This window comes from Mesoplodon bidens, assembly GCF_964165515.1.
Source record: "Mesoplodon bidens genome assembly, chromosome: 16".
In the NCBI taxonomy this organism is placed as follows: Eukaryota; Metazoa; Chordata; class Mammalia; order Artiodactyla; family Ziphiidae; genus Mesoplodon; species Mesoplodon bidens.
This window is the reverse complement of record NC_138173.1, coordinates 22,775,465-22,847,553: the sequence shown is the minus strand read 5'-3', so window position 1 is coordinate 22,847,553 and position 72,089 is coordinate 22,775,465. Positions and strand designations below refer to the sequence as shown.

The following is a 72,089-nucleotide window of genomic DNA, read 5'->3' as shown; positions in this document are numbered from 1 at the left end:
CATAAAAAAGTAGAGAAATTATTGCTACATTTTAATCTTTAACTATTATAGATTGACAAGACTGAATGTTTCAGGCCTTTCACCTTAATTTACCTCTTTCTCACTCCTTGGAAGAACCAAGCATTAGAAAGAGCACCTAATGGGCGACAGTTCTCACATTTGCCCCTAAGACCATCTGTGACCTTTCTTATAGGTTTATTCCTCAGGATCCTGATCTTCAAAAAGTTGCAGTTAACCTAAATAATTGGCTGAATCTAAAACTCAATAAATATGTTTGTTCTTATTTTTTGATTTTATTTCTCTAGATGAGAGTAATATTAGTTACATCAATGGCACTACTAAAGCATTCATTGAGCTTCCATAATAAGAGTAATAATAACAATAAAATTTTATGACTTTTTCTCAAAGGAAATTGGAACACTTTACCAACATTATAGTCTCATTAATCTTATGTCTTTGAAAAATGGTGCAGGGTTGTATGGATAGAAGGGTATGAGCCAGGGAGTCAGACAGACCTGTTTTCCATTTACCTGCAGATTGCTTGAGTAATGAGTAAATGAGATAATGGACATCTAGTATGTGCCTGCATGGTAAGCACTCAACACATAATTCTCTCTCCCTCCTTCTCTGTCTCTCCAGACCCACCAGCCATTTCTCCCCAATCCTCTCTCCCTCCCCCTGCTCCAGCAACCTCTTTTCCATCCCTTCTTTCCTTTTACTGTAGTGCAATCTGAGACAAGTTTGTTGGGGGTTTTGTTTTATGTTGTGTTGTTGATCCAAAAGCATTCTGATCACCTCTGAGAGAAGTCGTAAAAGTTTATTATCACTATTCCACTGTCCTGCCTGGGCAATAGAGTCCAACTCTTACCTTCAGTCAAGTTTCCAGAGGGTAGGATAAGTAACTGCTCTCTGAGCATCATTCTTCTTAGGTTCAGAAGACTCTTAAGTTTGAAGCATCATAGTGTCTACATTTTGACACCTGGGTGAAACAGAAAATATCCAACTGGAGATGGACCAAAAACTAATGAGGAATGAGACCTATAATTCCAAGAACTCAAGTTATAATCTGCATGCAAGATTCTCTGTCTGTATGTCTCTATGTTGTCCAAGACCCTTCACCACAATCTTGTTTAAATATTGTCTCCTTGCCCTTGTGCACTATGGGAAAGCCTGCATGTCCTCTCTTGGGTCAGGATGGTAAGCAGTAAGGAGTGCACAACTTGAAGCCAGCATGGTGGTGGTGGTGGAACCATTGTGGAAGAAACAGAAATAACCACAAGAGTCTCTCCACCTTCCACAGAAATCTTGGAATGAAAGTTGTATCTTTAAGATTCAACTGAGGGTTTGCCTACCCTGACACCTTGAGTGGAGATTTTTATCTCTCCATTTCCAAGCTAGCAGAAGTGGGAGTTTTGTAACTGCAAAGTGTGGAGTTTTCTCTTATAAAAGATGGTGTAACACATGGCATTTTTAAAAACATTTAGATGGAATAACTTATTCAAGAAAGAGTCAGTCGTGCAGCTATCCTCAAGTTTTGCCCAGAGCAAGATGTATTAAATAACAGTATATTTATTCAGATGATATATTTGGACAGCCTGATACTCCAGGAAGAATTTAGAATTGTGAGATACTAAACTTAATGATATCCTGGAGAAAAATAAATCATGGCTTTAGGAGCTGACAGCAAATTTCTCTGAATCTTGGCAGAACTGTGAGGTCCAGTCACTGGCTTGAGCACCATATTCATTTTCTATAAGAATTTAGCAAACTCCTTGATTCTATAAATACACACACACAAAAAAAATAAAGTTATATGAAACATAGTTCCTGAATAAGAACAAGTGGGAGTGTAGTGAATAACCCTTTAGAAAAGCAGTGGATTTAGATGAATTTAGCAATGAGGACTGATTTCCAAGGTAGTATTTTAAGAGGCAAATCTGTATAGCTTGGCTCAAATAATTACAAAGGAAGACAATAACAATGTTGTCATGTTACAAGGTTGTAGGTTTTAAAGGTGGGGGAAAAAAGGAAAGTGTGATTGCATTTTTAAAGGATATAGCTGAGCAGAACAATGTGAAATTAGGCAAAAGAAAAGTTGGACTGCTCTCAGCTATATTTTCTCAACAGGAAGACATATTATCAGAGAGTAGAGTCTCCCCAGGGCTGCTACAGATGCTTCACTATTCATGTCATTTCACATGAAATGCATAAAGCTGCTATAGGAGGTGGACAGGGTGACCTGACGGGTCTCCTGTCTCTAATTCCTGTGATTAAAAGGTTCTGTGCTATTACCAAGCAAGAAGCACTGCTTTTTAGTGATTTTATTTGTAAAATGACCCTGCAGGTGTTTTCTCTTAGCTTCCACCTTTGCAGAACTCTTTTTTTATTCCCACCTATGTAGTGAGACTCAAGATTATAGTATTCAACATCACAGGAGTGGAGAGGGTATGGAAGGAGGGCTAAACAGGAGTAAATGGTTGCTTACTTAAGAGGGAGGGAAACTGGAGGAGAGGTGAAAAGATCATCACACATTAGCGAATTTCTTTGCATCTAAATGGAATTTTGACTTAGACACCACATTCCTGTAAGAAAAGCTGTATTGAGTGCAAAAAAACCCAAAACTGCACATTAATCTTCCTTTTGACAAGACTAAGGAAAAACAAAAAAAGAAATGAATTTAACACTGATTTATTGAAGTTCTCAGATTGTAATTTAATTCTCAAGGAAGCCACAGGGTAGTGACAACCTTTGGATGACACTGAATGTCTCTGACCTGTTAAAAGTCTTTTAATGACAATTCTAGAATGTAAACTGTATGTGCAATTTACATGATCTATATAAAGCTTTATCTTTTAGTCCAGATGGACTTGGAAGCACAAGATAAAAAAAAACCTTCAGATAGCAACCCTTGCTGGGTTTTAATTTTAAGTACAAGGTTTAGCCTGAATCTTTTTTTTTCAATTTTTATTGGAGTATAGTTGATTTACAATGTTGTGTTAGTTTCAGGTATACAGTAAAGTGAATCAGTTATACATATACATATATCCACTCTTCTTTAGATTATTTTCCCATATAGGCCATTACAGAGTATTGAGTAAAGTTTCCTATGTTACCCAGTAAGTCCTTATTAGTTATCTATTTTATATATAGTAGTGGGTATATGTCAATCCCAATCTTATCTCCCTTTTTGTGGTCAATTGTGAATGGGACACATTGTGAATCCTGTGTGTATTATAAGAGACTGGGTCACTGGTGGCTGCAATAGACTTCAGCAGAATTCAAAGCTGATTTTTGGTTGTCAGAATAAAAGAATTTTAAACTGTGTTTAATGTTTTAGGCTACAGTAGAATAGTAAATGAACTTCTTACTAGTTACCTAGCAAGACACACTACCACTGAAGCATGATGAGTTAGTAAGGAAATTCATTGTTTTCTTGTAAAAAAAAACAACATACAATTATTAGTATCAATATTAATCAGTAGTAAATGCTTAGAAAATGCAGCTGACCTACCTATTTACAATAGCTACAAACTATTAACATAACTGTAGCATTTTGCCTACAAAGTAAGCATGAATTCCCATCTTCCTTGCTAAAAGAACTCTGATGGTGTTCAAATTCTTATATCTCAAAGAAGGGGACACCATTCCCAGCTCAGAAATAAATTCTTGAAGACTATCAATTATTGATTTTTACCATTCTCTTTGCTTATGATTGGTTTTGGGGTAGCCTTTGAACCAATGAATAGTACATGGGAAATGTGACGGGTGTCTCTCAGAAAAGATGAGTGCTTGCTCTTAAAACATTAAACCAGCAACTTTTCTAGTAATTTTTTCCATGTTTAGGTGTGACACCTCAGTGACAAGACAGGAACAAGCCAAAGGGCAAAAAAGAGACCTTAAGCATGATGGAGCTGAAAGAGGGAAAGAATCTGTATCCTTGATGCCTGCTGAAGTCACCAAATTGACCAATCTTAACACAACTACTCTGGAATTTGTGCTACATAAGAACGCTAAGTTTCCTTACTGTTTAAAACTCTTAACAAATAAGAGAGACAATCAACTCAGGGATGTTATTAACAATACACCTAACCAATCAAGAATTAACATCCAGAAAGAAAAGAGAAAGAAAGTGAGAGAGAGAACAAGAGCTCTTGTAAATTAATAATAAAACTATAAATAATCAAATGGAAAAATCAGGAAAGGATGTGAACAGGGAATTTACAGAAAAAGAACAACAGAATATTCATGAACATATCAAAGAATGCCCAACTCATCAGTAGAAAGCAGAGAAATGCAGAGTAAAACACAATGAGTATAATTTCCAACTCATTAGACTGGCAAAAGGAAAAAAATGTCTGACAAAATTAAAATCACATTGATGATGGTATGGAAAATTATGAACACTCATGGAGGCTAATGGAAGAATGAATTGATAAACATACAGCAATTCAACTATATCTGCAGATGTCTGTATCCTTTGATCCAGTAGATTACCTTCTAGATACAATTCAAGGAGAAACTCTAGCACATGTGCACAAGAATACATGTACAAGAATATCTAAAAGCATTTTTATGATAGATAAAGGAAACTACTTTAATATCTATTCAATGGCATAGAATACCATAGTTTAAATGAATGAAATAGATATATAGCCTAGATAAATCTTATGCAATCCAATATGGAAAGAAAAAAGTGGCCATACTTTCTATCTATTATGATATCCATTATATAGAATTTTAAAACATGGAAGATGTATATTATTTTTGATGCATAATCACATAGTAGTAATAAAAGCAGACACACGAGGATAATAAAACACTAAATTAAGAATAACAATTTCCTCTGGATCATAAAAGGAAGCTTCAATTTTATTAAATCTTCCACTTTTGAACTCTTTTGAAATTCAACTTTTTGAAAGTTAACATTTTAAAAACTGACCACTTGATTTTAAGAACCCCACATGTACCAAAAATTTTTAAACAAAGAAAAAAAATCCTCCTTTCCAGCATTTCCCATGATTCTTTATTTAATGACAAATCCATTTATCCAGGTGCTCAGGTGAAAATCCTTGAGACACTCCTGACCCTTCTTTATCTCTTACACCTTACAACCAATCCATAAGCCAATTTTGATGGTTCAAATATCAAAATATGTACAGTGTATATAGAACTGAATCACTACTTACCAATTTCACCACCACGCAGGTTAAGTTTACCACTATATCTTTCCTGGACCACTGCGATAGTTTTCTTACTCATCTTCCTGCCTCCAAACTAACCCCTTGGAGTCTGTTCTCTAAACAGCAGCCAGACCTCTTTCCTTTAAAAGATTAGTTCAATCATGTCAGGAGTCTGCTCAAAGCACTCCACGAGCTTCCTATGATGGGCAGAATGAAACCCAGCTGCTCTGGCTTCCTTAATGCTCCTTCAGTGCTATAAGCACATTTCCACCTCTGCAGGCATGGGGCTGACCCTTCCCTCTTCCAGGAACACCTTTCCTTCCACATGGGTTGTGCTCTCACCTCACTTAAGATTCTGCTTCAATGCCACCAGATCAGAATGGATTTCCCTGACCACCCTTATCCAAAGTAGCACCCCCATCACTCTCTTCCCCTTCTCTGCATAAATTTCTCCACAGCATTTCTTAACCCCTGACATCCTATGTATTTTGTATACAAAATGTGTATTTTGTACTGATGTGTTTGTTTATTGCATGTTCTCCCCATTAGAATGTAAAGTCCTGGGTGCAAGGATATTGCTTCATTGTTATATTGTACCTCTTGTAACTAGTACAGCACCTGTCATACAGTAGAAGCTAAAAAAAAAATACTGAATGGCTGAATTTACTGAATTGGTATTTTTAAATCTAAAATAAACATGACAACATATTAGATTTGATAAATCTAACTGTTGTCATCATAGAATTTTGCTATATTTTACAATTGTAAAACCTGAAGGCCCCTTATTCTAGAAAACACCAATTATAAGAAATAAGTTTGGGGGCTTCCCTGGTGGCGCAGTGGTTGAGAATCCGCCTGCCAATGCAGGGGACGTGGGTTCGTGCCCCGGTCCGGGAAGATCCCACATACTGCGGAGCGGCTGGGCCCGTGAGCCATGGCCGCTGAGCCTGTGCGTCCAGAGCCTGTGCTCCGCAACGGGAGAGGCCACAACAGTGTGAGGCCCGTGTAAAGCAAAAAAAAAAAAAAAAAAAAAAGAAAGAAAGAAGTTTGGGACACGGGAAGGGCCAGATAATAAGAGAAATGCAGGAGGAGACCAGATAAAGACAGATATTTCCCTTACTTTCATCTGACAGGATAGATCATCAGTTCTTTTTTAGGAAGTGATTAGAAATTAATACTAGAAAATTATCACATATTATCTAATATCACTGTAAATAGTGTGCCTATGTATGCATGTGCATACCAAAATTAATTGTATAAAGTAAATAAAACTTTATTCCAAAATTATGGATTTAATCATACTCAATTCCTTTCCAGTTTTTATGATGTCCTAAGTTAAAGATGTAGATTGCATTGGTATCTACTGACAATTCTTTAAAGATAAACACTTTTTTAGAAAAACACTCTTTACAAGCTTCACTTATTCCTCTATATGCCATGTTTTATACACTCATAAGGCCTCAGTTTGACAACATGCATTTTTCTTCTTTCCTTCTTCTTATTCAACACAATTTATTAAGCCCTTGCTATTTAGTAAGTGCTCTAGGAATAGAGCAGAAAAGAATAATGATAGCAATAATAATGTTATTTTGTTATTATATTATGTAATAGTGGTAATATATATTTATTATAACAAGCGATAACACTTCTACAGTACTCATTATATAAAGACAATGTTCTGAGTTTTACATACCTTCATTCACTTAATTGTCATAACATCCTAATAAGGAAATAGAATAGATATGAGTAAAAAGGTACAGAAGGTTAAGCACCTTGCCCAAGGTTACTCAGGGTCAGTTTCATGAGCATGCATTCTGTGTAGTTGCATTGAAGGACTCCCATATTTAGAAGGGCCCACGCTTGATTTAATGCTCTACTCTCACTATCTCAAAATTCTCAATAAATTTTTAAGTTGTTCTGCATTTTAATTTTGTATTGGGCTCTGTGAATTATGTAACTAATCCTGCTTGGATTTGAAACTGGGTTGTTGGTTTCTGGTGAACTTGTCATTATTCACTCCACTCCACTACTTCTCTCTTGAGACAGACAGGAGGCTGTTCTCATTCATTTATTCAACAAATATCAACGGCCTATCTGCTAGGTACCAGGAACTATTCGAAATATTGAGGATACAGTGACTAAAAAGTTAGGCAACATCCCCATAATCACGAAGCTTATTTTAGTGGAACTACAGATAATAAATAAATGAATAACCAAAAAGCATGGAATTGTGATAAATTCTATAAGGAGAATTAAACTAGAGCCATAAGACTAGAAGTAGCTGGTGGCTGCTGCAGATTGGCCCAGGAATGATGGCTTTTAAAAAAACAAAATCAAAATAACAAGAAGACACCCCCCACCATGAGAAACTCTAAAGGAAGAGTTTTTGACTTAGTTCTACATTTGCTCTTTATTGTTCACCTTCAGAAAAAGGCTTGACCAGAAAACAACAACAACAAAAAAATGGGAGCAAACATTTCCTTGTCTAGAAAATAGATTACTGTTATAAACATGCTTTCCCTAATTTCAAATGCTTTTCTTTATTTTAGTTTTGATTCCTGGCTAACTCACTTTTCAAAATGGAAGTGATGTCCAAAGACTCATTGAGAAATCTTAGTATCTCTTATATTGAAATGCCAAAGGAATTTGTCAGTGATTTATGTGTCTGTAAATTAAACTCGGTACGCTTAGCAAAATCTGGCCATGATGCTAATTAATTGCAATGAGAACAAGATACAATTAATTAAAATATTGACTCAGCAGATCTGGGCTGCCCTGTGCTCTACATGGGGAGTACCACCTGGAGCTGTGCAGTGTTACATCACTGATCAGAAATTGACTTACAGAGTGTGATTTCCAAAATCAGTAGAAATATAAAATATCACAGTTTAGACCTTTATTTTACAGTCTAGGAATCTAAAGCCCAGCAAGTACATTTAGATGGTCAAAGGTAGTTCAGGCAGGCTTCCTAATTCATTCCCAGTGATTTTTTTTTTAATTCAAACAGGAATAACCAATTAAAGTCAAAACATAATGACACATTCCTACTGAAAATAAGGACCCTGGAGCAAGTCAGGATCATCTGCAGGATGATTATCTCTTCTGAAACATTGATTACATCCCATCTGTTTTATCCTTCTCTATATCACATCCAGACACTAATCCCACCTCTACAGACAACCCCACATGCACATTTTATTCAGGAGGAAGAAGATCCTTATTGAATACAAACGTTCAAAATTTTAGAATTAAAACAAGACCCCATTCATGAGATCATTTTATTCTTTACAACCCCTGCCTGTCCTAAGTGTTCCAGTATAGGCTTCAGTAAATTGTTCCTCACAAAAATAAAGATACAATTATTAACATACCTTGCTCAATTAATAACAATTCCTTTCACATGTTTAAGAAACCTGTTCTCATAATAGTGATCAATTGTTTGTAATTAGATTCTACTTTCCTTCATTTATCAAATTCCACATCACTGAAAATGACAAATAGCCCCTAGAAATTTGAAAAAACAAGGAGTACAGTCAGAAATATGAAAACCCTTAAGGACTTTAGGGGAAATTGTGTGCTGGGATTTCTAAGTACAGCTCACCTCAAAGCATGTTCTCATCTATTTGGAAACTCATTGGCTCTCCCTAACATCTTTTTAAGGTCTAAAGGTCATTGCTATGGGTTGTATTTTGTCCCAATAAAATTTGTCTCTTGAAGTTCTAACCACCGGTACCTCAGAAGGTGATCTTATTTGGAAATAGGGTCTTTACAGAAGTAATAAGGTTAACATGAGGTCATTAGGATAAGTCCTAATTCAATATGACTGGTGATTTTATTAAAAGGAGAAACTTGGACACATATATGCACAGAGAGAAGATGTGAAGTTATAGGGAGAGCACCATGTGAACATGAAGATAGCCATCTACAAACCAAGGAGGGAGTCCTAGAACAGATCCGTTCTTCACAGCTTTCAGAGGAACCAACCCTACCAACACCTTGATTTTAGACTTTTTGCCTTTGGAACAGTGAGAAAATTCACTTCTATCATTTAAGGCACCCGGTTTATAGTACTTTGTTATGGAAGCCCTAGCAAACTAACAAAGTCATTTTAAGAGATAGTCTCTCTTTCTGCAGGTTGCATAAATTCATCCCAAAGAAAGGAGCAGTTTGAAGAGTCAGGTCACTTAGATTACTATATGACTTCAGGAAAGCCACTTCAATTTTGGGGGCACAAATTTCTTCACCTTCAGAGGAGCCATGATGCCTCAACTACTTACAATGTGGTGTGAAGTTTTGAGGATGAATGAAGACATTGTATTCAAAAGTTCTCTAAAGAATGTGAAGCAATCTGACAAGAATACGTTTTTCTTCTATTAAAAAACAATAGACAAAGTTGCATCTATTTTACTTCTAGCAGTTTAATACAAGCATATTAATCAGATAATGGGAAAATTTAGAATAGAGTCATTTTAAGCATTATTACTTTCATGATTGTACATTTAAAAAGTGGAAGGAAATGTAGGAAGTCTTCAATTCACAGTGGCAAAAAAACCTAAGTCTGTAATACCACTTGCTTTAACGTTTAGTCATTTTCTTCTGATCTGTTAGGATTACTGTCCCCCTTATTTCTTAAATCTTTTCCATTTTACCTAGTAAGAGTTGAATAATCCAGTGATTAATAAGAATCAACATTTAAAGAAACTGGAAGCACCCTGTTACATTATCTTATATCAAAATACATTATAACACTTTCAAGATAGAAATATCCCTCCACATTACCTCTAGCTTGGAGCTTTATATTGTAAATTTGAATAACTATGAACGCCATAGATTGGATTCAGTTTCATAAAACTGATGAGTGTACAGACGGTTGCTCTCTTTTGGGTCATGTTCTTGATCTAATTTAACTGTTGTTACTGACCAGTGACATGCTTTTACTGGTGTAATACTAGATCAGAAGGCACCTCATCTCCATGCTGGATAAAGATTCAATTACTGAGTCTGTTACACTTGACTTTGTGGAACTTGCCTGAGAGATTTTTGTGGGAAATTGCTTTGTGGCAACTCCCTAAAAATCCACAGTGAAACTTGAGCTTGGAAAGGGGCTTTCTGCTACGTCTTTGCAAAGCCTCAGATAAATAAAGTGCAGTTTCACTGTTCAATAAGTTAAAATTAACAGGATCCCAAGTATTGTTCAAATATGGCCTTTTTTGAGGAGGTTTTTTATTATAACTACGTTCACTGTGCTTTTTAAGTTAAAGAGATAAGTTCAATTTCATTTTTAAATTAATTTAAAAACAAACTACAAACTTAACATACATCCTTAGAATGATCAAACTATTTCCAGTTCTTTCTAAATAATAAATCCATTTAGTATTAAGTTCACTAGTAGCATTGAAAAAATAATCTATATCCAGCATCATAAAAATAGCTCTTCTTGTATTTTCTCCTTATTATTTCTCTGTTAGATAATTGAACCAAATATCTAATAGCATTGTTGACAAACTTGTCAGAACAGTTGATTTTTTATAACTTTCCTCATACTCATAGACCCTCCCCACAGCTGCTGTGCAATGTGCTGAAAAGTTAACCCTTCATGTTTCCTTATATAAACAGGTAATTTGACTTCCCTCATACATATTCTTAAGTTTACCAATATATTCCTCTAAACTGGGAATTTAGAGGAATATATTGGTAAATTATAAATTGGGCATTTCTTTCTTTTTTTTTTTTTTTTTTTTGCGGTACGCGGGCCTCTCACTGTTGTGGCCTCTCCCGTTGAGGAGCACAGGCTCAGCGGCCATGGCTCACGGGCCTAGCCGCTCCGCGGCATGTGGGATCTTCCCGGACCGGGGCACGAACCCGTGTCCCCTGAATCGGCAGGCAGACTCTCAACCACTGCACCACCAGGGAAACCCCAAGAATTTTTAGTTTTTGAAGTTCACTAGGTGATTCCAATGTGCAGACAAACCGGAAATATGGCAATAGTGTCTACCCAATCTGCTTGATCATAAGAATCATCTGGGGGCTTCCCTGGTGGCGCAGTGGTTAAGAGTCCGCCTGCCGATGCAGGGGACATGGGTTCGTGCCCCGGTCCTGGAGGATTCCACATGCTGCGGAGCGGCTGGGCCCGTGAGCCATGGCCGCTGAGCCTGTGCGTCTGGAGTCTGTGTTCCGCAACGTGAGAGGTCTGCGTACCGCAAAAAAAAAAAAAAAAGAATCATCTGGAATATTAATTTAAAAAGTAAAAGAGCCTTCATTCCAGATTTTAGAATCTGAATCTCCAAGACAGAGACACAGGACTTTTTATTTTAATGTGTCGTAGGTATATCTCATTATCAGGCAGGTATGGAAACAAGCTGTTGGTATGTTAGATGTACTCCTATATTAGAGTCTCCTAATAATTTATATTATTAATCTCTTTTTTCAATGCAAGGCAGTGCCTCTTTTAACTTTGTTTCTTAACGTAGAGCTTACATATATTGGGTGTGCAATAAATGTTCTGAGTTGAACTGAATTAAGAATCATCAAAGTTGAGTAATTATTATAAGCCCATCTCTGAACTGAAACATTTCCAATTTGTATTAAAAATTGATGGTGGACAATTAGGATCCAAAGTACAAACAGTTGTATATAATCTGACATCTGAAAAGTGTTAGCATTAGTCTCAGCTTTGCCACTATCCAGCTTCAGGAACTTGGAAAGTCACATCACTTCTCTGGGCCTCAGTTTCCTTCTATGTATAATGCTATATATATGCATATGGATGATAAGTTCTCAAAGTTCATTCCTATTGAATACCAAACTGAGTCCAAATTTTATTCAGGATGCATGAGGAGAAACTGCAGCTACGATTTCCCTATTTTAAGCTGCCTCTCTTAATTATTCTTCCTGGAAGAATAATTCTTCCATCACTTTTCTATAACTAAACATTCTTTCACATTTTAGTTTGCTTTTTAGTATCTACAAATGAAATGTGCTTAGAGCCTCGATGCCACTCTCCTTCCCCCAGGGACGACAGCCTCCATCGTTCCACTCTGCCATCGACACATATGCCTACACTTATTTTTATTCTGAGGCTTCTCTCACACTGTCTGGTTTGTGATTTATGTGTCTGCTTTCTGTTTCCTGCCAGAGTGTTCACTCCTCACCAGTCAGCCACTTTTCATCAGTAGAGACACACAGTCATTACCCTCATTGGTAATCCTCTCACTGTACCAAATGAAAAATGTATTTATTTTTGTGCCTGTATTTAACCCCATCTCTTTTCACTTTTCTGTGAATCTGGCTTTAAGATTAAGATGACCAGATTAAGAGAACAGTTATGGAATGTGTATTCTCTGGTCTTCCTATTCACAGATTATAACAGAATCACCTTCAGAAAGGAGAATAATTAGCTATTAACTGCCAATGTATTCTTCACGAATTATATGGAATAAAAATAGTTTGATATTGAAATACACTTGATCTCAATAAACTTAAACGACTGTAATACCACTCATAAGTATAAGAAGTATAAGTATAATATTTATAGTTAACTGATAGAACTAAAATTGTTAGTGTTTCTATTTAAAAAAATTATGTGCTTAAAGATGATTAATTTTTAACATTTAGGACAAAATGGATATTAAAGGAAATAATAATAACCAAAATATAAATAATATCTGATATCAAAATATATTTTAAAGAAAAATAATATAGGACTACAATCATAGTGCATGTCTCTTGAATAAGAGCATGCTTATTTTCAGTACTGCCTTTTAGGAGATGTGATTGAAAAAGCCATCAAAAAAGGAGTTAAATTTTTATTACTAAATCTAATCTCACATTGGGACCAAGACCTGTTTCATTTTGTCAATTGATGATCTAAATGTTAGGTACAGGTCAAATGTCCCTGATCATTCTGTAGGTCATTCAACTACCCACAGTCACAATGAGTCATACAGCTTACAGAACAGATGGAGGTATTTTATGGTACAGATGAAAAAGTAGAAGATGAAGAAAAGCAAAGAATAACTGTCATTTCAAATTTTAAATGCATTTTGAGGACTGGTCATACAGGAATGGCTGTTGAAGATACACAGATAACTGGCTCATGAGACAGATGGTTTCACTAAACTTTAGGACTATAATCCAACTGAGTCCTCTTCCCATATCCATTGAGTGCTGGTCCTCAGGATAATCACTTTGAACAGATCCACAATATTCTTCATAACTGCCATTGTTCAAAACAGTTTTGAAATACCTCTTTTGGCAGAGATATGTATCTTCCATATGACAGAATGACTTGCTTGTGATGGGCCCTAATTTTTTCACTGTCTTTGGTATATAGATTGTTAGCATATACGCATGCATAGCAAAATGGTTATGAACATGGAATCTGAATTAAAAACACCTGGGTTTAAATCCAGACCCTACCAATTCCTACCTGTAAGACTTTGAACAAGTTACTTAACCCATCTATACATAGATTTCCTTTTCTCTAACTCTACACATAATTTATTGAGAGATTGTGAGGATTAAACGATTATACATATACATGCGAATATGTGTATATACCATAGACATGCATATATGACAGGCTAGATAAGTATTTGCTACTACTACTACTATTATTATTATTATTATTATTATTATTAAATAATTAAATAACATCCTTCTCTTGATATTTTATTTTTCGGTAAGAAGTTTTCTCTGAAGTTATTTTACTTTCCACTTTGTAAATAATACCTTCAACCATGTCAAGAATATTTTAAAAATACTGCAAGATTTACTAGAAATACATTTAATATAACCATTTCAATAAAACTTTTGACATGGTAATCTCAGTATGGTGAATAGTATTGTTATGTGTTAATTATTCCATTGGTTTTAGAATAATTTTGTAATGGCTTTAATTTTTATATAAATTTAGAATAAAATATTTATATGATATTTAATCTTCCTACATAAGTCCATAGCCTGTCTCTCTATTTTCAAGCCTTCTTTTAAATAATACTCACTAACATTTTTATAGTTTAATTCATATTGTTATTTATAAGCATTTTACATTTTTGTTGTGATTTAATATGAATGGAATTATAGTTTTCCCTCATATTTTCCAGCAGGTAATCGCTGATGTCTTAGGTTGGCTCCCCCAAAAGCAGATGCTGAAACAAGGGTTTATAGGCAAGTAATTTATTAAGAAAGTGTTCCCATGGAAAACTAGCCAGGGAGTCGGAGGAAGGAGATAGGGAAGGGGTAAAAGTCCAGCAAGGATACAACCTCAGATTAAGTCCTGAATAAAGTACCTTCAAGTTGATCCCACAGAGAACTGTGATGTGTAAGCGAAGACCCATGGCAAGGAAGCTATGGCTTTCATATGCCCAGACATGTCAATGTATGGTAATTGGACACACGCAGGAAATATACATTCCCAGACACTTCTTCATGTTCACTCAGGCAACGTAAGGCACAAGTAGCCTTAAGGCAATTATACAAATGCTATATAATGTTCACCAAATCTGGCTGTTGGAAACAAAATCACACTAAGGCCATGGCACCTAAAAACAGTAAAAAGAGGATCCAAGAAGATATTGGCAAAGTACCAAAATTGTCCACTTTGGTCCCAGCCTTGCCTTTCTCAGGTCTACTCCCATCACACAATTAAGTGCCCTCCATCCTGTAACAGATTCTTCAAAACGATGGCTGGTCATAATTTCTGAGGAAAAAACTTAGAAAAAACCTCCATATTGGGAAGAGTAGCTGCAATTGTAGTTATACCTGATGACGTTTAAATAATGCAATTATTTCCAAAGACCCATCGCCTTCTGCACAAGCTTGAAGGAAGAGATAAATGGGAATGTGAACAGCATCACCATCCTGCATCTTTCAAGCCTTTCACCTTGGCACTCACTTCTGCAATTCCCTGCAGGGATGCAGTGCTGCTTTCAGTTAAATATCCTGGCAGGGAGAGAAAGTTCAGAGGCTTCCACTTACCCTTTCTACCATAATAACCCTCACTTCCTGGATCAGAAGACCACTGCAGAGATTCTGCCAGATGCCAAGTGTGTCAGACAGAGGTCAATTACGCATTTAGGAATGGGAGAAATAATCACCGGGTGAGTCTGTGGACTTTACTGGACACTTGGTGATTCAAACCTGGAACATCATTTATTACCTGATTATTTATAAAGCCCACATTGGTATTCTGAGTCCCCAAGGATTAGTGTCAATCTCCAAGAGTTTAAATATTTCACTTTCTCTAAGGCACAATTACTGTAGTAATTGGTCTCAGATCTCTTTTGACAAGGTAAGATGAAAGATAAGTGGTAGATTTCTACTGGTAGTGTCTCAGGGGACCCAAAACTCTCCTTCAATCAAGACGCACTTGGTCTGTGAACTGACTTCAGTTTGGAATTAAGGGAGATCATGTGATTTTCCACTGTAGTGAGTCAAATCATAAATTTGTCATACTACTTGGAATTTTTCTTGTTCTACATCAAGTAATGTTTTGTTGGTCTGCATTTTCTTTGTTTTTAGGGACATGAAATTAATTATCCCCTGCAAAGGTTTCTGTGGATTAAAACTTCAGTGCATATGTATATTACACTAATATGCCCACTTAGTCTCTGGCAGTTAAATGTTGCATTATTCTCATGAGGAACACAACTCAGTGATGCGATCTTCCAACATTATACCTGGTCTATCAAAGACATTCCCATATTTTAAGGATATGGATGTTCCACTAACCTATGTACTTTCTCAATGACTTAGTGAAGGGAGTGCCTTTTGGGCCCTTTCAGAAAAAGCAATGTGAGAAGTACTGGTTGCACATGATAAATCCATTCCAACTTGCCTATTTCCCTAAGCCCTTGGATTTTTTCTCTATATTATACCAAGGAAGTGCTCATATTTCAACCTCACTGAGTAACCTCTGAGTCAAATTTTTACTCAACCAACTAGGGTAAAATGTTAGAGCCCCTTCCACCTGCCACAACCAACACATTACATTCAAACTCACTTGTCGGTGCACCGTAATTTGACTTTATCCATTCATAAACATTTTGCAATTCATTTTGGAGTACAAAATATTTCCTCCTAGGTCACTTTGAGCATAACCTCTTGGACCATAATGAGAATTGACCCTAGTTACAAGATGGTTGAGGTAAATCTTGAGAAAAAAAAAGAGGTGTTCCATATAAGATAACTGTACCAGGAAAAGTTATTAAAGAATCTTTAATAAGAGAAGGCTAATTTCCTCAAACACAGAAGGGCGGGCTGCTTCCACAAGCAAAGAAACTTCAGAGTGTTCAGAAGTTCAACATTTTTAACATTAACCAAATCTTCCCAAATGTTCTATTCCAAGTTTTAGGGTCTATTCCTTCCAGGCCGATGCCCTGACTTTCATATGGGAGACTTGATGAGGCTGTGAATTTACCTTCTGTAATCCATACAATTAAATTTTCTTTCTGATTTTTCAGAGAGATTATCATAGAACTTTAGGAAGGAAGATATAATGTTTAAATTCACTATAGAAATTCTTTGGCTCTCCAAATGTGACTTGGCTGAAAGTCACATGACTTGAGATTTTAAAGATCTGAGAGACATCGTTTTTTTTTTTTTTTTTTTTTTTCTGAAAGCGCCTCATTGCAACGAGGAGCAGCCATCTCACTCCAAGCGTTTTTGGTTTGGTTATCACCAGAGCCATAACAGGTAGAAGCAGCAGCCACTTCAGTTCTCCAAACATGTGCTTCCCTGGATACTTTATCACAATCAACTATAAATAATAAGTTTATTAGTCATGCTGTCACTAGATGCCCTGAATTATTTGGATCCCATTTCCTTTTGGCAAGGATCTCAACACTATATTCAAAGTTAGTTCAAAGAGAAAACTGAACCAAGCCCTAAAGCAGGGGTCCCTAACCCCTGGGCCTTGGGCCACTACCGTTCCTGTTAGGAACCAGTCTGCACAGCAGGAGGTGAGCAGCGGGCAAGTAAGTAAAGCTTCATCTGTATTTACAGCCGCTCCCCATCGCTTGCATTACCGCCTGAGCTCTTCCTCCTGTCAGATCAGCGGCGGCATTAGATTCTCATAGGAGCGTGAACCCTACTGTGAACTGCGCATGCGAGGGATCTAAGTTGCATACTCCGTATGAGAATCTAATGCCTGATGAACTGAGTTGGAGCTGAGGTGGTGATGATAGCACCGGGGAGCGGCTGCAAATACAGATTATCATTAGCAGAGAGGTTTGACTGCGCAGAGACCATAATAAATCAATTGCTTGCAGACTCATATCAAGACCCTATCAGTGAGTGGCAAGTGACAATTACGTTCCATCTGATGGCAGGCGTTATAGTGGCAAGTGAGTTGATGTACTTCAATTGTACAGCTGCATCTGGTGGCAGGCTTTAAGTCAGAATCCGACACTTATTTTAGTCCATGCATGGCCCACCCATTATTTTATCTACCATTTCCATCCACGCCTCTTTCCCACACACTTGTCTCAGTCACAGTTTTGGTAAGCCCACAAGCTAACCTTAGCCAAAATGAGTACAAAAGTAATCATCGCTGGAGAGCTTCTTTGAAAAGGGGGAAAGACCCAGTGATGAGACAGCAGAAGACTCTAAGACTGCCAACAAAAAGAAAGCTGCCTTGAAAAGAAAATACCAGGAGTCCTACTTAAATTATGGGTTCATTGCAACAGGGGATTCACATTCCCCAAGCCTGCTTTGTATAATATGTGGAGATCTGCTGTCCAGTGAAGCCATGAAACCTTCAAAACTGCTTCACCACATGGAGACCAAACACCCTACGTTAAAAGACAAGCTTTTGGAATTTTTCAAAAGAAAAAAATGTGAACACGAAGAACAGAAGCAATTATTGAAGGCCACCACTTCATCAAATGTGTCTACGCTGAGAGCATCATTCTTAGTGGCTACCCACATTGCTAAAGCTAAGAAGCCCTTTCCTATTGGTGAAGAGTTGACCCTGCCTGCTGCTAAGGACATTTGTCATGAACTTTTAGGAAAGCCTGCAGTTCAAAAGGGGGCACATGTTTCTCTTTCAGCTAGCACCATAACTAGATGAATTGATGAAACAGCAGAGGATATTGAGGCACAATTGTTAGAGAGGATTAATGAGTCACCGTGGTACGCAATCCAGGTTGACGAGTCTACCAATGTGGACAAAAAGGCAATAATGCTTGTTTCTGTGTGATATATTTTCCAGGAGGATGTGCATAAGGATATGTTATGTGCACTTTTGTTGCCAACCAACACCACAGCTGCAGAACTATTCAAGTCTTTGAATGATTACATATCAGGAAATCTGAATTGGTCATTTTGCATCGGCATATGCATGGATGGAGTGGCTGCCATGACTGGACAGCTTTCTGGTTTCACTACTCAGGTCAAAGAGGTCGCTTCTGAACGTGAGTCTACGCACTGTGTCATCCATAGAGAAATGCTGGCTAGCCGAAAAATGTCACCTGAACTTAACAATGTTTTGCAGGATGTGTTCAAAATTATCAACCAACCACGTTAAAGTACATGCTCTTAACTCACATCTGTTCACGCAGCTCTGTGAAGAGATGGACACAGAGCACACACATCTTCTCTGATACACAGAAGTGAGATGGTTTTCTAAAGGTAGATCACTGGCCAGAGTGTTTGAGTTATGAGAGCGGTGCCAGAGATTTCTTTTAGAAAAACAGTCACCACTGGCAGCACATGGGTGCATGATCACCTATCTCAGCTTTCAAAAGAGATTGAGCATTATTTCCCGTCCACAAAAGACCCCTGAACTGGGAAGGAATGGATCCACGACCCATTTGCGAATAAGCCAGGTGAATCGACTTTGTCCATGCTAGAAGAGGATCAACTGCTTGAGATCGCAAAGAACGGTGGCCTTAAAAGTACGTCTGAGACAACTTCAGATCTCCATACCTTCTGGATTAAAGTCAAGGTGGAATATCCTGAGATTGCCACAAAAGTACTGAAAAGCCTATTTCCATTTCCAACATCCTATCTTTGTGAAGCAGGGTTTTCTGCAGTGACAGCAACCAAAAGGAGATCACAGAGGAGACTCGACATCAGCAACACACTGCGGGTGTCACTGCCTCCCATCACCCCTAGATGGAACCATCTAGTTGCAGGAAAACAAGCTCAGGGCTCCCACTGATTCTGCATTATGGTGAGTTGTATAATTATTTAATTATATATTACAATGTAATAATAATAGAAATAAAGCGCATAATAAATGCAATGTTCTTGAATCAACCCCAAACCATCCTCCCTGCCCCCAGTCTGTGGAAGAATCATCTTCCACGAAACCCGTCCCTGGTTCCAAAAAGGTTGGGGACCACTGTCATACAGTATTTGTCTTTCTTTGTCTGACTTATTTGACTTCGCATAATAATACTCTCCAAGTCCATCCATGTTGTTGCAAATGGCAAAATTTCATTCTTTTTTATGCTGAGTAGTATTCCATTGTGTGTGTGTGTGTGTGTGTGTGTGTGTGTACCACATCTTTTTTATCCATTCATCAGTTGATGGACAGTTAGTTTGCTTCCATATCTTGGCAATTGTAAATAATGTTCCTATGAACACTGGGATGCACGTATTTTTTCAAATTAGTGTTTTTGGTTTTTTGGATAAATACCCAGAAATCGAATTACTGGGTCATATGGTAGTTCTATTTTTAGTTTTTGGAGAAACCTCCTTACTATTTTCCCCAGTGGCTGCACAAATATACATTCCCACCAGCAGTGTAAAAGGGTTCCCTTTTCTCCACATCCTCACCAACATTTGTTATTTTGTTCTTTTTGATGATGGCCATTCTGACAGGGGTGAGGTGCTAGCTCATTGTAGTTTGGATTTGCATTTCCCTGATGATTGGCAATGTTGAGCATCTTTTCATGTGCCTGTTGGCCACTGCATTTCCTCTTTGGAAAAATGTCTATTTGGTTCTTCCTTTTTTTTTTTTTTTTAAACATCTTTATTGGAGTATAATTGCTTTACAATGTTGTGTTAGTTTCTGCTTTATAACAAAGTGAATCAGTTATACATATACATATATTCCCATATCTCCTCCCTCTTGCATCTCCTTCCCTCCTCCCCTCTCTTTGTGACCACTCACTTCTAGATGGTCACAAAGCAGCAAGATGATCTCCCTGTGCTATGTGGCTGCTTCCCACTAGCTGTCTATTTTACATTTGGTAGTGTATATATGTCCATGACACTCTCTCACTTTGTCCCAGCTTACCCTTCCCCCTCCCCGTGCCCTCAAGTCCATTCTCTAGTAGGTCTGCGTCTCTATTCCTGTCCTGTCCCTAGGTTCTTCATGACCTTTTTTTTTTTTAAACCTGGGTTGGGTTTTTTTTTGATGTTGAGTTCTATCTGCTGTTTAAATATGCGACTATTAACCCCTTATCGGTCATATCATTTGCAACTATTTTCTTCCATTCAGTGGGTTGTCTTTTCATTTGTAAAGATCCCTTTACCTTTGGTGATCTCTGAAGAAACTCTGATGCATTTAGGTATTGATATCATCTTCCTTTTACCTGCTTAAGGTTCATTTATGCTTCTTGAATGCAAAGATTCATGTCTTTAATCAATTATAGAAAACCTTAAGCTTTATCTCTTTAAATAGATCCTTTCCTTCATTGGTTCAATTCTCTTCTAAAATTCCTATTGGTTTGAGTAAATGTTTCATGACAAATATGCTTGATTAGCTTTTTCATTAAAAGTTTTTTTTGTTTCCTTCTAAAATATGTTTGTTCTTTTTATTATTTGTGCTTCTTTCTCACATTTTCTATGTTGCAGTTTTTCTCATTCACCATGGCTAATTTCCTTGTGTTTTAATTTTAATTGTGAATTTATATTCGGTGGACTTTCTCTGTGGAATTTTCACCTGGCCTGGGATAAGGCATCCTTCTTCAGAGGACAAACATTTTTTCTTATAACATATGTGCAACATCTTATTTCATGCTGTTTATTTTGTCCATTTTTCTGTTTTATTTTACTTGTCTTTTGCTATGTATGTTATGTTTTGTTTGCTTTTGAATCAACTTAAATTCAGTTCTCAGCTTGTGGTTCCCTAAAACACAGGAGTTGTGTAAATTTGAACTCCAAACCAGTGTGGTCACGCATTCTCAGTGGAGACATTTTTGCTCCTTTTTTGCCCACTGAAAGTAATCACCAAAACAAATAATCTTGTCTTCTGCATTTGTTCACAAGAAACATTTCTTTTTCTTGTTTTTAGTTTGTTTGTTTTGTTTTATTTTTTCCATCTAATCTTTTACTAATAATACTTTAACTCTTTCTTTGCATTTTTATTTATTTATTTATTTAAAATTTTATTTTATATTGGAGTATAGTTGATTAACAATGTAGTGTTAGTTTCAGTTGTACATCAAAGTGATTCTGTTATACATATACATGTACCTATTCTTTTTCAAATTCTTTTCCCATTTAGGTTATTACAGAATATTGAGCAGAGTTCCTCCTGCTATACATTAGGTCCTTGTTGGATATCTGCTTTAAATATAGCAGTGTGTACATGTCAATCCCAAACTCTTTTCTCAGTTTAGGTTCAAGGCCTTGTCTCCTGAGAGAGCTTCTTTGTTTTCTGGAACTCTTCTGCAGGAAAGTTATGGATTGCAATTTTATTTCCTAATCAATTTTCTAACTCTTGATTTTTTACCTCTAGGGATTTTCTTCCATTAGAGTGAATACATTAAAAATGATTTGTTACATTTTATCCATATAGAAATGTACATTGTAGTGAAGCTTTTCAGGGTATGTATTTTGCATTCTTGACAAAAATACAAGTCCTGAAATTTTCTTTTTAACTTCTTCTTTAATAAAGAGCTCCTTAAAGGATAATTTTTAATTTCTACATAGTAGTGAATATTGTTGTTTAATTTTGAGATTTATTGAAGGATTATTCTTAAACAGTGGTCCCCAACCCCCAGGCCGTGGACTGGTACTGGTCTGCGGCCTGTTAGGAACAGGGCCACAGAGCAGGAGGTGAGCAGAGGGCGAGCAATCAAAGCTTCATATGCCACTCCCCATCGCTCCCCATCGCTCGCATTACCACCTGGACCATCCCCCTCCCCCTGCCCCTGGTCCGTGGAAAAATTGTCTTCCACGAAACTGATCCCTGGTGCCAAAAATGTTGGGGACAACTGACCTAAAATATTACCCAACTGGGGAATTTATTGGGATTTCTTGTGTGGTTTAGTGTATCATCAGTTTGATAAATGTTGTAAGGAAAATGGAAAGGATGAAATATCTTTAAAGGAAGAAATGTCAGTTATCAGTCTAATAATTAAATCTACTAATTAGACTGTTCTATGTCTTTATTTTATGTCTTATCACTTGTCAAAAATTGAAAGTGGTCATAACATGTCCCAAAGCCATTGCACTGTCTTATTTTCTTCCCATTTCCTCTAGCAGTTTCTGCTTTGTATGTTAATACCATGATATTTGCTGCTTAGATTTTGATTCTATCATATCTTCAATGTGAATAGTAGCTTTTATTTTTCTTCCATTTACTGTTTTTGTTTTGGAATTATGTCTCAGCGGCTATTCATAGTCTCACTCATAATAAATAATAGATTTTGGTTGCTGAATATACCTTTGCCCATCCTTTTATTGTTTACTTTTTCTACTATTTTGTTTTGGGTTCTCTTTTCTGCATATTTATATATTTTGGAGTGGCCAAATTTTAATCTTTGTGTTTTAATAGTGAGTTTAACCTTTTTTTCATTTATGGTTGTATATGAAATATTGTCATATGCGCATCACTGTGTTTCATGCTCTGTTTATTTTGTGCTTTCTTGCTGTTTCCTTTTCACTTGTCTTTATACAGATATTTTCTTTGCTTAGTTTCTGTAGTGAAACCACCTTATTTTTATGTTTCTACTAATTACTTAAAAATTAACGCTTAAAAAGTGTACTATAATATATATATATTTAAATTTTTTTACATTATTGTAGAAGTGCCATCCACTAACTTCCTCCTATGAAAGATAAGAAACCTAGCAGGCTTTACTTCCCCTCCTCCTGCCATCAACCCCACCCCACTGCCTAGTTTTAGTAAAAGATTATCTGGATTCTGAGGTTCAATTTGGTATTAATGCATGATATGTATCTTCCCTTATTTTTTTTATATTTACATGAATTTTTACAGCTGTTGATTAAAAAAAAACAAAACAATGCTTGAATCTTTTCAAAGCTTATGGGCTGACAGTTTATACCACAACTTCCTCATTTATGTGATCTCTATTTTAATTAATCTCTTGTTTGACTGGTGAATTTCTTTTTTTTTTTCAGAAGTGAATGTTGGCAGCCTATTTTCTGAGAGTTTGCATATGAGAAAAGAACTTTCTGTTGCCAAAGCACATGACCAATAATCTGGCTGAGTACAGGATTTTTCAGTGGCAACATTGTCCTTCAAAAAATTATTCCTCCTTTTTTTTTTTCCCAGGCATTTAGCAATGGAGGGTTAATTCTTATGTCCTGATGGGTTTTTATTTTGATCTTTTAAAAATATATATTAGGTCACAGATCCAGTTGTCCTTAGAGAAAAAGAGAGATAATCATTTCCCTGCATAATTCAAGCAGGGCCTTTGCCTCTCTACCGTTCTTCCCTGCTGTCTTTGCCTGCAAAAGAAACAAGCCCTGACAGGATACGGCTTACCATTTGCCTAGCTGCTCACATAAGAGAGGCTTGGCCACACTGGGGTCTATCTATGTCAGGAGCCAACCTCCATGCTGTCAACTCTCTGCTTGGTTTGAGCTGTCCATTCCAGGAGCAAATTCTGCAGCTCTCTAATCCTACTGGTGGAACCCAAAACCATATGTTTGAAAAAGAGAAAAGTAATTCAAGTGTAACGCTACAAGTCTGCTTTGCCTCCATCATTCACCTCCCGATTTGGATAATAAAAATTATTTTACTTCCTATCCCCATCTTTCCATATTCATGTATTTCTGTCCAACAATTGCTCTTCATAAGAAGAGATGTATGGACCAACTTTTTAATTCTTGATATCACCAACACAAAACAAAAACTCCTTGGCATAAAAGGAGATCATATATATCCATGGAATACATGCTGAATGGCCCTGCTTTGACTTTTACTGAACTGTACTTGATTTCCTATGCCATCTGCCTTTGTAAAGGATATTCAAGGAAATCGTCTTTTGAAACTTGTAAGTGTACTCACTGTAAGATATTGGTGAAATAGTGTTCAGTACATTGCAAAGTAAGGCTGTCATCTGTAAGTTCAGCCTTAACCGAGGTTTTTAAACATACCCTTTCCTTAAGCAGGGACATTTCTAATCTTGCTCTCATGGTATATCTTCATCTCTAAAATTAAGCTTTTGTCTTGTAGCTCAGTTTCAGTAACTTTATTCTGCCCTAGTAAGGCTGTGTCTTTTCTACCAGGTCTTTGTGCTGCCTTGTCCTTATCAGTCTGCCTAGGTATTAGGGCACTGCCCTGAAACTCCACTCCCTGTGATAGGATGAAGTCTATCTGGTGCTAGATGGACTGCCCTGACATAAACTCTTCCAACACGTAGTTCTCAACCTACTATTCTCCATTCAACTCTTGGCCATTGATCACACATTTCCTCAGAGCCTTCTCATTTCCTTCCAGTTGCCAACTTTAGAGGTTTTCCAAAAAACTCTGCCACACCTCAGTGGGCCTATGTGGTCCTAAGAACCTGCATTCCTAAATTCAATCTGTCCTACCATCCACCAAACCCCCAGTTTTAGCATAATACTTCTTTTTCACCAGAACTAAGTCAGTTCTCAAGGCTTTATCTGGAATTGCCTATAGATGCCAAAGTCTTCTGTGAAGGCAATAAATATTTGCACTGTGACTTACTGAACATGCCATCATGTATGCGTGGAGGTTTGTAGGACACATTCCCAGTCATCTGATACTGAAATTCAGTTCTTTCAGAGTAAGATGGAGTCTCCTCCACACCACATAATTTTACCCCTTTTTTGCACGTAAATAATTCATATGGCATGTTTTTCATTTTTTCTCTAATCCTCCTCACAAAGGAAACCATGAATAGTTATTCCTCCACCACTGAGTAGCACAAAGAAGAGAGAAAAACACAAGTATCTCCTTTTGTTTTGTATGCATCTAAGTAAACCTTAAAAGTATTTCTACAAGGCTTTCCAATAAGTAGAAATTCATTATCAATATATTGGCAATTTTTATTGTTTAAGTCAAGAAATGGCTACAAAAGTCAGAGGAAGAAGTTTTATAATATGTGCATTCAATTTTTTTTTTCCTGGAAAAGGTTTTGATACTAAAATATTAAAACTAATAATAATAAGAAAAAAAATCTAGAGGAAGAAATTTTTCAGAAATTCTGTCTCAATAATCTCTTTGGAAAGTATGGATTGAAAAGTTCTAATTTGAATCTGATAAATCAAACAACTAAACCTTTTAACAGACAAATGTTTCATTTCTGTGGTACTCATTTTATCTCCTTGAATCTTTTTGTGGGTTGTCTGAGCTTTTCTGATGACTTTGCAGATAGTTATTTCTATTTATCAGTGAGAATTTATTACACGCCTATTATAGCCTAACTTTTCCCAAGCATTTCACATGTACTGTCTCACTACCTCTCATATCAGACCTCCAAGACAAGATCATCATCACCATTTCATAGATAAGAAAACTGAGACCACACAGCTCCAGAATGTATTTCATGTCCAATGAACTTCTGATACAAGCATTCTGGGTGGACAGGGAAAAAGAGACCTAATCATTAATATGAAAATGTTGACCTAGCGCATAGTGATGCTATGAAAAAACACATATGTGTTTTATTTAAACAAATTCCACTGCCAGGCACTGTTCTATTTCAAAATAAATATCCATAATGGACAAATATCAACTCATTTAATCCTCAGAACAGCATGATAAGTACTGTTATTATCTCCATTTTACAGATGAGAAAACTGAGGCACAGAAAAATTATTACATGTTTAAGATAACTCAGTAAGTGGTGACACAAAATTTCAGATCCTAGAAGTCAGGCTTCAATGTCCATGCTCATCACCATCATGCTAAAAAGTAAAATTAAGACAGCATAGACTCTATTGTATAGAGCAATAACCAGTAATGCTATACTTCTTCATAATGCTTTCCACAGATTTGAGATTCTTTTACTCTTGCATATAGTTTACCTCATTGCAAATAACAATGCTTTATGCCCTTTGCTCAGGTTTTTAGAAAGTACAGTAAAGGATAAAAATCAATGACTGGCAAGGGAAGTTAAAATGTTCATGGCCTTTCTCCCTTGGGAAGAATATTTTCTAAGAAAGTATTATTTGGGGGATTAGAACATCTGAGTAAACATATTCATAGAATTATTAAATTTGAAATGCAAAATGTAAAAAAGAGAACAGTATCCAGAAGTATTTTTCTGCAGAAAAATTTTATCAACCTAGCTTCAAACCTTAAGTTCATACATCTTTAGCATTAATGAAGTTGTTTACTTTTAAATAAGTAAAATAAATACCATCTCATGTGATGTGCTATTAAAGGTGGCACCAGAAAACACATTTGAAAACTTATTCTTTTCATTTTTCTACCTTTTTGTAGCTCCCTGCTTGTCCTTGGGAATTTGTTTCTTTAAACACTTGATCTGTCGGCGTCTGCCCCCTGCGGTGAGCCGAGGAGACAGCAGCCTTAAGTTTATTTCAGTTCAGGTTACAGAATGTGTGTAATTGAGGACCCCAGTACTTCAGCACAAAATCAGCCCTGTGGCTTTTTAAGCTGTGGCAGAGCCAGTGGACGACAAGGGGAGGCGAACACAGCACTCAGGATGCCCCATGCTTCTGAGGGAGCTAGAATATTGCAGGGCCTGACTGTAGCATATTTCCTGGGCACCTGTGACTACAGCTGTGGAAACACTGGCCCAGGGAATATTATTGTGGGTGAAAGAGCCTATTACTTTCTCGGGAGTCTGGGAGCCCTTATGTATTTAATACTTTATTCACAAATAGTGTTTTAATTACCTAGTTCAAAGGCAGAGTTATGCTAACATCAAATAGAATATCTTTTGTGTCCCAAATGCTAATATTGAGGCAGTGGCTTTGTTAACACTTGTTGATACATTGAATATATTTGTAAGCAGCCTGGAGAGAATAAGAGGTTAAAGGAGATGAGGAAGGAAGAATATATCAATGCTGACTCTGAATGAATATATTTCACCGCTATTCAGTGTTTGTAACTTATTTTTTTTTATTGAGACAACATTCTATTTACGGTGGTGAAATATCTTTGACTTCAACTCAGAAATGGGAATAAAATACCTGATTCTAATTAAGCATGATGGGACGAAGCAGGCCAGCCTGCAGCCTTGTGGAGCAATGGAAGGCAATATACCAACCAACGCAGCTAAGAGTACTGGATGCAACCCCAAGTCTCTCACTCATCTGCTCCATGGCCTCAGGTAATTTGCTTAACCTCTGTGCACAACAATTGCTGTGGCCATGAAGTAGGGCTGATGGAGTTAATATGTGAGAAGACTCTGAGAAGCTTTAAAGTCAGGTACAGAGGCAGTGGAGAAATGCCACGGTGATCACAGGAAGCGCCCCACCCAAGAATCGTCTTACTACAAGGTACCTGGCAAGCAGCAGGGAAATGTGACTCAGAGGCTTGCTTACAAGATGCTTGACATTTGAAAGAGAGGTTTTTCTGGGAGATCCAAGACCCTTCATTCCTGGAGAGAACCAGTGTGGTAGGCCTGCTCTGCCTGAAGGAAACATTTGCATAATTTCCTCTCCCAATCCACACCCGCAAAATATTTGTGGAAAAAAAATATTTAGAACACTTGATTCTCCTAGGGAAAAAAATCCATAGCCTATTATTTAATAACTGTTAATTAAAATGATGTGGTATCTCTAGTAGAACAAGGTTTTAGGCTCTTAATGTACCAAAGACCCAACAAGTGAGCCCACATGCCATAACACACAGCTGTTTGAATTGTTTGTTTTCAACCATAAAAGATATAAAATTTACTACTTATTTATTTTAAGTAGATTTGGGGTCTCCCTCTGGTGGTTAAATAAAATATTATTTTTATATTAGTAAAGCTAAACAAATAAAAAGAAAAAAAAAGGGAGCATCTACATAAAATACCTTCCTGTAGAATATGAAAGTTCTTTGATTTTTAAGATATGACACCCATTAAGGTATGGTGATGATCATGAGGAGGAGGAATTTATTCAACTCTGACTTGGGTTGATTGCCACAATCACAGATAAAAACAACCTGGCAGGGCTTCCCTGGTGGCACAGTGGTTGAGAGTCCGCCTGCCGATGCAGGGGACACGGGTTCGTGCCCCGGTCCGGGAGGATCCCACATGCCGCGAAGCGGCTGGGCCCATGAGCCATGGCCGCTGAGCCTGCGTGTCCAGAGCCTGAGCTCCACAGCAGGAGAGACCACAACAGTGAGAGGCCCACGTACCGCAAAACAAACAAACAAACAAACAAAAAAAACACGCAAAAACCAGGAGAAAAGGCAAAGCAAATAATACATTTTTAAAAATGCATAAAATTCAGAAATGAACAAAATTCTAGAAAGCAATATGGAAATTGAAAAAAAAAACATTAAAATATTCTGGAGTTCACAAACAGTACCAAAAATTTCAAAGTGCTTAAATATCAACAAATGCAGCATCAACAACAATAAAGATACTAATAACATTTTCATTGTTATAGCCAAAAGGTTGTCTCTACAACTTTATCATTTTGTCCCATTTTTTTCTGTCCCCAATTTTGTTTTGTCCCAGAGTAAAACTAATGATTGCTTTACTAATGAAGTCATCATTTGAAAGTCTGTTTGATACATAGATTTATTTCTCTCTCATTCTTTACTAGTCCTTATAAAAGAACAGGATTTTGTTTTCAGCTTTTCCTTAGCTCCTCTCTCCTTTCCTCTGATCAAGGATGGAATATTATGACTGCTGTCAGTGTCCTTTAGAAAGTGGAGTGAGCTCCCTAACTGCTTGCAAGATCTTGGGGCAGTAGAGTTAAAAATTCCCTTCTGCTGAAGTTAGAGGGAGCATCAATTTCCTACCATTGTCAAGGTTCTTTATCAAATACATTTTCTTGGCTGGTGGCATAAATAGCACTTAACATGGTGGCATGTAGGTGTTCTGGAAGTAGAGATGGAAATGAGACAGTGGGTCTTATTTCTGGAAATTTTTCCAAGAATATAAAGAACACCTACTCTTCCCAATTATCGCAGTCTTCACCAAATTTTTCACGCTTATTTTTTCAAATAGCCTGCTAAGGGACACCATAAAAAAACAAGTTACATTAATCTCCTCCTTTGTACCTGATTGAAATGAATTATTATTGTACTTTAAGAACTAAAAGCAATTTTTTCAGAGAGAAGTGGTCTCAAATATAGAAGAATAAACTCATTTTTTCAGGTTTATAAGATCAGCTTTAGGGCTTCCCTGGTGGCGCAGTGGTTGAGAATCTGCCTGCCAGTGCAGAGGACACAAGTTCAAGCCCTGGTCTGGGATGATCTCACATGCCGTGAAGCAACTAGGCCCGTGAGCCACAACTACTGAGCCTGCGCATCTGGAGCCTGTGCTCCGCAACAAGAGAGGCCGCGATAGTGAGAGGCCCGTGCACCGCAACGAAGAGTGGTCCCCGCTTGCCGCAACTAGAGAAAGCCCTCGCACAGAAACGAAGACCCAACACAGCAAAAATAAATAAATTAATTAATAAACTCCTACCCAACATCTTCTTTAAAAAAAAAAAAAAAAAAAGATCAGCTTTAAATTTTTGAGCATTCTCAGAAATCATCAAACACTCCCATGGGAGGAAAACATATTTGCCCCTTATTTCTGTGTTCGTATATATTTACGTAAGTATATCTGTACATCCATCTTTATGTAGCCCAGGTCACTTCTAGGGCAAACACAGCAAACAGGGAAGAAGGAATATCTGTCTGATCAGGTCACATTACCCCGGATCCCTCCTGCCCTGGAGAAATCTACTGAGCTATAAATGAGTAATATGAGAAGAATCTTAAGAGCTATTCATGAATTTAAGAGCTAAACTGAGGCAGAGAACCACTCCTGAGATGGAAAACTGGCAAACATTTAAGGAGGCAGCCACAGGCAGCAAAGACCACCCTCCAAATGGATATTTTCATCCCTTCTCTCAGCCTCTAACTGTAGTGTTACATTCCCAAGTATGATGCCCCAGGACACTTGTAGAGCAATGTTCTGAGGGAGAAAAAATACATTCAAAATCAATTGAGTTGGGGAATATTTCATATTATATGATTGGAATGAATAATAATAAGAAGAAGATGAAGAAGAGGAAGGAAAGGGGGGGAAGAAGTGTTCAGGAAGTAAAATACATATAATATATAATATTTTTTTTTTTACTGAATCTAAAAAAGAGAGAGAATGAAAGGGAGAAAAAGAGGCTTGGGGCTAGGAGGATTCCTTTACATTCCACTTTCCTACAAATGTATGTGGGTGAAATGGGTAGACACAGGAAGTACCATGGCCACAGTATGAAAGCATGGCGTTCCCCACTGTCAACACCAGCCTATAAACATTGCATGGAACTAGTATCCTACAGAACATACTTTGGGGAAAACTTCACAACAGAATCATAAAAATGTCATAGATAAGTGAAAAACTAATAAGAGGATTATGTATATATTATATACATATATAATATATTATGTATATATTATATACATATATATATATATATATATACTTATATATATATATATATATATATATATATATATATATATATATATATATATATATATATATATATATATATATAAAGATTTCCCCAAAGTTTTACTATCCAGGTTCTTGTACCCAATTTATAATTCTTATATGTCTTTCAAATTGCCTATTCATAGAGGTCACTAGATCTTAACCCTGGCTGCATATCATAATCACCCGGGGAGATTTTAAAAAACCACTAGGTAATTAAAAAAAGAAATTACCTAGTGACTCTGGTAATAATGTTCCAGGATGACTAATATATTTAGAAGTACCCAGATAGTCAAGTTGCAAACCCAACATAAACAGTCAAAAGACACCTCATTTCCTTTTGGTTACAGTTTCCTGATTTTCTTCCCATCCTCCTTCCTCTTCTTGCCCAATGTTGTTTCTGAGGAAACATCACCATTTCCCTCCTTTACTAAGAGCTGGTTCAAAGGGGCAAGAGTAGTGGTGACAAAAGAAGTAAAAACAAGGAGAGGCAGGAGGGACCCACCTACTCTTCTGGACTAACCTCCTTCCCACATTGCCATGGTTCCAAGCCCTCAGGTGAGTCCTCCCATAATTCTTATATGCAACTTCAGTTTCTTGGTCAGTCCTTAGAGTAAGCAGAATAAGGTACCCCAGTGATGCATTTCTTAACCCTGAAATCCCCTGGGAAGAGCCTAATGTACACAGGTACATTAGAAAACCAACAGCCTCAGTCCTTCAATTTGACCAGGTCTTATCTTCAAGACACGTTTCTACAGGGGCTCCACCATGACTTCTGGACGTAGGGATTGTGGGTTCCAAACAGTGATGCCTGGAGGCATTTGTAGCCTTGGTCTTTGATCTCCCCAAGTATAGGACCCAATTGTCTCCTGAAATGCCGATTCCCTAGTCTGGCCTGTTCTTCTACCTAATTTTCTTGCTTTCCCTCTAGGACTTGAAGACTTTTCTGGATTCCTGGTCATGTCACTGAGTCTTGCGACCTCTGTAATTCTTTTAGGGCCCTTCCTTTGTGTGCTCAAACCAAGGCTTGGATCTCTAGGAAAGGCACATACCATGAGGTCTCCACATTTCCATAGGGCTGTAGAGCTTGGTATACATACCTCCAGAGTTAGAACTGAGATAGATTCATCATCATCTCACTGCCTTCCACTGAGCCAACCCTAAGAGCAAGGTGAGTGTCCCTGAACCCAGCTCTGGCTCACTTTGCGGCTCTCAAGAAAACCTCAACAGGCCTAACACCTTTTAGGATATACCTGCATCCAGGTGTATGACTTTAACCTCTCTACCCCAAAAACATTGAGAGCAAGTGTAAGAAAAACATTCTGTAAATGGCAAAACCCCATACACATTATGTATTAACACCAATTAGCTTTGCATTTCTGTTAATACAGTAGTAATGTCAGAGACATTTTGTTAAATAGGATCTGTGAGTCTCCTTGAGATGCTGAATGCCATGATGGGGGTTGTTTCTATGAACAACATGCATTGAATTCAAAAGCATCCATTGGCATATTTGTCTCCCCAAAATCAGTAGCCCTTGGTAGACATAGGTAAAATGTGTTTTGTTGGCAGTTTCCAAAAGGAATCCTGAATAATAAGACACATATTTTTACTGTATCTAAAAGAACACGTGCCAGTCAAGATAATAAAGGGTAATTCAGTGTGGAGAACTGGCACATAAAAGTCTATCTGGCTTTGTATTTCTGGCACTGTCTGCAGGACGGTGTGCCCTAATGAAATCTGACCAAAAGTGGTTGTGCTGTGTCACAATTTTATATACTGCAGCACCAATATACAGGCACAATGCACTTATTCTTGATGCTAGATGCCCTTAGGTTAGTAGACGGGCAGAATCAGTCTGCCCTTAATCATAAAACCTGCTGCATTGCAACCAAGTAGAAAAGTCACTGTGCTCTTTCCCTTTAAGTGCAGAGGATGGCTTCTCCTCACTAGATATGTGTGCTCAGCATCTATTTTCCAATAAGTTTTGATTTTATCTGCTCTGACCATTAGTTCCAGTTAGTTTATAACTCTTCCCCTATATAAAATTCTTTAACCCAAAAAGAAAAATCTAGGATGGCAAAGTGCTGTCATGGTTTCTGTTAACATCACCTTATGCACATAAAAATTCTCCTTAAAATATTCATACTTCACTCACAGCAAAATTGTGGTAGCCAAGCTGGTGCCTTCATCCCATGCTGTTCACAGAAATATTTGAATAAACTTTGGACTTTCTCTCGAATCATGTTTCTTTCAAGAGCTCTTAAACTCAGTCAGTACCAAGTGATTAATTCTCTACTATCCAGCCTCATGTGATTAAATCCGTCTCAGCAACATTTCAAGTCACCACATCATGCACTTTGGAAACTGTTCTTAATTTACCAAAATGATGAATGTCCACTATGTCAAGGCACAGGGTCTTCTGTTTCAGTTCGCAATCTTTATGTGCTATCCCCACATATTACATAACAAGGGCAGAGACAATCCATCCCCAGGGCAATTCCCAAAAGATTGGCTAGAACACTTTCCCTTTTTCTCCCACTTGATAAATCTTGTCAGAAATCAAATGAATGACAATTATGTTATTTTATGTATAACCTGGAGGACAGTCTATTTTGTCTTTAAAAAGAAAACTGTAGGCTTCCCTGGTGACGCAGTGGTTGAGAGTACACCTGCCGATGCAGGGGACGCAGGTTCGTTCCCCAGTCCGGGAAGATCCCATATGCCGCAGAGTGGCTGGGCCCGTGAGCCATGGCCGCTGAGCCTGCGTGTCCGGAGCCTGTGCTCCGCAAGCAACGAGAGAGGCCACAACAATGAGAGGCCCGCGTACCGCAAAAAAAGAAAAAAGAAAACTGTATAATATCACACACTTGGATATATTAAGAACTTGCAACACATTTCACAATGAAGCTCAACATGTCCGTGTATTACAACAGCATATTTGAAAAGTGCTGGTCCGTAGATTTCATTGTCGGCCAATTGGGTTTTTATACCACTTTACATGCATTGCTTCATTCAGTTTTCACAATATTACTGTAAAGTGGGAGATGAACATATTAGTTCCTTCATATTAAAAGTTCCTTTTATATACATACTAGAGAGCATGAGTCAAGTATGCAGCTCTGTGGTGCGTAGCAGGGGCATTTAAGCATTTGCTGCATGAACAGAGGGAGGGAGGGAGCAGAGAAGGAGGGGGAATGAAGGGTGTTTTATGATGAAGTTGGCAAGGCTCACATATGAAAGACTGTTCCTTTATTCTTAACTTCTTCACCTGTAATTAGGAAAAGATGCTGTTATATATCCAGTGTTTTACATAATCTGTCCTTCAAATTTATTTTTCCTCTGTGATGATTTATAGAAAAAAAAGGTACTGAATTCAAATAAGTTCTGGGAAACACTGCATATTATGCCTGTCTTATACACTCACAATGTCCTTTTGCATGTTAACAGTGCTAAAAGTCCTTCAGTAAAACATTTTTTAATTGTTTAATTTTGTTTCACTTGTGTTATTAACATTTATTCGATCATGAAAAACTTTTATCCTGTAACTCCTATCAACATGATGTAGAACTGGGTTGCAAAGAACATACTTGGAGAACTACTGCATAAGGAGTTAATTGTCTCATGGTTCAAATAACCAAGTGCCTTATAGATGTTTTACTCACTCATTTTATTTGAAAGGAAAAAATGGACAATTCCTCAGGAGAACCTCTTATAAAGGCCTCCTCTTAGAAACTGACAGATATAACCAAAAAGAAATAAAAATGAGAAAGAAAATGTTTATCAGTTCTGAAACCAGTAAATACTGCCAATGATATAGTTTCACAAATCTTTGGCAGGAATTACTACCAAGTACAGTAAATTTTAATCAGTGTGAAGAAAAGCATCAAAGGTTGATGAGCAACTTCTCTTCCTGAAAATGTGCAGTTTTCAGAGAAGACTAAAGCAAGTTTTGCCAGTTCACACTAATAGAGAGTAAATGGAGAACAGGACTGGAAACAGAGGAGACCTTGCAAGAAACAGATTTCTGCCCTAGAATGTCCCTGCCCCAAGACTAAGCAAATGCAGAAAAATGAATAGCCACTCCTTAGCATATTGTATGGTTTATTTAATGATAACACTCTTTTTAAAAGTAACATATTTCTCCAACATGGCAATAGGGAAGGGATTCTCATCATCTAGAGACTCTAGAAGCAAGAGTGAGTAATTATTACAGATGCAAATGTGGTTATGCAAGAAACAGGGAAAAAAAAAAAAAAAAAAAAAAAAACATGGCCTCACCAAACTAAAAGCCCTTAGGCCCTGTAACTTTTCTCCATCCTGACTTCTTACATTTTCTTGGGCTCCTGGAACAAAATACTACAGACTGAGTGGTTTAAACAACAGACATTTATTTTCTCAGAGTCTGGAAGCTGGAAATCTAAGATCAGGGTGCTGGCATAGGGGGTATCACAAATGTTCTCTTCCTGCCTCACAGATGGTCACCTTCTCACTGTGTGCTCACATGGCCTTCCTTTGGTGTGTATGCTTTCCCCTCCTCTTCACATAGGGCACTAATTTCACCATGAGGGTCCCACCCTCATGACCACATTGAAACCTAATCACCTCCCAAAAACCCACCTCCAAATACAACCCACACTGGGAGTTCAACATATGAATTTTGAGGTAATACAAGCATTCAGTCCATAACACTTGTCCAGCTACCGTAGGTGAACAATCCAAAGTCAAATAAGTACTCCTTCATACCCTTAATGTAAAACATACACAAAATCCACCCCCAACCCCCCACGACCAATCCACACACACTGGAACTCACACAACTCACTAGAAGTGAAGTTTGTTGCATTTTCCCCCATCACATATAAAGAGCAAAACATTCGGAAATAAAGATTTCTAACAAAAGAACACATCACAACAACGGTCTTGCCATGAAAATCAAAACAGTGTTATCAAGCATGTGAATCCAGCTGTCAACTTACAGGAAATTCAGAAGATAAAGAAATATGGTGATCTGTGAAAAACTTTATATGTCCAATTCCTCAGGTTCTTCAAGATATTTACTATGATGGAATAAAAGGGAAAGAGAGAGAATGTGTAGATTAAAAAAAAACACTTTAAAAGTAATATAAAGTTTTAAAAAGTGGACCTACACTCTTGGATGATAAAATCATAAAGAAAAACAAGGAAGTACTTCTTATAAAAGTCAGGATAGTGGGTACTTTTGGAAGGAGAAGAGCCATGATTAAGATGGGACAATAAGATAAATAAGTGCTGGGATGTAAGGTACAGGATGGTGACCACAGGTAATAATACTGTATTGTATATTTGAAAGTTGCTAAGAGGGTAGATCTTAAAAGTTCTCATCACAAGAATAAAAAAAAAATTGTAACTATACGAGGTGATGGATGTTACCTAAACTTATCATGGTAATTATTTTACAATATATACATATATCAAATCAATTTGTTGTACACCTAAAACTAATACAATGTTATATGTCAGTTATATCTCAATAAAAAATAAGATTCAAAATCAACAAAAAGAAAATATGAAAATGAAGGGGCTTCTGGAATGGCTACTAAAATTCTATTTCTTGACCTAAGTAATGATTATAAGATAATTCATCTTATTTCAGTTATGTAAGATAGGTAAGTTCTTGAGATCTTTACTGCATAGTGCCTAAAGCTAATTTCATATTCATATTAGTTTTGTATACTTAAACCATGCTAAGATGGTAGATCTTATGTTAAGTGCTCTTATCACAGATAAATAAACAAATAAACTTATAATAAAAAATGAGGTAGGAGGAAACTTTGATAGGTAATGGATATGTTTATGGCCTTGAAGGTGGTGATAGTTTCACGAGTGTCTACCTATCCCCAAACTCATTAAATTGTATGCATTAATTATGTACAGATGTTTTATATGTCAACAATACCTTAATAAAGTGGTTTTAAAAATTATTCTGTTTACAATAATTCATTAATCTCTGCATTCCTTTTTTGCTTTATTTGTGGTTTATTTTACAATAAAATAGTTTTAAAATGTGACAGACAACACAGCATGCAAAACATAGACTAACATATTCTTTGCAAACAGATTTACTCCAGAAATGAGATGAATTTTTAAAGAGGAACTATAGTCTTAAGAGAATTATAAATATACGAAATAATATAAACTATTGTCTACAGGTAATTCCCCACCTTTTCAAGTTCCCAGAGAAGTTATTAAATTTATATAGGCATAGGTATTCAACCCTATGATTATAAGTTTGAAAATCTATTTGAAAGAAATTCTTCCCAGAAAATAAGTGAAGTAAATTGACTCAAAACAAATCAAGAACAAAATAAAGCACTGATGAAGCTATTATACAACAACAAAGAATGTGCTACAAGAGAATTCTTTCAGATTTCACAGAAAAGTTTACTTCTATGAACACCAAGAAAGAAGGAAAGTTTCACTTTATGTAAAGTTAATTTAACCCTGAAATAAAACCTGGCCAAAACAGCGATAATAAAATCACAGTCGCATGTCAATAAAAATTCAACAGCAAAAATTGTTAATAAAATGTTAATATTTGTAATCCATTGCTGATTGAAATTCTACTATTATATGACCAGAATGAGAATTCTACTCATTCTCATTATGGGAATTCTCATTCCCATAATATAAGAATGATTTAATACTAGAAATCTTGTTAATATAAGTTCTCTCTAAAAAAAAACAAATGATGAAAGGAAAAAACACTCTGTAAACATAATAGGTGCCAAAAAGTCATCAAACACTTATTTTGCACTTTTTAAAATTCTTAATAAAGATCTTTAACATGATTAAAAAAAACTCACTAAGAACTTTTTACTCTCAACACTGCTGCTAATACTGTTCTAGAAATGACATAGTGTTCTAGAAATAGCAAAGGAATTGTTAAAAATGTTTTCTAAGAATATGAAATATAACGTCATAATAATTGAAAGGGCTCCTTACATAGTAGGGGCTCAAAATTTGTTAAATAGTTTTATTTGCAGATAAAAAATTGACGTATGTGCACTGCCATGTGTAAAACAGATACCTAGTGTGAACCTGCTAGATAACGCAGGAAGCTCACTCAGCTCGGTGTTCTGTGGTGACCTAGATGGATGGGATTGCGGGGGAGAGCTGTCCAAGAGAGAGGGAATATATGTATACATATAGCTGATTCACTTCGTTGTACAGCAGAAACTAACACAACGTTGTAAAGCAACTATACCCCAATTAAAAAAAAAAAGTTTCTACATGAAGAAAACAAAATATTGACTAAAATGACTTAAGAGAGTTTCACAAAGGCATCCAGTTACAAAATTAATATTTTTAAATGTAGCTTTCCTATATCAGTAAATAACTACTTTAAAGAAAATACATATATTCCAATCAAAATAGCTATTGTTATTCAATAGCCTTATAGACATCAAATGTTAATAGTGAGAGGTGGGATTACATGTGCTTTTTTTCCAAACCTTTGTTAGTTTTCTATGCTGCTTTTAAAAAAGACATGTATTAATTTTATCATCAAAAAACGAAAGATCTATTTTCTTTAAAAATTGAAAAAACACATCAACAAATTTTACCTTTGTATTTTAATAGATGATACTTTTAAAAGGAGTCTTTAATGAAGACTCACTTTGTAGAATTATTTTTTATTACTAGAAGAGTTTTTAGAAGGTGTCTAACTCAAGCTCTCGTTTTCAAACTGGAAATTTAGGGCCTCACAGTTTACAAGGTTTGTTTCAGGTTTCTAGTCAATGACAAAGGCAGGATTAAAACCCAAGACTTCTGGTTTCGAGTCCATATTTCCTTTACTTTTACCTAATTTCTCTTATCCATTTCACTCACATTATATTAAGAATAATGCCTTGGCTATTAATGGTCCTTGTTGAATTTGATTTAGATTTTAGAGTATTAATAAAACACTTCTTTCAACTCACACTGATACTTTGAGCTTGGAGCCAAAATTTATCAGTGGAAATTTAGAGATTCAGTCTAGCCTGGTATCAAAAATTCTTGCAGGTGTGTCTTCTCATTTGACACTGACCATTCTGCCACAGCCATGAGATATTTATTTTCTGCTGTCCATAAAAACTAAAAATGGGAAAATGTTCCCCTTTCCAGTGGCTCCTCTGCCCCCTGCTCTCCTTTCTACCCATCTAAGAACAGAAACAGATAAAGGTGACATATCTATTCACAAAAATACATGTCCTCCTTGCCCATTTGTGACAACTCTTTAAACAGAATTAAAGGTTTTGTGGCCAGATGCTAGATGTTGTTTTATTAACAAAGTGGTTGTACTAATTTATAATCATGTTTTTATGATTCCAATCCGCAGACTTGATTCAGAAACATATCCTTCTTGTAAGTCTAGTCTTAAATCCTAGCATAGCTAAACATAGCCACCATGGTCAACATTAATTATTAATAAAATAGGGTAATAAGTTACAAGTTGCAAATCGTTAGTACCTAGGACCATAAGTAAATCACAAGAGTGCAGGCAGTATGGGTTAGACTAGGAAAGGATGAGTAATTACAGGTCTAATAATCAGGAAGCAGAGGCAGATGAGGAGAGAGGCTAGGGATCCAGCAGTTTCTGACTAACTTTACAATATGTACCAAATTGCTCTGTGCTTATATGATGAGAAGGACACCTCCCACTTACCTGTACTTCTGCATTATGATTATCTAATACGCTCTTCTACATGATTTTTTTCATAAATATCTCCCTCCATATACACCCAAAACACCTCTCCTGTCATAACTCTCAGCTAATAGTTGTGCTTCCTCCTTTGCTGAAAAGACTGAAACAATCAGAAGGCACCCTCACAGGCTCCCACCATCATATTTGCCGTAGTAACTACCCTCCTATACTCTGTTTTCCTATTTTTATAGATGAACTGCCTGCATCCTTATCTAAGACAACCTCTTAGTTAGCCACTAGGTCACATCCAGCGCAGCTATTCAAGGATACAGCGCCTCAAATCTCTCTCCTACCTGCATCATCAATTTCCCACTCTATACCAAATCATTTCCACCAGAGTTCAAGCACTTTGTTATTTCTTCCATACTAAACTTGACCCCATCTCTCCATTCAGATTCTACTCCACCACTCTGCTCTTGTGTATGCTATCCAGCCCCTGTTCCTTTCCTTCTCTGGTCTTTTCCACTCCACAGAACAACATTCAGATCAGGTTCTCCACTGACCCCCATGTTACTAAGTTCCCTGATCAACTCTCAATTTTCATTGTATTTGATCAATTAGAAGCATTTAAAATGGTTCTTTACTTGGCTTTCAAGATATGCTCTTGAGAAAAGTCTTTCCTCCTACACTGTTAGTGGGAATGTAAATTGGTTTCACCACTACAGAGAACAGTGTGGAGATTCCTCAAAAAACTAAAAATAGAGTTGCCATACGATCCAGACAACTCCCACTCCTGGGCATGTATACGGACAAAACTATAATTCGAAAAGATGTATGCACCCCCATGTTCACAGCAGCACTATTTACAATAGCCAAGACATGAAGGTGACCAAAATGTCTATCAACAGATGAATGGATAAAGAAGATTTGATATATTACTTAGCCATAAAAAAGAATGAAATAATGTCATTTGCAGCTACATGGATGGACCTAGAGATTATCATACTAAGCAAAGTCAGAAAGAGAAAGACAAATACCATACAATATCACTTATATGTAGAGTCCAAAATATGACTCCAATGAACTTATCTAAGAAAGAGAAACAGACTCACAGACATAGAGAACAGACTTGTGGTTGCCAAGGGAGAGAGGGGATTGGTGAAGGGTTAGATTGAGAGTTTGGGACAAGCAGATGCAAACTATTATATATAGAATGGATAAACAAGATCCTACTGTATAGTACAGGGAACTATATTCAATGTCCTGTAATAAACCTTAATGGAAAATAATATGAAAAAGAATATATATATATATATATATATATATATATATATATATATATATATATAACTGAATCACTTTGCTGTACACCAGAAACTAACATAACATTGTAAATCACCCATACTTCAAAAAAAAAAAAAGAAGAAATGTTCCTGATTTTCTTCCCCCCCTCAATGGTTATTCCTACTCTGTTTCTTTTACAGCCCTTCCTCTTCTCTCAGACCTTTCAATTCTTAAGAGCCTCACACTCAGTCCTTTAACCTCACTGCCTTGGTGATTTTATCCTCATTCATGGCTTTCCGTAACACCCTGTCATGGGCAAAACTCAAATCTATATCTGCAGCTCACAATTTTCCCCTGAACTACATATTCATATATCTAAGGTTCTAAAGTGACATTCAGAATTGAGATTAGCATATCCACAACAGAGCCTTTCTTCTCTCCCAAATGATGCTCCCACTTTCCAACCCAGTTAATAGAATTGCCACTTATTCAGGTGCTCAGATCAAAATCTTTAGGCTTATCTTGGTTCCTCTCTTTGCTTCACACCCTACATCCAATCCGTTAACAAATTCTGATGACTCAACCTTCAAATTATATATAGGACCTAACCTCTCCCTAAAACTCTCACTATTGTCAGCCTGGACTGTCATACTTCTTGCACCTGACTGTTACAACATCTTCCAAACTGGTTTTCCTGCTTTCATGCTTAACCCAGTCCAGTCTGTTTCTCAATAAGGCAGCCAGAGTATCATTTTAAAATGTAAGTTGTATCATATCACTCTTCTGCTTAAAACCCTGCATATAAAATAAATATCTCCCCACTTAAGAGCAAAAGCTAAATTCTTAATATTGTCTACAAAGCCCCACACATCTGATCCCACCACTGCCTCTCTGACCTTCTCATTTCTTCCTCTTAGTCCTTCTGCTTCAGCTACAATGGATTCCCTGGTGTTCCTGGAAGAAATGAGGGAATTTTACCTCAGGGCCTTTGCACCTGCTGTTCTCACAGCCAGATATACAATCTGTTAACAAATCCTGATAACTCTACATTCAAATTAACTCTAGAAGCTGATCTCTTCTTAACACAAAAGTGTTCTCACATATTCCCCCCAAATATCTATAGGGTTCACTCTGCTCAGAATTAGGCCTACCCTCATTGCAACCTCTAACCCTTCAGATATTCCCAAACCCTCTTATTTTCTTTATTTTTTTCATTGTACTTAGAATCTTCTTACATAGCATGCAACTTATTTATTATATTTTATTTTCTCTCCCCACTTACCAGAATGAAAGCTCTGTAAGGGCAGGATATTTGTTGTTTTGTTCACTGCTCTATTTATTTATTTTTTTAACTTTTTATTTTATACTGGAATATAATTGGTTAACAATGTTTTGATAGTTTCAGGTGTACAGCAAAGTGATTCAGTTATACATTTTCCCGCTCTATTCATACTATTCAGAACTATACCTGGCACATAGTAAACAAATAGACAATTAAGTGAGTGAATGAATGAATCTAATTGAGTAGCTCATTACCACGATGGGAATTACAAGAAGGATTTGTGCTGTCAGAATACCCTGTTACTAATATCAAAAATAATATCTTACATTTGTTTAGCATTTTATTTATTGTTTCTATAAAGTTTTTGTGCCATAGGTCTTTATACTCTTACAGTTAACAAAATGGTTTTCTAGAGAAATCAGTACTGAATTTAAGGCTGATACAATCAACAAGATATTTCCAAATAGCTGAATCGTTGTTGAAACCCAAGCTTGGTTTGTGATACCCCAGGATTCGGGAGCTATGATATTTCCACCCGACTTTCCTCAGATTGTTAACTGATCCCGTTCTTTCCTTTTGATTGTCACAGTATGTTTTAAATTTATTTCATAAAACATGTAGCTCAAGGTATCATAATTTAATCTGTAAGCCCACCCGCTCTGTGACCTCTGGTACAGATAACTCACCTGGAGATGTACTTGGAGACTACAAGTATAAATTGCCCCAAGGTAATTTCCCACACAACACTGGAAGTATTTAGACCATCTGCTGACTTTGGGTAGACATGTTGCAACTAACTTTTTATGTTAAAACAAGTATCAATTTGTGCTAAAAGATGATAATCATTTCTGATTTGTGGAATATACAAACCTGCCTTCAAAGATAGCAAGTTGGAGAAATGAGACCAGATTATTAAAAGAACTGATCTGTGTCTAAGCTCAGAAATTTGACCCTGTCAATATTTGGAAGACTTGTTTTTAATGCACAAAAACATCACTGATGCATGTGTTTAGTTTTGGTTTGTTTTCCCCTCTTCCAGATGTTAAAATACAAGGGATTTCAAAAGAACAATAACTATAAAACTAATGCCAGTATTTTTCAGTTCTATCTAATGTTAAACCAAAAGACCAGTTCTATGGAAAGTTCCAACTGCAATTTCCTGGGGAATTATAATGGACAGGAGTATTTTAACCTGGCACTGTAGGACCTGATGTTTCTACAAATGCAGAAAACTGGTAACATGGCTGCTATTATCAGCTCTCTGTGTTGGTGGTACTAAAAAGATTCGTTTTCCTTTTCTCTTAGAAACATTGTAAACTTGAGCCACCAAAAATTCTTTGCAAGATGTCAGACTAAGACAGGGTAGGGGATCCATCTTATGAAAGGTAAGACCCACTACTAAAGCAAAAGACTGTATACCAACCTGGTAAATAACCTGACTCTGGCCTGGCTGCATCTGGTTAGGTATTCTCTCTCTCTCTTTCACACACGCACACACACACACACACACACACAACACACACACCTTTATCCCAACACCATCACTCAGACACATTTCTGATTGCAATTTGTAGAATCTCGGTCTTGTAGGCTCTTACGGACCTCATGGTTTTGATCAGAACTTTGTGTTAAGGGAGGAGCATCTACAGGTTCTTGGTTGGAGAACTGAGTATTAATTACTCCAGCTTAGTATAAATCTTAGGACACATGACATGCAACTGCAAAAAAAAACAGTGAGATAATTTTTCACTCTCTATACGGTGATTATCTCCAAGTATCGTGAAAGTCCCCACGATTGTAAATTACTAGACTGTTTCGCCTACGCAACTGAGAAAAAAAACAAGGGTATTTCTCATTAGCCTGGCAAAATGCTTCTCAGCCCTCAATCTATATTTTACTATCACGTAGAAGACGGAATTACTAAGTGAAAAAGTAAAGTGCAAACTACACAGGTACCGAGGAAGAGAGTTGCTTCCTGTCTAGTTCCAGACTGCTTGCATCACTGAATCAGGCATTTCCCCTCGTGACGGGAAACGTCTCTGCTTCCTGCCTGTCCTCCTTTGATGTGCTCTGCATCCCTGGAGTAGACAGACCTTCAGCGAAGTGCTAAATGACCAAGTCATCCTGAATGTGCTGAATGGATATTTAATGTCGTGAGGATGTTAAGAAATAATTCAAAAGCACACCCTCAAACTGTCTTTTTAATTTAGAAAGGAGAGCAAAGTGTTTTAAGATGCATGTATTTATTACAAAACTATATCCCTACCCAATACCATGCATAAACAAAAATTATAGTAGGGGCTTCCCTGGTGGCACAGTGGTTGAGAGTCCGCCTGCTGATGCAGGGGACACGGGTTCGTGCCACGGTCCGGGAAGATCCCACATGCCACGGAGCGGCTGGGCCCGTGAGCCGTGGCTGCTGAGCCTGTGAGTCCGGAGCCTGTGCTCCGCAACGGGAGAGGCCACAACAGTGAGAGGCCCGTGTACCGCAAAAAAAAAAAAACAAACAAACAAATACAGTAAATTACATTTCATGTTTTAAAAATAGGAATTAATTAAACTAGAGAAATGGGTGAAGGTGGTCAGAAGGTACAAACTTCCAGTTATAAAATAAATAATTCCTGGGGATGTAATGTACAGCATGGTGACTATAGCTAACAATACTCTTTTGTATGTTTGAAAGTTACTAAGAGAGTAGATCTTAAAAGTTCTCATCAAAAGATGAAAACTCTAATTCAAAAAGATACATGCACCCCAATGTTTATAGCAGCACTATTTACAATAGCCAAGACATGGAAGCAACCTAAGTGTCCATCGACAGATGAATGGATAAAGAAGATGTAGTGTGTGTATATATATATATATATATATATATATATATATATATATATATACACACACAAATGGAATAGTACTCATCCATGAAAGAGAATGAAATAATGCCATTTGCAGCAATGTGGATGGACGTAGAGATTGTCACACTAAATGAAGTAAGTCAGAAAGAGAAAGACAAATATCACATGATATCACTTATATGTGGAATCTAAAATATGACACAAATGAACTTATCTACGAAACAGAAACAGACTCACAGACATAGAGAACAGACTTGTGGTTGCCAAAGGGGAGAGGTGGGGGGAGGGATTAATTAGGAGTTTGGGATTAACAGTTACACACTATTGCATATAAAATAGATAAACAATAAGGAACTACTGTATAGTACGGGGAACTATATTTGATATCTTGTAATAACCTATGATGGAAATGAATCTGCAAAAGTATATAGATATTATATATATATATATATATATAACTCAATCACTTTGCTGTACACCTGAAACTAACAAACATTGTAAATCAGCCATACTTCAATTAAAAGAAAGTTCTCATCACAAGAAAAATATTTGTAACTATGTGTAGTGATGGACTCAATTTATTGTGGTAATTATTTTTTAATATGTACATGTATCAGATCAGTACACCTAAAACTAATATACTGTTATATGTCAATTATATCTCAATTAAAAATAAATAAAACTGAAGAAAAAGCAATCTCTCAAATTTCAGATAGCCTTTCTCATCTTAAAATGAGGAAAAGAAATTTTCAAAGATTTATAGATTACTCTATAAATATTTTAACACTTTTGAAGATAAAATACATCATAAAGTCAAAAGGCAATTAATAAACTGTCAAAATTATTTCAGTATAAATGACATAAAAAGGTTGATGTCTATGTTAATGTATAACATATAAAGATGTCTTATAAATCAATGTGAATAGCCTAGTAGAAAAATAGGCAAAGGACATGAAGAGGAATTTTACCAAAGAACTAAATAAATACTAGGTTATGATGTGGCACTTTATTAATCTCAAAATCTCAGGAATTTAGCACAAGAAAATTGATTCCTCATTCGTGTGACAAGTTTATCACAGATTGTGGGGGAACTCTGTTTCACATAGTCACTTAGGGATCTAGCCTAAAGAAGGTCCCACCAATTTACATCTGTTCCATTTGAAACCTGTGCCCTTCTTAACCAACAAAGAAGTATGAGAAGAGGGAAGAGAATCACCTGTAATCTTTTCTCTGCCTTGGTGCCGAAGTAACACAGGTCACTTTTGCTCCCAACTTCCTTGGCTTGTACTAATAATGTGTCTTTCCAATTCCAGCATTGCTCTCTCTGCCAACCTCTCAAATTGGCAAAGATTAAGAAAAAAGAAGAGGGAAGAAAGGAAGGAAGGCAAGAAAAAGAATGAGAGGAAAAAAGAAAGAAGGAATCTGTGTTGATCAAGGTATTTCTTGTCAAAAGAGCAGTGTGAGCAAAGGGAATGAGACATGAAAGTGTATGACATATTTGGAATTCTGCAAGGTCTTTAGCTGGGAGAGAAAGGACAGCAAGAAATAGGTTGGGCGGTAAAGAGAGGCCACCTGATAAAGGACCTTACAAAATTTAGGCTTCACTCTGAAGGGATTACTGATGATTTTTAAGCAGAAAGTGCTATGATCAAATATGCATTTTGAAAAATTGCTCTGGTTGCTGTAAAAAAAAATGGAGGTGGAAAAACTGGAGACTGAGATCAAGGAAGACACTGTGGCAGGGATTAAAAAAGTATAAATTAAAGATTAAGAATGTCCACTATATAACATATTTGAGGATACCTATTAACTTAACTCAGGAGGGGAGATCATATTCTCATGTCAATTTCATACAAAAACTAAGCATTATAAACCAACTTTAACCAAGCTACAAGATTTACAGTTAATATTGCAGCTGGTACAAGAAGTTGCAAAATCCTTTCCCCAACTATTCATACCACCAAGATCTTATCATTGTGAAGTTTTTTGGATACTGTGCCCTCCTTCTGGTTACTGTAATGAAATGGGTACTACTAAGCTCCAGACTCCAGAAAGCCAGCTATCTTCAACAGTATGCCTTCTCTCCTTCCAAAACCCAGAGGCTACATGCAAACCTTTCTCCGATTTCACAGAGGAAGGAGGGTTCTTAGTGTCATCTTCTTGCAGTAACCTTTTTTCTTCTATGGGGCATGTTCATTTTTTCTCTCTATAGAATTACTCCAAAGTCCCTTTGATATCTTTTGCCTTTCTTTCTCTATCATCTCTTCAACTGATTCAATATGCCACTTGCGAGAGAGTAAATTGTAGGAGTTAAGGACACAGACTAAAGTCAGACGGTCTGAATTCAAATACTAGTGCCACCATCTACTTCTTCCATGACCTTGAGCTGGCTACTTAGCCTCTCCATATAGCCTCAGTTCCTTCTAAAATGAGGATAATAATAATGCCTATTTGTGGATCCATACACTTAGCACTTTTGTTTTTTCACTTAGCACTTTGACTTTGTAGTTTTTCTCAGTAAGAAGCAGAGTGTATTCCCCACCTTTTGAACTTGGACTAGTGTTTTGCTTTGCTTTATCTAAGAGAATATTAGAAAGTGATTGTGTGCAGTGTAAACTTAGATTACAAGAAGCATTGCATGCATCCACTCTTTCTCTTGGAATATTGGTGTGGCCATGGGAATACTCCGAGGTTAGCCTTTTGAAAAATCAGAGATCACATAGAAAAGAGCCAGGTTGTCCTATCTAAGTCCATCCTAGACCCACAACTCCCATTCCAACTTGACAGCTGGCTTCAGACAAATGAGCAAATGAAGCCAAGGTCTTTTGAGCTCAGCCCAGATCAGCAGAAACAGTGACTTGTAAAAAAACAATGTGTTGTTGTTGTAAATTGTTTTACATTTTTAACTTTTTGAGTGGTTTGTCATACAATATTATTGTTGCAATAGATAACTGATTCACTATCTCATAGTGTTGAGGTTTAAATGAGTTGATACATGTCAAATATTTAAAACAATGGTTGACATTTAGTAAGTCTTATATAAATGTTGATTTTATTATTTGTAGTAGTAGTAGAGAAATGGGACTTGGATTGGAAAGACAGATCTAAGAACAAGAATAAAGGTGGCTACGGAAAACATGACAATAGATGGGGCTCATAGAAAGCATTTAAAAACCTAATTTCATTTGTTTTTTAAAAATTGGTAGATTGAAACGTGCATTTATTTTTGCCAAGTCTAGAAACATTCCCAAAATTAAAGGAATAAAAAATTGTAAAATTCCATAAAGACAATGAGAACAAGAGGTTAGCAGATGAAAAAAGTTATATCAATTAGAAGAGAACAGGTTCTCCTTAGCAAAAATTGTTTCATCAGATTCTATGCATGGAAGGCAGCAGTAAGTGTGGCTAACAAAGAAGCACTGGAGACAAGTGTCTATGCAACTTAGTTTGATTCCAGTCCCACAACCCTACCAAGCAAAGGAAGACTATTACTATTTCCACCCATCTCCCCAGCCCCTCATAGGAGTTTGAAGATAATTTTCTTGGGGGACAGGACCTAAGGGACTGAACTTGGAACAATAAGCAAAGTAGAAGGTGGTACTATGGTAAAGAGAAGAGATAAAGAAGGTTAAGAAGAAATCTGCATGCTTAAAAGAGTAGATCTCCTTTCTACCTTAGCATTTGTAGATAGCTTTTTACTAACTACCCTCTTCTAAGAGATACGAAGACTTTTCTCTGCTTTTAGCAAGAGACACCATGAACAAAACAAAACAAAACAAAACAAGAGGGGAAAAAAAACCCTCAAGTGTAAATAATGCAGGTAAAAAATGGACATTTAAATCTCTCTCTGTCTCATAACATAAAAGAAAATATTGCAACCACAAATCAAGATTAGGCTACTATACAAAAAAAAAAAAAATCAGAGAATAAGAACTCAAAATGGAGGTTCTAATTAGCCACTCACTACTTTAAGACACCAAAAAAGTGTACCCTTATTGTAAACAGGCACTGTAAGTAACACAACCTTTGATAGACTTATATAGCCAAGCTTTTCATCATCTAGATGGTCCAAGAAATCTCATACCTGTAACTCAGATTAAGATGATCCCAGACTGGAAGTGCCTTCAGTTACCTGACAAAAGAAAACAAAAGTCCTTTCTAGGGGACGATATTCATCATTCTGGACTTCAAATTATTCTTACAAATGAGGTTTCTAAACAATGTCTAGCACACAATGTGATGTGCCATAGCCAGACACACAAAGAAATAAGACTCCATGAGTGAAAACAAGCAGAAAAACAGGAGATAGAAACATACCCACAAATACTTGATATTCTACCCTTATCATAAACAAGTAGTGGAGGTATAAGAAGACTACAAAGCATACGTGCTTACTTTATTCAATAAAAAAATAAAGGACCAGGGCTTCCATGGTGGCGCAGTGGTTGAGAGTCCGCCTGCTGATGCAGGGAACACGGGTTTGTGCCCCGGTCCGGGAGGATCCCACATGCCGTGGAGCGGCTGGGCCCGTGAGCCATGGCCACTGAGCCTGCACGTCCGGAGCCTGTGTTCCACAAAAGGAGAGGCCACAACAGTGAGATAAATTTATATTTATTTATAAATAAATAAATAAAGGACCAAGTTTAAATATTTCAGCAGGCACTATAAACTATAAAAAGTGGCACAGCACATTAAAAAAGAACCAAATATAAAATCAAGAACAGAAGAACATAATAAATTTGGGAAAAAAATTCTATGGGATTTGTCATTTGATTAGACAATATTAAAGAAAAAATTAGTAAACTAGAAGAAAGATTTGAAGAAACTAAACAGTGTGAAGCACTGAAAGACAAAGGGATGAAAAATATGGAGGAAATGGTAAGAGATTTTGAAAGTATAATGATAAAGTATAACATCTCAGAAGTAGAATATAGAGAACATGGCAGAGAAAATATTTGAAGAAATAAGATCTAAGATTTTCTAGAACTGATAAAAGATAGCAACCCACAATCAAGAAGCTTCAAAAACTAAAACAAGATAAATAAAAAGAAATCCATATCTGGAAACACTGTAGTAAAACTTTATAAAAATTAACACCAGTGGGCAAAATGTTTAGAGTCATAGGGAAAGGGACAGATTATTTTCAGAATAACAACGTATCCTATGACCAGTAACTCTACACGCCTGAATAAGTTTTCCAATGCATATCCTCAATAAGCAGATCTCTAAAATAGACCTAAATACCACCTGTGAGTTAGGCCATTCCATTGTTGGATAGCTCTAAATGTTAAAAAGTGCTTTCTTTTGCTAAGCCATTATCTGACAACTTGTGCCCAATGGTGTACTGGTAAATGATACATTTTTAGTATTTGCTGGTTTCTGTGGCAGAAGTACTCTCACCATGGCTTGCTTCAAGCAACCAATGGGACGTCACTGAATGCAGACCTGAGAAGAGATGCTTGTCATCAGCTCTCCCAGGCCAGTAGGAGCCAGTACTGGAACATTCTTGATTGTACTCCTGATTATGTCTTTTCTTGTCAAGGTTAAATATGACTAATTCTTTAGTTATTTCCTTGATGTAGTCAATTATCTGTGGAATATTCATGCATTCAATGGATATTTATTAAGGACTTACTATTTGCCAGGAAAGGTTCTAGGAATTAAGTATACATCAGTGAACCAAAAAAATGTCTTCATGGAGCTTATGTTATAGCGAGGAGAAAAAGACAAACAAACAAGTAAACATGCAATCTGTCAAATGTTGATAAATGACATGGAGAAAATTATATGGGAATATGGTAGGGGGAATTGTTATTTTATAAGGGAGAAGACCTCATGGATAAAAGGCCATCATATATTTCTTCTCTACTCTCACTCTTTGCCATAATACTAATGATTAATTAGAGAGGAAAACAGTTGGCATGAAGAAAGTTGAATTTATGAAAACTTTAAGACGAGATTAAATAGAGTATGCTGAGACTGCAAATCAAGTGTTCAAAAGAACTGATCCAGAAGATGCTTCTTACAGACATCCATGTGACTCGCTCAATCACCTTTCAGTCTTTGTTTAAATGTCACTTTCCCACTGAAGCCCATTTAGAATCACAGCTCTTCCCCACCCACACTCCCCTCCACATACACACATTCTCTATCTTGATCCTACACTTTTTTTCCATAGACCTTAATAAATTTCTAACATTTAATATAATTTTTACTTTTTTATTGTCTATTGTTTACCTCCTCCACTAGAATGTAACTCAACTTAACAGAAATTATTTTTGTTTGTTGTGTGCACTGAAATATCCCACACAACCAGAACAGTGATTGGCACATAGTATTACTTGATAACTACGTGCTGAATTTTTTTTAAAGTATTATTTAGGGTTGGGAGAGACTTGAGCACATTTATGTGCTAACCTTGACTATTTCTAGGAAGATACAATGATTTCTTTAAACAATGCAGCAGACTATTATATATTTCTTGAGTAACATGTCCTATGAAGTGGCGGCTCTATGCTTTGATTTGCTTGTTTGTTTTACTATGTTAGCAATTCTCCCTAATGTTTAACAGGTTTTCTAACCATGTCTTCCTCATTAGATTCTTTTTTTTTTTTTTTTTTGGCTGATCTGTCTTAACTAAGACATTGTTTTTGCCAGTGAAATGTAATATTTTCTATTTCTTGTTATCTCCCTCCTTTCAAAATGATATTCTGTGTCATTTTCATTCTCTGAGATTTGAAAACTTCTATTCAGATTAGAAAAGGAAGGCTTCTTTGATTCTAACTCCAAACTAACCCATAATATAAGTTTTCTTTATCCTAAAGTAAGTTTTTGAAATTAGCTTATTTTAATTTAAATTAGCAAATTTTAAGATTTGCTGTTTTCCAAATACAAATATGTCCTTAATGTATTAAGCTATTTCAATTTATTTTTTAAGTTTTCAGTATATATATTTTCATTTTGTAATACATGCTCTAAGTGGCCTACAATGAGACCTAATAAAAAAATAGGACAAAAAATGGCTGTTGTGTATACTGGTACATTGGTCACTTAAGAATGATCCTCTGAAACTAACAGTTTTTGCAGGCATTCTCCAATAACTGCCAGATTTCAATCAGTGACTTTAAAGTAAAATCCAAAAACAATCAAAACAAAACAAAATTAAGGATTTTCAATAGCCACAAAGATTACTATCAGAAAGAAAAAAAAGATTAGAGGCCCAAAGAAATTTTGGGAAGTTGAATCTAGGAAAGTGATGGAGTTGATCAAATTCGTACTTTGTTGGTGTTGTTATTGTTACAGTTGGTTTGTGTTAATCTTGATTGAGACTACCATCTTTATGACTTTAGTTTTATCTAGGTCTTTTGAGGCCCTTGAGAAATATTTATTTTGGTGACGTAAATTTGACTTAATACAATTCCTTCGTTTCTTTCTCCTGATAAATCTTTATCAAATATTAAACTGTAAAAGGAAATTAACCTACAGGCAAACCTGTTTTTGCAAGTAAATCTCCTTGGCAGTTCTCTTTCGGTACTTTTCCTGTTGTGTAGGTGCAGCTAAATCAACATACCGTTTCAGTAAATGGAATTAACTGGACCTCCGATTGCCAATAACACATCCATTAGTATACAAACAGATTGGATAATGCAAACTACATAGGCTACAGCTGCTCCTTCTGAAAGGCAATTTGGGCAGTATTTTTCTCTTAGACTAGCCAATACTCAATCCAGAAGTAGACAAGTGAGTGTCCTAGAGAACATTTCAATAAGGAACATAAAATTAGGCATAGTGGATTTAGAGTGGATTCTGATTATTTCGAATTACAGAATTTAAGGAGTGAAATGAAAGCGGAGGGGACACAGGGAAAAAAAAAATCTGCTGTCTTGGGTTTCTCGGTTCCAACCTTTCCTACTTCTTCAGAAAAAGCCAGTTTTAGCCATTAATATATAAATATGTTCTAGTGCCTCTCATACATGAAAACAGAAACTTCCATTATGCTTTACATGCCTTTCAAACCATTATCTGATTCCTTTTATCTTCACCAGACATCTTAAAGAGCTGTCTCCTCTCACTTTCTTTGCATCTTCCCTTAATGTCTCAGAAACTGGAATATTGCGTCTAACTACACTGCTTTTCTCAAACTGTTGTCATGAGGACCATAGACAATCTCTACTATGTCAAACTCAGTGGGCACACTTTTCAAACTTCATTTTGTTCAATCTCTTTGTGACATATGGAAATTCTGACTACTTAATCTGTTTTGAAATTCTATCTCCCTTTGCTTTCTGGGATGCTAATGCCTCTCCTACTTCACGGTCTATTATTTGTCAGTTTGTTTGTTGGCACCCAATTCTCCATCTACCCTTAATGCCCATGTCTCAAGCTTCCTCCTTGCACTGACTGTCTCTTTCTTCTCTCTTTGAAGTTGCAGTTTGGATGATTTCATTCATTTCCATGGCTCAAGCAATCATTGATATGCTGACATACACATTTCCAGCAGTTCCTGATATTTTGATGGGGCCGTTTTGATTCAGCCTTCAGAAGAAACCTTTTTATTTTCACTCTTGAAATGTTCAAAACTGGTAGTCACATCCTATCCCTGGGCTGCAACCCATGAAATTAAATATGTTTCATTGTTGAACTCAAATCAGTCATATAATGCTTAAACGTTAGTTTCTAGAAAACAACAGAATGCCCAAATCTTTGTATGAAGCTAAGAAAATTGGACAAAAATGGCCCTGGCTCAGTCGAATATAATATGAAGAACAAACACTCCAATTATGAATATAATTGCAAACTTCTATGTAAAATAGTATTAACTTGAATTTAGCATTATGGAAAATTTCTGATTTATTCAGGAATGCAACAACAATAAAAATTACCATGTAAATAGATGTTAGGTAGTCATTTGACAAAACTTAAAATTCATCCTCAAGCTCAGGCTTGAAAATCAAACATATCTGATTTAGAATTATAGGTTATTCACTTATAGCTATCTTTCCATTGGATGTAAATTAACCTATTTTGGAGACTAGTTCCACTAATTTTTAAATTAGTCTAGACTGCCTTAATCCTCTGGTTTGAAATACATCTCAAACTTTCCTTTACATAATATTCTTTATCCTTGAAATTACATGTTTAACATCTGTTTTCTCCACCAGACTGAAACCACCTTGAAGACATGCCTTGCTATTCACCATGTGTAGCTTAATATGTGTGAGTATGCATGACCAATTATAAAATTTGTGGGGTCCGATGCAAAGTGAAAATGAGGGTACCCTTGTCCAAAAATAATTAAGAATTTCAGGACAGTGCCTGCAGAGCATTAAATCAAACCCAGAGCCCTTTCTAAGCACAGGCCCCATGTGTTCTACACAGAACACATGCCCATGAAGAAGTCCTTCGTGTGTGTGTGTGTGTGTGTGTGCGTGTGTTTGAAATATATTGAATATTATGCCTGGAAAATTAAGTTATAGGAACTTCAGAAAATATCTATAGACAGAATGATATCTAGCATTCAGATCTCAGACTACAAAGAATGGTCATATTAAGTTGGGTAAAAATAGTACAGATAATTATCAAGAAAAGATTTTCAGGTTACCCATAATGAACTATTTAGATTGAAGATTGTAGAACATTTAAAAAGACATTAGTTAATCTTTAACAATTCTCTCTTTAAGTTGATATTCATATTGCTTTGTTTCCATTTTTTTTCAGTACATTGTACTAATCATTCTGAAAATGTTGTCTTCCTTCTTAATGTTTATTGCTTATAATTCATAACCTTTATATACTACTTTGTTTACGTATTGGCTTTTCTGCACAATTCTTGTGTCTATGAGTGAACATAATGGTAACCACTCCATCTCTCTATTACAAAACATTGGCATATAAAAATTCATAAAACACTTCTTTTTTTCTTATCTATCTGTCCTATGAAAAATAATGTTCAGTTTATCAAAATATCAAACACGCATTTAAGACTACATTTGGATTTTTTTTAAATGGTATTAATTCTGTCATAGAAGAAAATAACTAGATGTAGTTAGAATGTGTCAATTTTCATGTAACAATAAAAATGCCAAATGCTTTATGAATATTGTCTTCAGAGTGATCCTTCACGTTTGGGGTCAGAGTCCAGTGTGGAATTTACATCTCCTCTCCTGGAGCTCTGAATAATTTCCGCTCCCCAAAAGTTCAGTTATGCACAAGCCCTTGTTCAACCAGGTTTTACGGTGATTGCATGAAAAAGGAAGATGGATTTCCTGTTGAGCAAGTTATCGGTGGATGCTCTTTTATCTGTCCCTGAAAAGTTTAAAAAAAATTAAAAAACCTGCAGGCTGTGTGCAATTACATACCTCAATGCTGCTGTCAGGGATTTTAAATAAATCAATAGCCAAGCTAGTTGTGTTTAGTTACAGCATTCATTTTTACCAGTTACTCCAGCCTCCTGTTTCTCTACTCCCCACCTCCAGGCTAGGTTCCAGTCAGATGGACATACGTGGCTTTCCCCAGCGCATTCTGCCTCCTGTTCTCATTGGCTTCCCTTGTTCTCTTCCCCTTTCCTCCTATCCCCCTCCTGCCTTCACATCCTTTCCCTTCCACACATGTTCTCACTCATGCATCTCACTCAGTTCTCCCCACTCATTCCGTTACTTTCTGCATGGCTGTGTGTTAGATATTGTTCTAAGTGGAAGTCAGCTTGGCTGAGCACAGGAAGGACAAAGGCCATGGGTACCAGAGGGAGTCACAGAGGACAGTGGGGCCCAGATCACACGGGGCCTTGAAAGCCCAGTGTGCAGTGGGAAGTGGCCAGAGAGGGGTCACAGACGGTGGCAAATGTAAATAAATATGCTGCTGCTATGAAGAGAATGAAAAGGTTGTGGGTAAGAGTGAAAGCTGGAAGATTCCCTAGACAGCAGGGGTTTAATGGTTTACCCTTAGGCAATTCACAGAATAGATTCGGGATTTATTTTAGAGGTAGAGTGGACAGGACTTGCCTATGGGTTGGATGTGAGAAGTGAGACTAAAAGAGAAATAGAAATCCAAGTTTCAGCCTTAAGCAACACGGCCTCACTCTCTATTTCATTGTTTTTCTCCCTTCTTTCTTTTCCTCTTTCTTCATTCACACTATAGCAGAATCTGGAATGTTCACATGGCCAAGTTAATTGACCTGCTCGGGTCTCAATTCAGAATTCACAAACTCTAGAAACTTTCCCCGAGGTCCCCATACTGGGGGAAAGGCACATTCACATGATATGTGACCCTGTCTCTCTCCTGGCATCAATGTCTACATTGTTCACAGGACTTCTAACACAGGGCTTCCAAGTGAAGACTCTAGAGCTGGTTTATAGTAGGTTTGTGTCCCAACCCTGTTACTAACCAGCAGAGTGAATCCGGCAGATACTTAAGGAAGTCTCAGTTCCTACATCTGTGAAGCGCAGATAACAAAACTGTCTACCACACAGAAAATTTTGCTTGAGATGACATACATAAAAGACTTAGCACAATACTAGTACAGAGCAAATGCTAGATAAATGATAGCCATCATACTATTAGCACTGTTATTACTTTACATTACTCACCTCTATTTACGCAAGATTTCTGCAGAATATCAGAAATCAAACGAAAACAGAAAATACCTAAATAATTCAGACCTAGGGAAAAAAATTAATTATTCTGTAACAGACAGTCAAGATGGATAAGTTGATTTATTAGCCAATTCAGATACATGCACACGAGGCAGTCATTGTTACCATCTATTGTCAGTCTCCACTTTCTCCACCTAATTTGGGCTTTGATTTTCAGGTCCAAAGATAGCACTTACCAGATTAGGTAGACACACCGGGTTATTTTTCTTTGAGGTCTCACCTGGGCAGGTGCATGTACAAAAGACAGAGAGGAAGGAGACTAGAGAGGTTAGAGAGGTTGAGGGCGTGGCCCGTGGCCCTCTTAATCATTCTTTACTTCCCCTCCCCCCCCCCTTTTTTTTTTTAAACAAGACGACTGACTTGGCGTCGTCCACCACCACATCCGCGGCAAGAGTTGCGACGCCTCCTCCCTGGCGTCCGCTTGCAATAGCCCAGTTTTCGCCCTACACATTTGTGGCTTCTGTGGACACATTAGCAACCGATGCTTTTAGATCCTAGTCGCCCGCCTTTGCCAAGGCGGTTTAGAGGTCATCTGGAAAGTCTTTGCCTCGAATCACCCCGATTCAGAAGGCCAACTCATTCCTTCTGCGGTGCTTTGGGACTCCGCGCCCTCCTCTGGTCCTGGTCCAGGTGCACAGGAAGCGCTAGGGGAGGACGCAGGTAACCAGGAGAAGCAGGTGTGCGGGGAGGTGCAGGTGCCCCAGTGATTCACTCAGAGATCGAACCTGCAGACCCAGCGCAAAGTAGAAACTGAAAGTACACTGTCGGCTGATCCTACGGAAGTTATGGGAAAGGCAAAGCGCAGAGCCGGCCCGTGGTGTGTGCCGCCCCCCTTGGGATGGATGAAACAGCAGGCGCGGCGTGGGTAGGAGGAACCAGCTGCAGAGACGGCCCTAGCCGGCACGGACTCCCGGCAACTCCGCGGAAGACCAGGGTCCTGGGAGTGACTATGGGCGGTGAGAGCTTGCTCCTGCTGCAGTTGCGGTCATCATGACCACGCCCGCCTCCCGCAGACCATGTTCCATGGTAAGCGCTCCTCTCCCGGGCGCATAAATTCGCGCGCGCCGCACGCCAGGGTACTCTGGGACATGCTGCGGGGCCCCGCGCCCAGGCGCGTCCGGGAACAGCCCGGCCTTGCACTTTGGACCTGCGGAGAGCCCTGGCTCTGCCCTTGGGCAGCCGGCAGCCTCACCCGAGTACTCTGGTCCATCACCATTTGCACCTGGGACTGCTGAGCCTGGCGGGCTGCGTGGGAGAAGCAGTCCCCGACGCCTGCTCTCTGTCCCAAGACCGGGCGCTGCAGCCTCCGAGCCGCTCAGCGGTGGCAGCCCGCGCCCAGGTCCAAATGCTCTCCGTCAGTCTCCCCTCGCCAGAGCTGCCCGCTGTCAACCCGGCGCCCAACCCACCCTCCCCGGGCTCCTGGTCGCGCCACGGTACTCACAGGTGCCCCGGGATCGGCGAGGATCTGGGCTCTTGCAGCTCCAACCCCTTAGAGAAACGAAAGCGAAGCTCCCACGGGACACGCTTTTAAACCTCAAGGGGACAGGTCTCTGGAAAACCCCGCTTTTCCTCATTGAGGCTGGGAGTTTCCAACTGGGGCTGTATCTTGTGTCTTTTGCTGGGAACCCAAGTGCTCGGGCTGGCACAAGGCCACTTTCGGGTTTTGGTTTCTTTCCTATATGGGTACTCCTGGACGGAGGCAGGATTAACAGGCATAATTCTAAATTCTAGACCCTTGCCGAGATTTAGTCTATTTTATCTGTGTGCAATACGGACTTAAAATGGCCAAGGGCAGAGTTGAGGCGAGCTGGATTCCCATTGGCAGCCATATGGCCAAGGTAACGGGTCCAGAAGTTGACTGGAAGAAAACAGGGGGAAAAGAGATGTGAGTGGAGAGGATCTGCTGAGGGAAATTCTACTTTTTTATAGTAAGTACTTCCTTAAGAGGCATGGACGTGTATACACTACCAAACGTAAGGTAGATAGATAGTGGGAAGCAGCCGCAGAGCACAGGGAGATCAGCTCGGTGCTTTGTGACCGCCTGGAGGGGTGGGATGGGGAGGGTGGGAGGGAGGGAGATGCATGAGGGAAGGGATGTGGGAACAGATGTATATGTATGACTGATTCACTTTGTTATAAAGCAGAAACTAATTAAAAAAATAAATAAATAAACTTAAAAAAAAAAAAAAAAAAAAAAAGGAGACGGGTGCGGGAGGGTGCCAGAATAGGGAGCAGATTGTTCTTGTGTTTGACGCCTGGTCTGTGCCCTTTCCTGGTGGCACCGTTAGATCAAAATTGTCCTATCCCTACTCACAGTTATTAAAGCAGCAAAAATTAACATAGTCAAGAAGTACCTGATCAGTAGCAAAGTAAAGGGGGGTGGGGAGCGGGTTTAGCGTATAGAAGATTTGTAATAGGCGTCCTCCAGAACTTTAATATAGAATTAGAAATTAGATATATCCCTGTTTTCTTTACAATGCTCATGGATCTCCTGCAATTGCTTTTTTCTGGACCACTCCCAGTTCTAATCTTTTCATCACCTCTGATCTAGAGTGGAGAGGTAAAACAAGAAAAGGAAGCTAAGGTGCCCAGTATTAACAAGGAACCTCTACTTCCTAAAGTATATCTACACTAATCGTGCATCATAAGTTATCAGCAACCAAAATATTAGAATTCTAAACTCCTCATAATAATAATGATGAGTGATTTTGATAATGATTTTTTTTCCAGTAGAGTTCACTAGAAGCTTAAGGATAGCATTACTTTTTATCCTTTTACTTTGCCACTTCTTTTGGGAGTTGAAGTAGTTGAGGACCTACTATGTGGTCCTCAATTGTGCTATCTAGTTTAGATAATTTAATCATATTTGAGGACCCAAAAATGGAATAGTAATAAAAACAGAGAACTGAGAAAGATGAAAAAGCCTGAACAAGTATAAAGGAGGATCACAGAGGGTACCACATCAGTGTTGCAATACCTTAAACAAAAATGGAAAATGTTATTTTGTAGGACCAGCTTACATGTTGATGTCACACACGTGATGTGAGATTGCTTTTCTGGCCTCATCTCTGACACAAAACCTAATGCAATAAAGCAAATAATCAGTGTCTTTTTTCCTGAAATAGGAGTACGTGATGCCGTGTTTCAGGAACTGGCCAAGGAAGCGCTGTAGTGAGATTCATCTGGAGGAAGATGGACTTTTGTACATTTCCCTTGAGTACACACATGCAGTTATTTTTATAGGAAGCAGTGCAGCTCAGCAGCTAAAAGCTTAGTTTCTAGACTCTTGGATTTGAATCATGCCTCTTACAAGACATATTTTATATGGGGAAAAATGTTTGAGCCCCAGATTCTCCATCTGTAAAAATGTTAGTGATTGGTAGTACTTACCTCAAGAAATGGTTATGGGATTAAATGAAATATTGTATGCGGTATTCTAGGATGGCTTCAGAAATGTCTTTAACTGTTGTTTATCATGGGACTTGTGGATAGAATTTATAATCCAATCTTAATATGTTTGTGGAATGTATTAGAATTCTTTATGTGAGCATAATCACATTCATTTTTGTAACCTTAAAAAGCTGATTTTCATATATCATATGGTTATTTCCTACTGTTTATTAACTTTTTCTTTTTTATTCACTTACTTGTGCCAATTGTTCATATTAAAGCCAAGTCTTATATATTCAGATAATGTCTTTCTTTCGATCCTAAGTGTCTTTTGACCATTTCTTTAAAACCCCAGTTAAAATAGGCCTATATAATGTCTATAATAGACAATCAATACACACTGATTGGTCTTAAACACTAATGAAAGATTGGATTTGAAGGACTGTTGAAACTAATTTGTTCATGTTCACTTTGACCCCATAACTTAAGCATCTGAGGATTAAATGTATTATTTGGCTTAATTTAAAAACCAACAAGAATTTTTTTTAGACAGCCATCATTCTGGTTTAACCAAATTCCCTACTGAAAACAAATTCTCCAGTTTCAATCCCTTCAGGAAATTTGAAGAAAATTCCACAAGCCCAAGCTTGCCTTGCATTATTCTTTATGGTTTGTCTTTTTTGTAACCTAAGGGAAAGTTCAAGGTGGGGGGAAGGAATGGGTATCTATGTATAATCTAAAACAAAACAAAAATAAAAGCAGAGTCCTTTTCTATTGTGACAACAATGTCAAAAGCGGGCTCAAACTAGGCAATATTAATATGTTACTGTCTATGTGGTGTGGAGAAAAGACTTCAATTGCAGACCAAACCGTAGGTCATTAATGAGAAAGCTGGGAACCTCTGAGATGTGGGTCTGAAGCCCTGGGTGTATCTGCAACATTGTTGGTCAGGCAATTTCAAATCTAAAGAGTTATTGTATTTGGATGGCTAGGTAGATTCTTAGAATTAAGGTGCCTAAGAGTTGAAAGCGACATTAAGAGATCATTTAGTCTAAAGTGAAGCTTTTAAGAGGCTCTGTCCTTCAGTCAGTCACACGACTCATTGGCATACCAACACACAGCCCCGCGTCTCCCTCTGTACTTTGCATTACCCTAGTCTATCAGGGGCTAGCCTATTTAACAACAAAGATGACAACCAAAGACGTGGTTTACAGATAAGGCAAATATTGTTTTAGAATTGAGAAACTAGTTACTCAAAAAAGACTGAATTTTCCACGAAGCCATTATTTGAAAGCATTGACAAAATGCCATCCAATGAGTAAATGGGTCGATGTGAATTTTGGGAGCACTAGTTACTGAAATTTGGAGTGAAGAGGGCACAACAACTAGTGCTCATAGAAAATAAAACCACCTCCTTTATTAAAACATAAAATGTGGACCTTTGAAATGATGTTTATGTATAATAGTAAAAATGTCTCTTTTTCATTCTAATATTTAATTATTTTGTTATATTTCTTTTAAAGCTCATTTCAAGTTATATGCTGTATACATTTTCCTTACCATCTACTCCTCACAAAGTATCCCTGCTGGACATCTGTAAGATGACAGAGAAAGTAAAAAGTGTGGCTCTATGCAATCTATACAATCTATACAAAGCTAGGACTCAGTAAATAATTAGCAACTGATCATTGTTTGAGAATCTTCAGGATGAAGGGACTGTGGTAGAAGAAAGAGAGGTAGGGCTGTATAATAGTACATGGAAGTGGTTTTCATTCAGAAGACCAAAGTGATGACATGTTATCAGAAGATAATGGGCATTTCTGATCAAATCCTGGTGAAGTAACCAGCTCAGGTTAGAATCCAGACCTGGCACCTTACTATTTATGTTTTATAAAAAGATTAGCTAGCAGGTAGGACCCTTTTGCTCCTTAGATAGTAAGTATAAGGCACTGAACAGTGCTTGGTACATGACAGGTACTCAGTTAAAGGTAACTAGCATCATCATCATTATCAATCTCCAAAGTGAATTCTTGATCATCATGCATATAGAAATTTAGTGGCAGAGCTATGAATAGACTCCACATCTCATTTTGTTTCTCTTACCTTGTTAGGTGTCAGTGACATATTAAGATTAGATGTAGGATTCATGTTTGTTCCCCTATCTGCTGCCCAGCCTACATTCTCTATTGTAAAAATATAGGTCACTAATGGCACATAACTTACTGGGGAGAGCTACTAATTTTTATATGACAGATAATGATGTAATAGATGAGAATGTTATGGGAAATTTATGATATATTTGATAGTCTTTAGGTTGTTTTCACAAAATTAGTTCCTTGGGTTCCAAGGAGTATTGTTTGTAATCTTAATCAGGAGAAGGCATACATGCGAAATATCTTGCACTCAACAAGAACAGTTAAAGTTCACTGGGGAAAATCACAGGAAATATATTGTCAACAATACTTGAGGGTTTACAGAAAGATGCAAACAAGACACTCCAGCAGGCTTATGAAGAAATAAAATCAGTCCCTATAAAACCGGATTTTAATGCCTCAGGGAATCACTGGCTTTCTATCAGTGTATTGCTACTGCCCAAAATGATACCATTTATAATTTCATTCCTTTTGATTAACAGTTGCCTCTAAGAGGCAAGACTTATTTAAAAACAGATATAAATCATTAGTTAACAGGGTATGAATTTATTTATTGGGTTTTCCTAACGTGTCAAGAAGCTAAACAGGGCTGTGTTTGAAGAGAATGTGGGTCTCTGGGCATTTAGAAAAAGAAGATACTGAAAAGATAAGGAGTCTCATAATATAAATATCAACTTTGTCACAGTTCTGAGGAGGATAAGCCTTCTAGGATCCATCATTAAAAAGAAAGAATATAATCACAGTACAGTACCATGCAGATAAACTTCCTGCAATGTTGTTTCCAGGGAGCAGCTGGACACTTGAACAACCATCAAGTTTTACATAAATATACAATCACGTGCCACAGATCATAAAATTGCAAAAATGTATAATTGATAACCTGTAGTTTACCTGTTTTCCTGTTGATGAAGCAAAGAGATTTTGCTGTCATCACACTTGTTCTGCACATTCCCAAAGAGCTATATCTGAATAAAAACTGAAAGAAACCTAGACTCTAAAATATTGTCTTTCTTTGGTAGTTATATAATATTGAACTTTAGAGTTCTTCCTACACTATGTAAAACCAAGATACATTTTTTAAATTATTAGAAATAAGTGGTCAGGCCAACTGAAATACTACCATCAAATGATATAATATGACTTATGATATTTAGCTTATTCTTACTTATTGTTGAATTTAGTTTCTTTTAGGTATATCTTTGGAATTCCTCCCCTGATCCTTGTTCTGTTGCCAGTAGCATCATCTGATTGTGATATTGAAGGTAAAGACGGCGGAGCCTATCAGAATGTTCTAATGGTCAACATCAATGATTTGGTATGTGTTTGTTTTCCTCACGTTTTAACTCATTGGGAAAATTTGAAATATACTGTTGGTATGCAGTTTTATATTCTAATATTTATTTATATTCCTTGAAATAGGCTGCTCACAATATTTCTTTTTAAGTTGGCGTTATTATATCCTGTAAAAAGAATTCTTCCCTAGAGCTCAGACTCCCACAGCTGTCCTCCTCAATCCTAGTTCCCTTCACTACCAAAATTTTTCTGAACATAACTTAGCATAATTATCTGCAATTCCTCACCTCCCATTAATGGTCCCTGTAAAAACATATTATATGAGGAGAAGGAAAATAACAGAATATAATGTTTAAAAATTATCATGAAAAAGTTGTATAGTTATTTTATTTTATCTGAAAGTGTGTACATGCATATCCTTAGGTATTTTTATACATATGTGTATATATATAAAATTTGCTGTTATATTTTTTTACTCACTATGGACTTTTTAAATAATAGCTATTATTCTTTAGAGTAGTTTTAGGTTTACAGAAAAGTTGAGGAGAAAGTAGAGAATTCCCATATACCCACTTTCCCTCTACACAATTTCCCCTATTATTAACATCTGGCATTCGTGTTCTACATTAGTTACAATTGATGAACCAATATTGATACACTGTTATCAACTAAATTCCGTAGTTGACATTAGGGTTTATTTTTTGTGCTGCACAGTTCTATGGGTTTTGACAAACGCATCAGGTTGTGGATCCACCATTACAGTATAATACAGAATAGTTTCACCGCCCTTAAAAATTGCTTGTGCTCCATTGATTCATCCCTCCCTCCCTGCCTGTGAACCCATGGCAACCACTGATCTGTTATGGTGTCTGTGGTTAGCCTTTCTACAATGTCACATAGTTGGAGTCATGCAGTATATAGCTTTTTAAGACTGGATTCTTTCACTTAGCAACGTGCATTTAAGGTTCTTCCATGACTTTTTGTGGCTCGAGGGCTCATTCTTTTTTATTTTTAAATAAAATTCCATTGAATGGATGTACTACTGTTTGTTTATCCATTCACTGATTAAAGGATATGTCTTGGTGGCTTCTAATTTTTGGCAGTCATGAATAAAGCTTCTATAAACATTCATGTGCAGGGTTTTGTGTGGACATACGTTTGCAACTCATTTGGATAAATTCCTAGGAGAATGATTGCTGGATCATATGGTAAGACTATGTTTAGCTTTGTATTAAACTGCCATACTGTCTTCCAAAGTGTACCATTTTGCATTCTCACCAGCAATGAATGAGAACCCCTGACATTTGGTGTCGTCAGTGTTTTAAGTTCTAGCCATTCTAATAGGTGTGTCTTGGTACCTCATTGTAGTCTTAAATAACAATTCCCTAATGTCATATGATGTTGAACATCTTTTCATACACTATTGCCATCCATATATCTTCTTTGGTGAGGTATCTGAACTCACATCTTATCTATCTTAACAATATTGAATCTTACTATCCATGATCATGGAATATCTTTCTATTTATTTAATTTTTTAATTTCTTTCATCAGAATTTTGCACTTTTCCTTGTGTTGATCTTGTTAGTATTTTGTTAGAGTTATATCTAAGTATTTTGTACTTTTGGTACTTTTGTAAATGGTGTTGTGTTTTGAATTTCAAATTCCGATTATTTATTGCAGGTATATAGGAGAGCAATTGACTTTTGTATATTAACTTTGTATCCTGAAACCTTTCTATAATTGCTTTTTAGTTCCAGGAGGTGTTGTTATTGTTGTTATTGGTTCTTTGGGCTTTTCAACAGAGACAAATAAGTCATCTACCGAAATTAATTTTTTTTTACAGTTTAAGAGCTGTATTCAAATAATGGGATGTGTTGTTTTAACAGTGACCAATACTTGAAACCCCAAATGACAAAAGAAAAACCTCTCAAATGTTCATAAGATGGGAAGAAATTGTCTAACCTTTCCCCTCCTTCCACTCTACTGTCTTCTCTGCATACTTATAGAGAACTGGCATGACACCTTGGGAAATTCAGTGTTATACCTCTTGGAGGGATATGGGAAACTCAAGATGATATGTATTGAACATTGTATCACAAAGAACTGCTGATTTTGTCCACTGACAAAAAAAAAAGTGCTCACTACATGGTAATTGCCCCATTTTATATTTCATTAACTGGGGCATTTTTTTGCATTAAATTATGCTACTAAATTAATCATTTTGAGTTAAGATAATGTTTTTTACTTGTTACTTACTCTTATTACCTTCATTTCACAGAGGAAAAATCTGAGACTCAGGGCTACCCAGTTAAGTGGCAGAGCCAGGATCTGAGCCTCTGCTGTTAACCAGCACACTCTCCTGCCTTCCAATAGCAATCTCTCTGTCAGGTTATTCATTCAGCAAACATTTATGTGGAGCCTATTATGTGCCAGTTATTATGGAAAACCCTTTTTTTGTGGTGGGGTGGTAGAGGTGTGACAGTAGACACAAAGGTGAACCAGATACAGACCCTTCTTTAAGAAGCTTACGTTTGGTGATGGTTAAGTCTTGGTGTGAAGAATGCAAGTTGCAACTTGAAAAGGAGTGGCTGCCATACTCTCATTTCAGACAGACTGGTTGTGAGTCAGATTTGTAAACAAAGAGATATAAACTGTGTTCTAGGAGGAGTTGAATAGATCAGCTTGATGCTAGGAGAGAAACCATATTGTGGGATAGTGTGCTGATCTCCAGACTTTTTAGACAGTACACCCTTTAGTAAAACTATCTTGAGCCTGCACTTCCAATACACATTAGCATTTATTTATATGGCATAGCATTTTCATAGTAATTTTGCACACATTAGTAATGATAAATTCCAAATAATGAAAATTTATGAAAGATGAGGAAAAAATGTGGATAGAGTTCCTAAAAATTTTCCTCCCATACTTGCAGTGGATTGTCCATTGTGGACTCCACTTTGAAAAGACTGCTGACATAGTGAAAGACACAAATGGATATATGCTCTAACAAGATTGTCAGTGGTCTTGATGTTATGGTATTTAGACAACCAAAAGTCAATAGAGATTTGATCATAAAAGTAACAATGAATTACAATGCAAATTTTGAGCATTTACTATGTGCAATGTGAGCCATTAAAAATAAGATAGTCCTGTTCTTCTATAATTTATGAGGATAAGATATACACATGTCACTATAATATGAAATGATAATAGCAGTGCATTAAAAAAGTTTCATACACATTATTTTATTTGAGCTTCATCATATCTCTATGAGGTGATAATAATAATAACAACTAACACAAATTCAGGGTTCACTATGTGCCAGAACTGCTCTGACTACTTTCCATGTAATAATTATATAATTCTTATGATAATTCCATGTAATGAGGAAACTGAGACTGGACCACATAGCTGGCAAGTGGCAAGGCTGGAATTCAAACCCAAGCAATCTGGTTCCAGAAAGAGCCCTCGTTCTTATGAGGCAAAGCAGATAATAGCCCTGGCTTTTTTGTTTGCTTGTGTTTTTTTTGTTTGTTTTTTTGTTTTTTGAGGGAAAACAGAAGATAGCTATGAGGATAACATAATGAAAGAAGAGTATCAGGGACACTAGATGGTGACTGAACTGGTTGAACTGTAGGGGAAGGTGATGGGGAGCTGCACAGATGTTCTGAATACTATTAAAATCATCCAAGGCTTCCTTGGTGGCGCAGTGGTTGAGAGTCCACCTGACGATGCAGGGGACGTGGGTTCGTGCCCGGGTCCGGGGGGAGCCCGCATGCTGCGGAGCGGCTGGGCCCGTGAGCCATGGCCGCTGAGCCTGCGCGTCCGGAGCCTGTGCTCTGCAACGGAAAGGCCACAGCAGTGAGAAGCCTGCGTACCACAAAAAATAAATAAATAAATAAATAAATAAAAATAAATCATCCAGAGCAGGTCAATAAGGTAGAATTGAGTTGTAGAAGTAAGAAAATAGAAATGATGGGAACTATTACATAGAGTCCAAATAGGGCCCAGGGTAAGTGTGAGACTCATTTTTTCACCTAGCTCAGAGGGGATGAGAGGTTCATAATAAATAACAAAGGTCCTTTTTCTATATGGTCTAGTAAATAAGGAATTCAGATTCCTAGAACTGGGATGACTAGGTAAAATAGAATCAGCACTTTAAGCTTCTTAAAAAATATTACCAAATTATTTTCCAGAAAGGACCCATCAGTTTACAGTTCTTACAACAATATATGAGATCATCATTTTTGTCAGCAGTATTTTTATTTTTGATAATATCTGCCAGGGTAGTGGAAAAATAACTTTCTGTTTGGATTTACATTTCTTTGACTGCTAGTGACATTGACTGTTTTTATTTAACATGTATACATCATTTATGTTTTCTGTGTTTATTTTACATTGAGATAAAATTCAATGTACTCTCTAAAGTGTACAGTTTGGTGGCTTTTAGTATATTCACAAGCTGTGCAATCATCATCATTATCTACTTCCAGAACATTTTCTTCATCTCAGAGATTGATAAAACCATTTGCTATAGCTTTCCATTCCTCATCACCAGACCCTGGTAGATACTAATCTACTTTCTGTTTCTATGGATCTGCCTTTTCTAGGTGATTCATTCAAATGGAATCATACCATAAACAGCCTTTTGTACTGGACTTCTTTCACTGAGCGTAATGTTTTCAAGATTCACCCATATTATAGCATGAATCAGTACCTCATTTCTTCTTATAGATCAATAATCTGTTGAATGGATATACCACATTTCTGTTTCAGTTGAATGGATAAGTTGTTTCCACTCTTCAGTTATTACAAGTAATGCTTCTTCAAATGTTAGTTGTACAAGTTTTTGTGGAATACTCTTTGATATACACCTACAAGTGGAATTGCTGGGTCATATGGTAACTCTATTTTTAACTTTTAAGGAAATGCCAAACTATTTCCAAAGGGACTGCACCATTTTACACTCACACCATCAGTGTATGAGGGTTCCAATTCCCCCATATCCTCACCGATACTTGTTGTCTGACTTTTTTACTCTAGTCATCCCAGTGGGTGTGAAGTGGTATCTCACTTTTCCTTTGATTTACATTTCCCTGATGACTGATGATGTCAAGCATCTTTTCAATATTGACCATTCTTACTGGCCATTTGTGTATCTTCTTTGAAGAAAAAAAAATTTTTTCAAATACATTGCTCATTTTTAAATTGCATCATCTTTTTATTGTTTGGTTGTGAGAGTTTTTTAATATATTCTGGATACTAAACCTTTATCAGATGTACAATTTGCAAATATTTTTCCCATTCTCTGTGTTTCTTTTCACTTTCTTTATGGTGTCCTCTAAAGCACAAAAGTCGATTTTGATAAAGTCCAATTTATTTTTTCTTTTTTTAGTAATGCTTTTGGTGTCATATTTAAGAAACTTTTGCCTATTCCAAGGTCACAAAGATTTACACTTACATTTTTTCTAGGAGTTTTATAGCTTTAGTTCATATTTAGGTTTTTGATCTATTTTTAGTTAATCTTTGTACGTGATATGAGATAGGGGTCCAAGTTCATTCTTTTCCAGTTGTTCCTGCACCTTTTGTTGAACAGACTATTTCCCCCTCCCATTGATTATCTTGGTGCCTTTATTGAATATCAATTGTACCAAAATGTATGAGTATATTTTTAGATTTCCAATTCCATTCCATTGTCTATCTGCCCATCCTTTTGTCAGTACCACACAGTCTTGATCACTGTAGCTCAGTAGTTAGTTTTAAAATTGGAAGTGTGAGTCTTCCAACTATGTTCTTTTTTAAGATTGTTTTGGCTCTTATGGTTCCTCATCACTTATATTAAATCAATTGTTGATATTTATTCTACTTAGGGATTCTGTTGTTCAAAAGCTTTAGAATTTAAATGCAGTACAAAACTCTGGTGATGCCATTCTTCTGTGCAATAATTATACCACATAACTCCATACACCTGTAATGGCCGAGTCAGTGGCATGGACACAGGCAATGACAGTGGACAAGGCAGAGACCAGCTTAAGGATATCTTCTCCCTTATAGCCCTCAAGATCCTTTGCCATTCTCCTATTGGCTTTTTTTTTTTTTTTTTTTTTTGCTGTACGCGGGCCTCTCACTATTGTGGCCTCTCCTGTTGCAGAGCACAGGCTCCGGACGTGCAGGCTCAGCAGCCATGGCTCACGGGCCCAGCCGCTCCGCGGCATGTGGGATCTTCCCGGACCGGGGCACGAACCTGTGTCCCCTGCATCGGCAGGCGGACTCTCAACCACTGCGCCACCAGGGAAGCCCTCCTATTGGCTTTTATTGATATTCCCACCATTTTATCAGAGCTCATTATATATTAAGTATGATAACTTTATGACTGTCATATTTGATTAAAACATTTTCCAGTTTCCAGTTTATTTACTTTTTATCTTGTTTTTTTGATATACAGATTTTATTTTATGTAGTCACATCTATCAAATAGAATTACATATAAAATAGGGCACAATGTAGGCATAAAAATGGGAGCTGCCATTTCCCTCTTTAGGGAGGAGGTCAGTCAAGACTTCATAGAACACATGAATTTTTTGTCTTGACTTTTTTTTCAAAGACAACTTTTTAGAATAGTTTTAGGTTTACAACAAAATTGAGAGAAAGGTACATATTTCTTATATACCCATGCTCCCACGCATGCATAGCCACCCCTATTATCAACATTACTTGCTTTTTTATGAAGTACATTTTTTATGAAGGGTGCACCTACATTGACTTATCATAATCACCCAAAGTCCACAGTTTTCCCTTAGGGTTCACTCTTGTATTGTACATTCTATGGATTTGGAGAAAGTATAATGGCATATATCCATCATTGTATTGTAATATCATACAGAGTATTTTCACTTCTCTAAAGGTCCTTTTATGCTCTGCCTATTTATCTTTCCATTCCCCCCAACCTCTGGTAACCACTGATTTTATATTGTCTCATTGTTTTGCCTTTTCCAGCTTTATGCCTCCTTTTCCAATCTGTATACCTTTTATTTCCTTGCCTTATTGCATTAACAAGGACTTATTGCATTAGCAAGTACTTCCAGTACAGTTTTGAAAAGGAATGGTGTGAAGGGATATCCTTGCTTTCTACCTGATCTTAGTGGGAAAACTTTGAGTTCCTCACCATTAAGTAAGACATTAGCTGTAGTTTTTTTGCATAGTCTTTATCAAGGTGAGGAAGTTCCCTCTTTTCCTAGTTTATTGAGAGTTTTTTTCATGAATGGGTGTTAGATTTTGTCAAATGCTTTTTCTGCATCAAACGATAAGATCATGTGATTTAAAAAAATATATGTTGATGTGGTGGATTAAATTAATTGATTTTCCAATGTTGAATCAGCCTTGCGTGCTGGGAATAAATCCCCCTTGGTTTTGGTGTATAATTCTTTTTGTATTTTACTGGATTGGATATGCTAATATTTTATTGAGGATTTTTACATCTATGTTGATGAGAGATAATGGCCTGTAGTTTTCTTTTCTTGTCATGTCTTCATCTGATTTTTCTATTAAAGTAATGGTAGCCTCATAGAGTGAGTTAGAAAGTGTTCCCTCTACTTCTGTGCTCTGAAAGAGATTGTAGAAATTTGGTCTAATTTCTTTCTTAAATATTTGTTAGAATTCACCAGTGAACCCATCTGGACCTGGTGCTTTCTGTTTTGGAAGGTTATTACTTATTGATTCAATTTCTTCAATAGGTATAGGCCTATTCAGATCATCTATTTCTTCTTGTGAATTTTGGTCACAAATAACTCCTGAATCTTAAAATGCATGTAGGTTTTGCCAAATGGAGCAGAACAGGGTTGGGGGGTTTCCCCAGGAAGGGGATAGATCACCTTGCAAATGAATGTAAATAAGAAAGCAACTGCATGGTGTGGTTGTGGTTAAGATACAAGAAGAGAACCGAATCCTCAGAGGAAGCCTGGACCACTGAGTGCTAGGCCTATTGTACAAAGGAGTTTGGATTTTTTATCTAAGCACTAGGAAGTCACTGAGGAATTCGGAGGGGAATAAAAGGCACTGAATATAACCGCCACAAGAATAGAAATCTTTGTTCTTTGTGTTCACTGCTGTATCCTGAAGGGTTAGAAGTCTCAATAAATATTTGATGAATGAATGAAGAATGAAATAACATCAACAGATTTTTATCTTATAACTTTTCTGGCAACCATGTAGATAATTTGTGTGTTAGGATGGAAAGCAAGGAGACAGTGGGAAACAACTTCAGTGATTTAGGTGTAAATCATTGATGGTTGTAGACTAAGGCAGTGATTCATAACTTTAGGGTCTTTCAGGTGAACTGAAAGCCTTGTTAAAATGCAAATTTCTGGGCCCTACTCTCAGAGGCTCCTATTTTTGAGGAATTTTGGCGATCTGGGAATTCCACTGGATAACTTCACGTATGTCCTTGACGCATATGGAAAGAATTCATAAAGTTAAAGGAAAAATGAGAATAGTACCCTGATTTTAATCTGATACCTAAATTCTATTGCATCAAACCTGAAAAGCCATATATTACG

General features: G+C 37.0%; 1 long non-coding RNA gene across 1 annotated transcript; it reads right to left on the bottom strand.

Annotated features, from left to right (window-relative positions):
- Window positions 1–33,882: 33,882 nt before the first annotated feature.
- Window positions 33,883–57,131, bottom strand: LOC308604780. The gene is made up of 4 exons (XR_014013548.1): window positions 56,872–57,131; window positions 49,440–49,608; window positions 49,129–49,176; window positions 33,883–34,229 (listed from the first exon to the last, which is right to left on the bottom strand). It is a non-coding gene; the product is annotated as an uncharacterized lncRNA (long non-coding RNA).
- Between the last annotated feature and the right edge of the window lie 14,958 nt (window positions 57,132–72,089).